Source organism: Scyliorhinus canicula, chromosome 15, assembly GCF_902713615.1.
Source record: "Scyliorhinus canicula chromosome 15, sScyCan1.1, whole genome shotgun sequence".
Classification (NCBI taxonomy): domain Eukaryota; kingdom Metazoa; phylum Chordata; class Chondrichthyes; order Carcharhiniformes; family Scyliorhinidae; genus Scyliorhinus; species Scyliorhinus canicula.
In genome coordinates this window covers 65610214-65671161 of record NC_052160.1, presented here as the reverse complement: position 1 = coordinate 65671161, position 60948 = coordinate 65610214, and the positions used below count along the sequence as shown (strand labels likewise).

At 48.9% G+C, this 60948-nt stretch overlaps 1 protein-coding gene across 1 annotated transcript; it reads left to right on the top strand.

Moving 5' to 3' along the window:
• The first annotated feature begins 1181 nt into the window (after positions 1–1181).
• Positions 1182–57521, top strand: LOC119978155 (probable cytosolic oligopeptidase A). Its single transcript, XM_038819594.1, has 11 exons — positions 1182–1240; positions 13757–13873; positions 14213–14254; positions 14737–14858; positions 23258–23341; positions 25447–25565; positions 36571–36775; positions 49128–49203; positions 50641–50752; positions 55716–55876; positions 56928–57521. Exons 1-11 carry the CDS (start codon positions 1182–1184, stop codon positions 57040–57042), a joined length of 1212 nt encoding a protein of 403 aa, XP_038675522.1. The 3' UTR covers positions 57043–57521.
• The last annotated feature ends 3427 nt before the right edge of the window (positions 57522–60948 follow it).

The window sequence follows — 60948 nt, the reverse complement described above, 5'->3', positions numbered from 1 at the left end:
GTGGGCTTGGGTAGGGTGCTCTTTCCAAGAGCCGGTGCAAACTCGATGGGCCAAATGGCCGCCTTCTGCACTGTAAATTCTATATGATTCTATGACACAAGGCATTAGACCTCAGGTGATGTTAAGCAGGATACACACCAATATGTCCCGTGTTTTAATTTATATGCAATTGTCAATGTAAAATAGTTATAAGTGATTGGCGCCTGAAAATGGAAAGTTTATCAATGTATTGGGTGTGATTCTTCATCAGAATTCGGTTTTAAAAGATGCAATCTAATGAAAGAATTCACATTTATGTAGGGCTTTTCATGTCCTCAGATCAATCCAAAATAATTGACAGCTAATGGGTTAATTTTGAAGAGATGTTGTAGTTTTGTAATAAAAAGGAGCAGTTTCCTGTAACTCTCCGTTGCGATTTTATAGCAAAAGTTTCCCCGTTAGGTTTGCATATTGAGGGAGCAATTTAATGTCCTCACCAGCGGTGAGTTTGAAGGTGAAGGAACAGTTAATCGGGTGAGAGGTGCGAGATGGGAACCCTGCCACTTACCCACCCCCACCTTGTTTAAGTCCGGGTTGGGAAGGCCTTGCTGTCCTGATGCCATTTGAAGAACTTAAGTCGGCAATTAATAATAATAATAATAATAATAATTGCTTATTGTCACAAGTAGGCTTCAATTCAATTACTGTGAAAAGCCCCTAGTCGCCACATTCCGGCGCCTGTTAGGGGAGGCCGGTACGGGAATTGAACTCGCGCTGCTGGCATTGTTCTGCATTACAAGCCAGTTGTTTAGCCCACTGTGCTAAACCACCCCCTAATAGAGCCTCAGTCTGCCACTCCTGGTATTCAACCAGTTTGGGAGGAGACATCACTCAGAACCTGATAATAGGCCTTGTCCTATTCATTTGTTGGCTCCCAGTTTGGGGGGGGGGGGGGGGGGCGGGGGGGGGCGGGGGGGGGGGGGGGGGGGGGGGGGGGGGGCTGTAACAGAGGGTGACCCTTTTCAAAAGTACTCAATACCTGATCGAGAAACCTTGAGAATAGGAGGCTCATTGAGAGCCACCACCCTGCCCTTTCTTTCAACATCTCTACATAACCCCTCATCCAGCAGGCCCAAGATCCAAAATGCAACCTTGCCCCATCCCACCCTGATTAACCTCGGGCCAGGGTTTTTCTGAATCCCATGTTTGTGGAGGCTGCATTACCAGCATTTGCCACAGGCCCTGGTGGCTCTGCGTACAGGTAACAGCTGGCAGCCTCTGACAGGCCAGCAGCTCACACATGGGTGGGGAGGAGGGGGGCGGGGGGTGATGGGGGTGGGTGGGGGAAAGGGGGTGGTAGAGGGGAGGGGGTAGCGGGTAGGGATAGCAGAGATGAGCCCAGGATCTATGATCCCAGGGAAAGCCTGCCACTAGACACATAAGTGACTGATTGGCATTTAATGCAGCGGATACCACTCTAAGGAGATGGCAATGGGCTGCTCGCTGACTCTCCAGCTAGTGGATGAGACCCCCATAATCTGGATTAACTCTACCTAGCTGCCTATGTTATACGATGCAGGTTTGATTTTCAGTCACTGTGGAGCTGTCTGATCTTGGCTGGGGCTACAATTAGCCTCAGTGCCCTGGGTCAGGGAAGGGGAACGTCTCACTGCTGATCGCAAACCAGTAATCTGATCCACACATGGTTGAATATCAGGTGAAGAGAAAATCAACAGCTGTCATCGTGGAATGGGCTGACCACTTCCTCTGGATAAACTCACTTGGGTGAAGGTGTATGAACAGGGAAAGATTGATACCTCAACCAACATAACTAAAACAGTCCTTGACCGCTTTGCAGAAAACCTTTGCTCATTCCGTAAACATGACACCAAACTTCCTGGTCACTTGCCATTTCAACTCAGCATCTTTCTCTCATGGACACATGTCCGTTCTCAGCCGTTGCAATGCCCCAGTGATGCCCAACGCAAACTGGAAGAACAACATCTCATCTTCCGATTCGGCACGTTACAACCTTCTGGGCTCACCATTGAGTTCAACAATTTTAGGCTGTGAACTTTCCCCTCCATCTTGACTCCCCCTTTTGTTTTCTGTTATTCAGTTCCCCTGGCTTATCCAAATACGATCCACCTCCTCCCCCATGTGGCTACAGTCCATTGTTGCTCAGTTTTGTTCCTACTGAGCACTGACTTTTGTTTTCCTATTAACACATTCTGCAATCTTACCTTTATCCTATCCAACTATACAAGGTATTGGTGAGACCTCACCTAGAGTATTGTGCACAGTTTTGGTCCCCTTATTTGAGGAAAGATGTAGTGGCTGTTATGCTTCTTGAAAGAATGCTCGAAGTCGTCTTTAGGTTAAGGATGATTTATTGTGTCCCACAATAAATTACAGATTACACTTGATAAAAGGCTGCTCTTCAATGTTCTGCAACTAGGCCCCAAACAGACTAGCACCCTCCAGCTTCTTGCACCTCTTGCCACTCCAACCCCTCCGGTTCCAAGTGGCGGAGGCGGGCCTTCGGCGTTCCTTTTATGGGTGTCCCCGCGCTGCCCCCTGGTGACTCAGGCGAGGATCACCACATCCCCCTTCTTCACTTTTTTTTTTTTTTTTTTTTTTTTCGTAGTTGCAGAGCTGTAGTAAAACACAAAGGTAAAGAGTTAGGTTTATATATGTATATACACAGAACAAGGCAGGGCGATGCATTTGTCAGTCCATGTTCACAGGTTCAGACGGTCAGGTGCACGTCTGATCCGTGTAGACCTCCTGAGTGGGCTTGGAGATCCAGGGTCGTTTGTGTCCGTGCGGACATCTGCTGCTGGGGTGTCAGGAAGATGTATGACCGTGTCCTGTGGATCCAGTGTGTCCTGCAGATCGAGTGTCGGAAGGACCCGTGGACGAGGTGTGACCTTCAGAAGGTCTCGCCGATTTCGTCGAACCATTGTTCCATCATCCGACTGCACGACGTAGGACCGTGGCGATGTTAGGCGGAGGACCACCGCCATTTTGGACCAACCCCCAGCTGGGTTTCGCAGCCTCACTGTGTCGCCGATGGCCAACGTGGCAGTACCTTGGCCTGCTTGTCATAGTGCTGCTTTTGCGCTTGGCGCTGTTGACGCATTTGATCCAGGACAGGCGAGTGATCAGGATTGGTGAAGTGTAGCGCTGGTAAAGTTGTCCGCACATCCCTGTTGAAAAGCATCTGAGCTGGTGATAGTCCCGAGCTCAAAGGTGACGAACGGTACGATAGGAGGGCCAAGTGTACGTCAGATTTGGAGTCCGCAGCCTTGCTGATGAGTTGCTTGACTATGTGGACACCTTTCTCCACCCTGCCATTCGATTGCGGAAAGTGGGGACTCGACGTTATGTGCTGGAAATTGTAAATCTTGGCGAAGTCCGTCCACTCCCAGCTGGCAAAACAAGGACCATTGTCGGACATGACCGTCCGTGGGATGCCATGCCTGGAGAAAGTTTCTTTGCAGGCCTTGATGACGGCTGCTGCTGTGAGATCCGGGAGTTGCAGGACTTCCGGGAAGTTGGAGAAGTAGTCAATGATCAGGACATAGTTGCGGCCCATGGAGTGGAACAAATCAATGCCCACTTTGTCCCATGGTGACGTGGCCATCTCATGCTGCTGCAGTGGCTCCTTGCATTGTGCCGGTCGATGTCTTTGGCACGTGTCACAGGAGAGCACCATGTTGGTGATGTCCTCGTTAATCCCTGGCCAGTAAACAGATTGGCGCGCTCTCCTTTTGCATTTTTCGGCACCAAGGTGCCCTTCGTGAATCCTGTGGAGGATGTCCGCCCGGAGAGCCATTGGAATGACGATCCTGTCGTTCCGCAGTATAATGCCATCGACCACGGATAGTTCAGTCTTGACATTCTGGAACTGTGGGCACCGCCCCTTTGGCCAGCCATGCTGCAGGTTGTGTAGGACTTGAAGGAGGGTGGCGTCCTCCTGTGTCGCCTGACGAATTTGCTGCAGCTTCTCATCCGTTGCCGGGAGCGTCTCCTTGCACCACTGTGCATGAGCTTCCACATCATTGATGGACGCCAGTGGCGGGTTGTCAGCGTCCATGGCTCGTGATAACGTGTCAGCTATCACAAGGTCCTTGCCAGGGGTGTAGACCAGCGTGAAGTCGTACCTGCGCAACTTCATCATCATGCGCTGTAGGCGCGGCGTCATATCATTGAGGTCCTTGTCAATGATATTGACCAGCGGCCTATGATCCGTTTCCACGATGAAAGTGGGGAGACCGTACACATAGTGGTGGAATTTGGTCACTCCTGTTATTAGCCCTAGGCACTCCTTTTCTATCTGTGCATACCTGCACTCTGTGGCGGTCATCGCCCGTGAAGCGTAAGCCACTGGAACCCAGTCCAACTGGTCATCCTGTTGCAGTAGCACAGCACCAATCCCATGTTGACTGGCGTCAGTGGAGATCTTGGTAGGTTTCACCGGGTCAAAAAATGCAAGCGTTGGAGCTGCCATCAGCTGGTATCTTAGATCATCCCATTCAGCCTGGTGAGCCTGGGTCCAGGCAAACTCCGTGTCCTTCCGTGTCACGTTCCTCAACGCCTTTGTCCGTGCTGCCAGGTTGGGTATGAATTTACCAAGGAAGTTGACGAATCCCAGGAACCTTAGAACCGCTTTCTTGTCCTGTGGTCGCTGCATGCTCTGAATTGCAGCGATCTTCTCAGCGTCCGGCTTCACCCCGTGCTCTGAGATTGTGTCGCCCAGGAATGTCAGAGAGGACTGTGCGAAAGTGCACTTGGCCCGGTTGAGCTTGAGTCCAAAGTGGTGTATCCTCTGGAAGACTTGCTTCACACCCTCGCAATATGGTCTTCTCCGTCGCCGACCATATGATGATGTCATCCACATAGACACGTACGCCTTCGATGCCTTCTACCATCTGCTCCATGATTCTGTGGAAGATTTCGGATGCAGATATAATGCCGAAGGGCATCCGATTATAGCAGTACCTTCCAAACGGCGTGTTGAAGGTGCATAGCAGGCGGCTGGACTCATCGAGCTGCATTTGCCAGAAACCCTGTGAGGCATCAAGCTTGGTGAAGATGCGAGCGTTTGCCATTTCGCTCGTGATTTCCTCGCGCTTGGGGATCGGGTAGTGTTCCCTGCGAATGTTCTTATTCAGGTCTTTGGGATCTAGACAGATCCGAAGTTCACCAGACGGCTTCTTGACGCACACCAGCGAGCTGACCCAGTCGGTCGGCTGTGTGACTCTTGAGATGACGCCTTGAGTCTGGAGACGCTGAAGTTCGGCTTTTAGCTTGTCCCGCAATGGAGCCGGGACCCTCCGTGGGGCATGAACAACCGGTATGGCTGTCTCTTTGAGCAAGATTCTGTACGTGTAGGGCAGTGTACCCATGCCCGAGAAAACGTCGGGGTAGTCGGTGAGTAGCAGCTGTATGTCCTCGTAAATGCGTGATGATGCAGCCGTGTGCATGAAAATCCGCTGAATGAGCTGCAAATCCTTGCAGGCTTGAGCGCCGAGCAGCGAGGACCTGTTGTCTTCCACAATCTCAAAGCGTAGGCCTGTTACGACAGTTTTGTTGGCAACTTGTAGGTGGCAGGATCCCTTGGAGATGATCGGGTTGCCGTTGTAGTCAGTGAGCTTGCATGCTGCAGGTAACACCTCGTGCGTCCCTGGGACCGATGCGAGATCTTTGCTCGTTAGCAAGTTTGCTGAGGCTCCCGTGTCCAGTTTGAACGTGATGGGGAAGTCCTGTACGTGCACCGTGGCAGTCCATTCACTTGCAGAGTTGATGGCATGCACGTGTCGAGGTTGTGTCGTCAGCTCCTGTGGTCCCGCTGTGGCATTAATAATGCCAATGCTGTACGTGTGCTCCCAGGAGTTGAATTCTTCATGGTCGGAAAAATTGTCGCCGGGAGCCTGAGTGTTCGTGACATCAACCGTGCGGACTTTCAGGTTGCCATGCCGTTGAGTGGACGAGTGAAATTTAGCTGTGGATTGACATTGGGAGGCAAAGTGATTCATTTTTGAACACTTTCTGCACCTTTTTCCTTGGGCAGGACATTGCCCTTTTAAGTGGGAGGAGCCGCAGTAATGACACGTCATGACGTCATGCGTATGCTGCGTTCGCGCATGCGCATTGCGGTTTTCAGACCAGGGCCGGTATTGCGAGTAGTGCGCATGCGCGGACCGATCACTTCCGGGATCGCGTCTTTCAGGACGGTGCGCATGCGCAGACGGGCCAGAGAACGGAAGAGACGGCCTGGAAAACGGAAGAGACGACCTGTGAGGGGAATTCACCATCTTTATATCGTCCTCGTGGTGGATGTTTTGTAAGGTATGTTTTTCAAATAGCTCCTGTACCTGCTGCATTTTCTGCTCCTGTAACAAGCATTTTTCTATGGTAGTTTTTAGTGTTAAATCGTTTTGCAGTAATAGTGAGTCTCTTAGTTTTTGTCAGCAAGACCATAGATTAGCTGATCTCTGATGAGTGAGTTTGTTAAATCACCAAAGTTGCAGCCTTGTGCCAGCAAGCGTAACTCTGTGACCAAGTGGGTGATAGTCTCCCCTTGTTTTTGGAGTCTGTGACGGAGGGTGAATCTTCAATGATTTCATTGGATTGAGACTTATAGTGTTCATCCAATTTTGCCATTATCACTTGAAACTTAGTTTGTCCTTCAGTATCCGCATATGTGAACGAGTTATATGTGTCTACCAGTTGCTGGCCACACGATGTGATTAAAAGTGCAATTTTCTTTCCATCGGTGGCTGTATGTAAGTCCTGAGCTAACAAGTACATTTCAAATTGTTGTTTGAACATTTTCCAATTATAATTTAAATTACCTGTAGCTCTCATTGGCGCTGGAAGTACCGTGTGTTCCATTGTTGCAGAAAGTCGTCTGAAGTTGAGAGGCTGCAAAGTCTGGTGGCCTGCCTGTTGCTGGTGCTTCTTCTTTGTCTGCTGTCTTTGTCTTTCTTTGTCTTGCTGGTAGCGCTGGTTCCCTCTGTTCAGAGAATCCACTCCTGTACCATGTTATGCTTCTTGAAAGAATGCTCGAAGTCGTCTTTAGGTTAAGGATGATTTATTGTGTCCCACAATAAATTACAGATTACACTTGATAAAAGGCTGCTCTTCAATGTTCTGCAACTAGGCCCCAAACAGACTAGCACCCTCCAGCTTCTTGCACCTCTTGCCACTCCAACCCCTCCGGTTCCAAGTGGCGGAGGCGGGCCTTCGGCGTTCCTTTTATGGGTGTCCCCGCGCTGCCCCCTGGTGACTCAGGCGAGGATCACCACAGTGGCATTGGAGGCAGTTCAGGGGAGGTTGACTAGATTGATTCCAGAGATCAAAGCGTTGACGTATGAGGAGAGATTGTACAGTTTAGGCCTATACTCTCTTGAGTTTAGACAAATGAGGGGAGATTAAATTGAGGTGTAAAAGATGCTGAAAGGTGTGGATAAAGTAGATATGGAGCGGATGCATCCTCTTGTGGGGCATTCTAGAATGAGAGGTCACAGTCTTAGGGTAAGATGTAGCAAATTTAAAACAGAGATGAGGAGATACTAGTCCCAAAGGGTTGTGAATCTGTGGGATTTGCTACCCCAGAGTGTGATGCAGTGGCAGTGAGTAAATTTAAGGAGGAGAGACAGGTTTTTTTTTAGAAAATATTTTATTGAGGCATTTATAATTTTAACATTTTAAACAGAGAAATCCAACGCATATAAAAAACCCACATTAACATACTCAACTCCCCCCAGCCCTAGACCCTAACTACCCATACATTGGATTCACTGCCCTTATTCATTATGCAACCCCACCCCCCCCCCCCACCTGTTGAAGGTCAATTCTCCTTGAAGAAGTCGATGAACGGCTGCCACATCCAAGCTAAATCCTGTAATGAACCCCTTATGGCGAACTTAATTTTCTCCAACCTAAGCCTGTCGCTGACCCAAACCCCCGACTTTGGAGGCTCCAAGTCCCTCCATCCCAGTAAAATCTGTCTCTGGGCCACCAGGGAGGCAAAGGCCAAAAGGTCGGCCTCTCTCCCACCCTGGGCTCCCGGATCTTCCAACACTCCAATATTGCCACCTCTGGACTTGGAGTCACCCTCCCTTCCAAGACCTCTGACATGACATCTGAGAATCCCTGCCAAAATCCCCTCAGCTTCAGACACGCCCAAAGCATATGTACATGATTTGCCAGACATCCCCCTCAGCGCCCACACCTGTCCTCCACCTCCTCAAAAAACCTACTCATCCGGGCCAGTCATATGAGCCTTGTGGACCCCCTTGAACTGGATCAGGCAAAGCCTGGCATACAACGAGGATGAATTGACTCTCCTCAGGGCCTTCTCCCATAGCCCGACTTCCAACTCCCCTCCCAACTCTTCCTCCCACTTCCTCTTCACCTCCCCAATTGGGACCCCTTTCCACTCCATCAGTTCCTTGTATATTTCCAAGACCCTCCCCTCCCCAACCCCTGTTTTAGACATCACCTTGTCCTGTTATCCCCTTAGTGGGAGGCAAGAAAAGCTCAGGACCTGCTTCCAGACAAAATCCCGTACCGGAGCCCGTTCCCACTCAGCAACTCAAACTCCTCCTCTAGCTCCTCCAGGCTCGGGTAACCCTCCTCCATGAAGAGATCCCCAAATCTCTCAGTCCCTGCCCGCTGCCACCTCCTGAAGCCCCCCCCACCCCACCCCTGGAGCAAACCGGTGATTATCACAGATCGGTGACTACACCGACACCCCCTCCAGTCTCATGTGCTGCCTCCATTGCCCCTACACTCTCAGGGCTGCCACTACCACTGGGCTTGTGGAATACTGAGCCAATAAGAACGGCAGAGGGGCCTTTAACAAAGCCTTCAGATTAATGCCCTTGCAAGATGCTTCCTCCACTCGCTCACACACCAACTCCTCCCCCACTACCCACTTCCTAACCATTGATATATTAGCTGCTCAGTAATAATTAATAAGGTTCAGAAGGGCCAAGCCTCCCTCCCCGCGCTCCCACTCAAGAAGGACTTTCTTCACCTTCGGGGCTTTTGCGGCCCATATAAAACCTGAGATCACAGCATTCATCTTCCTAAGAAATTCCTTGGGGTTGAAGATTGAAAGACACCGAAACACGAACAGTAATCTCGGGAGGACTGTCATTTTCACAATCTGTACCCTCCCCGCCAGTGACAGTGGGAGCACATTCCACTTACGGAAGTCCCCTTTCATTTGCTCAATCACCCTGCCCAAATTTAGTTTATGAAGCTGACCCCAGTCCCTTGCCACTTGAATTCCCAGGTGCCTAAAACTCCCTCCCACCACTTTGAATGGCATCTCCCTCAGTCTCCTCTCCTGCCCCCTTGCCTGGATTGCAAAAACCTGACTCTTGCCCATATTCAGTTTTAACCTGAGAACCGACCAATTTCCTCCAATATCCCCATAATTCCTGCAATTCCCCCAATGGGTCTGTTATATAAAGGAGCAAATCATCCGCACAGAGCGAAACCCTATGGTCCATCCCCCCCCTCCCTATCCCCGTCAAACGTTCAATGATCTCAGCGCCATTGCCAAAGGCTCTATGGCCAGGGCAAACAGTAGTGGGGAAAGTGGACACTCCTGTCTCGACACAGACTAAAATACTCTGTTCAAACCGGGTTTGTCGTTGCATTCTCCACCGGTGCCTGATATAGCAACTGGACACAATCCACTGATCCCTGCCCAAGCCCAAACCTTCCCAGGACATCTCACAAATACTTCCACTCCACCCGATCAAAGGCCTTCTCTGCATCCATGGCCACCACCACCTATACCTCACGCCCTTCCGCAGGTATCATTATTACATTTAGGAGCCGTCGAATGTTGGACATCAGGTGTCGTCCCTTCACAAATCCCGTCTGGTCCTCCCCTATTACCCCCGGAACACAATCCTCTATACATGTGGCCAAGATCTTTGCCAGCAACTTCACATCCACATTTAACAGAGAGATTGGCCTTTACGAACCACAGCTCTCCGGCTCCTTATATCGCTTCGAAATAAGGGAAATCGATGCCTGTGATAACGTTGGAGGGGGCATTCCCAGCTCCTTTGACTCATTAAAAGCCTTTGGATCCAGGACCGTATTGAAATCTCTCCCCATAATCAGTCGATGTCAATCTAGGTCTGGGATCTTCTCCCGAGCCCATCTAACAAACTCAATGTCATCCCAGTTTGGGGCATATATATTTACCTATACCACGGATACCACGGCGATGCCCTCCAGCTTCCCACTAACCATAACATATCTACCTACCTCAAATGCCACCCGCTTATTAACCAAGATAGCCACCCCCCTCATTTTTAAGTCCAGCCCCGAATGGAACACCTGCCCAACCCATCCCTTCCTTAACCTAATCAGATCCCCCACATTCAGGTGTGTCTCCTGCAACATAGCCACGTCCGCCTTCTGGTGCCTTAAATGCACAAACACACAGGCCCTTTTGACTGGCCCATTCAGTCCCTGAACATTCCACGTGACCAGCCTGGTTGTGGGGGGGTGGAGGATACCCCTCCCCGCTCCCCGCTCCCCCCTCTTCTGCCAATCAACCATAACCTCTCCTAGGCCAGACTGCGGCCATGTCCCGCACCTCTCCTGGCCCCCCTCGGGCAGCTACTGTCATCAATCCTCCTCCACTTTGAAAGTCCCCTCCCCATCAGCAATATAACCCCTCCCGCCCAAACCCCCACTCCCACTCCCCCTCCCATTCCCCTCCCCACATCGATCTTCAGCTCACCTCCCACTTTGCTTCCGTGAACTAACCCACCCAGCTAGCCTGGTAGTTCCCACCCATGGTGCCTGGCATCCTACCCCACCCACTGATTCCCCTCTCCCTCCGCTTAGTGCAAAAGTCAAAACAAAGGCAAGAAATAAAAACAAACAAAGAATCCCTCCCAAGGTCCGGGCACAGAGACCCACCCCTCATCCCCGAACAAAGCACTGTAAACCGAGCTAAACCCAAACAAAACCGAATAAATGAAAGAAACCCAAACACCAAAAACCCAAATTTTTTTCACAACATAGTTTAGTTCTGCCCAATCATAGTTCAAGATCCTCCTTCTCCTGCTTGTCCATTCTCCTTCATGAAGTCTGCTGCCTCCTCTGCTGAGCCAAAGCATAGCTCCCGGCCCCCAGAGGTCACCCATAGGTGATCCGCGTACAGTAAACCAAACTTAACACCCTTCTTGTACTGGGCCGACTTGACCTTATTAAAGCTCGCCCTGCTCTTCACGACCTCTGTTCCCAGGTCTTGGCACATCCGAATCTCAACGTCTTCCCAAGTGCATCGCCTCATCTGCCTGGCCCACCTCCAGGAACCGATGCAATCGTACCACCATTGCCCTCGGCGGCTTACCCCCCCCCCCCCCCCCCCCCCCGGGGTTTGCGCATCAGTGCCCCGTGGGCCAGATCCACCTCCAACGGCCAGTCAAACGCACCTTCCCCAAGCAGCTTCTCCAGCATCTTCCCAACATACACACCCGCATCCGATCCTTCGATTCCCTCCAGCAGACCCATGATCCGGATGTTCTGCCTCCAAGAACGGTTCTCCAGGTCCTCCACTTTCTCCAGCAGTTGCTTTTGCTGGTCACACAGCATCTCTATCTCTGTTGCCATCGAGTGGACTGTTCCTCATGCTCCCCCACCAGCTCCTCCAACCTCTCGATCGGCTGTCCCTGGGCTGCCAGTCTCATCTCTACGCGGCCAACCACCGCCTTGATGCTGATTCCGCTGTTGGGTGGACTTCTCATTCAGGAAGCTCACCAACTGGTCCATCGACCACTGAGTCGGTGGGACAGACCCTGCCCGTCCGCCATCTGTGCGTGCGTTGTCCGCTCCTCACTCGTCTCAACCAACTAGTTCACCTTTTTCCGGGGACTTAGAACATAGAACATAGAACAGTACAGCACAGAACAGGCCCTTCGGCCCTCGATGTTGTGCCGAACAATGATCACCCTACTTTAAACCCACGTAACCCGTATACCCGTAACCCAACAATCCCCCCATTAACCTTACACTACGGGCAATTTAGCATGGCCAATCCACCTAACCCGCACATCTTTGGACTGTGGGAGGAAACCGGAGCACCCGGAGGAAACCCACGCACACACGGGGAGGACGTGCAGACTCCACACAGACAGTGACCCAGCCGGGAATCGAACCTGGGACCCTGGAGCTGTGAAGCATTGATGCTAACCACCATGCTACCGTGAGGACTTCTGGACTGCAACTCCATAAACTAGCGGTCACTTTCTTCTATTCTCACTTCTGCACCTTTTTCCGACAAAATTTCTGCGACAAACTGGCGTAAAGGCCACAAAAAGACCGCCATGAGCGGGAGCTGCCAAATATGTCACCACCAGGAGCCGTGAGACAGATTTTTAATTGCTAATGGGCTGAAAGGTTGTGGAGAACAGACAGGACGGTGGTGTTAAGGTCAGGATGAGATCAGCCATGATCGAATGATGGAGCAGACTCGATGGGCCAAATGCCCTAATTCTGCACCTATGTCTTATGAACTTTGCCACTATTGACACTCTTCAGTCCCGATGGCACCATTAATAGCCTCAATGTCTCATGCCCATGACAACTTGCCAATCTCTCCTCAGCTCCAACCTATCCCAGGTTCTGCATCACACACCCCCTCCCCCCTTTCAAGTACAATTCATCATAATTCCATCCTTTCAGTTCTTTTCAGTTCTGTAGAAGGGTAATATTGGACTCAAAGCATGTTTCTCTCTCCACAGATGCTGCCAGACCTGCTGAGTTTATCCAGCATTCCCTGTTATTTATAACTAAAATAGATGTGATAGCACTGGAAAGAGTGCAGAGGAGATTTACCAGGGTGTTGCCTGGGCTATAGTTATGAAGAGAGATTGGATAGACTTGGATTGTGTTCCTTGGAGCAGAGGAGACTGAGGGGGGGACATGATTGAGATGGAAAAATTATGAAGGGGATTAGAGAGTGGACAGGAACAATTGTTTCCCCTTGGTGGAGGGGTCAATGACCAGGGGCCATAGATTTAAGCGAAGGGACAGCGAGGGGATGTGGGAAAAAACATTTTAATCCAGAGGGTGGTGAGGAGTCTGGGACTTGCTGCCTGAAAGGGCGGTGGAGGCAGAGACCTTCAGAACATTTACAAAGTATTTTGATATGCACTTGCAATCCCAGGGCATACAAGGCTATGGGCCATGTGCTGGAAAATGGGATTAGAATAAATTAGGTAGTTGTTTTTGACCGGCGCAGACACCATGGGCTGGAGGGCTTTTTCTGTGCAGTATAACTCTATGACTCTATCCAGTTAGTATCACCTTGTTAGTTGTGGGAGCTTGCTGTGCGTAATTGGCTGTTGCCCTTTCTACATTTGTTTTATTGTTTTAAATTTAGAGTACCCAATTATTTTCTTTCCAATTAAGGGGCAATTTTAACACAGCCAATCAACCTAACCTGCACATCTTTGGGTTGTGGGGGTGAAACCCACACAGACACGGGGAGAATGTACAAACTCCACACGGACAGTGACCCAGGGCCGGGATTTGAATCCAGGTCCTTAGTCCCAGTGCTAACCACTGCTCCACGTACTGCCCCTTTCTACATTAGTGACCACAACTTTGAACAGTCTTTGGCTGTAACGCACATTGACCTTTATGATGTCACAGGTCTTGAGGTCACGGAAGGCATGATATAAATGAGAGTTCTTTCGTTACTGCAAAATTATTTTTCATCTGACAGTGGCGCAGCGCGAATTGAAGACTCTACAACGATTGCAGAGATTCACGGTCACGAAGGCGAACTGAAACAGTGGGACGAAGATTACTGGGATGAGCGGCAAAGTTCGACGCTGTTCAGGTACAGGAAGACGTGCTACTTTGTGGCCTGCCTGGTCTAATAACAAAACCCGTCTGTCAGGGAAGAGAATGAAAGCCAGTTCTAATTCAGATATATCAATTTTTTATTCTCCCCCCCCCCCCCCCCCCCCCCCCTCCCACCCAACTTTGTTATAAAGTTGTTGGCATCCAATTAGCATTACGACAAATGTATTTTAACTCATTTAAAAAAAAAACTGCGATTCAAATTCTATCAAATAGTGAATTTGTCCTTTCTCTTTTGCTGACACACTAATGCCTTGTGTTATTGTTTGAAATCAGTAATGATGATTTGCTGTACCCATCTATCCTCTTGCTGTAGTGTGACAGAGGAACAGCTGAGACCATACTTCCCATTGCATTGGTGAGTTACTGCATCTTTTTCAATGAGACCTGTGAGGGGTCTGCTTCCATCTGTTTATTAATCTATATATGCGCTATCTGTATCTGAATGGGTTAAAGGGATATCGGGAACAGATGGGGAGGTGGATTTGAGACCAGGAAGAGATTAGCCATGATCTGATTGAATGGCGGAGCAGGCTTGAAGGGCTGAATTGCCGACGTCTGCTCCTAATTCACATGTTCCTACGTTCCATCGGAACATGCATCAGAAACTAATGGAACTGCAGTGTAGTTCCAGCAATGGATGAATTCACTTAAGTAACTTAAATGAGTTAAAGAATTAATTATAGCCCTTCCAGCTACAAAGTCAAAGGAGAGAACCCCAGTGAGCCCATCATCATCCTGCATTTTTAAAGATATCGAACCTGATTACTAAATATTTGATAGACCTACTTGTTGTAACCTGTTGGTTTCAAAATCAGAAATATCCTTTATTTCCACCAGTGTTCTCTCCGGCCTCTTTCAGCTGAGTTCAATATTATTTGGGATAACGGTCAAACCTGCTGATCAGAGGGTTGAAGTCTGGCACCCAGATGTCAAGGTGTTTGACGTCTATGATGAAAAAGGTAGAAAATATGTTTCTAATTTAAATCAAGAAAAAATAAAATAACCTGCCTGAACAAGATTTCAATAACTTTTCTTTGATGTATAATAATTTTTTAAAAATGAATTTAAGGTGCCCAATTCTTTATTTTTTTCCAACAAGGGGCAATTTAGCATGACCAATCCACCTACCCTGCACATCTTTGAGTTAAGGGGGTGAGACTCACGCAGACACGGGGAAAATGTGCAAACTCCACACGGACTGTGACCCGGGGCCGGGAACGAATCCGGGTCCTCAGCGCTGTGAGGTAGCATTGCTAACCACTGTTCCACTGAGCCGCCCATGTTAGAGTGTATGATAAACACTCCAATGACACATTGGCCGCAGTTCTCTGACTTGGTTTCGCTCAAGCGAGAGTGCGACGAGGCCGGTGAATAGAAGGAGAGGCCAAAAAGGAGAACTGCGCCAAACGTTTTGTGATTCAACCGGCCCGCCTCCGTAAGTGAAATCGGGATCTTGCCATAGCATGGCAAGAAGCCAATTATCAACACCTAAGCCCTATTTCCATACAATTAACTGGAGCCATCACAAATCCAACGACCTCCCATGATTCAGCAGCCTACCCACCAAGTGGTCACGCTGGCACTGATTAATACTCCTTTTTTAAAATGTGAACCTGGCGGAATGGTCTCTGTGGGGAGCTGAGGAGGTGATTAGCCATCATCACTCACAGGCTAAGAGCCTAGTGCTCAGCGGGGTGATGGGGGGCACCCTCGGCTGGGAGGGCCGCCATTGGAGTTGAGGGTCGGCGTTGGGGGGAGAGGGGTGGTCCGCTGGAGGGGCAACCATGAGTGGCCCCGCCATGCCAACAACTGGATCATGTACACCAGTTCCGGGGCAACCCTTGTCTCTGCCCCACTGGCCACCCGTAACCCCCACCGACTGTGGAGGCCTCTGGCCGTGCGGCTGAAGGCTATTGCTGAATTGGCTATCATGGTGAAGTGAGCATTCACACATCTCAAGTGGATTCCCATGGGTGGGCGGGCCATGTAGCATGTGGGAGTTATTTACTAGCATCCCAATCAGATCGTGATGCACGGACACCGTACTTGAACACTGTCGAAGGCAACACCACACATGCAATAGCCGACATCTGAACACCCAGGGGATGGGCCCCATGTCTGAAGGATGGGTGAGTGCAACAGGGTGGAGACCAGTGCCTGGTCCAGGTAACGTTGTGGGTGTCAGGTGTACAGGGTCTGGGGTCCATTGAAGGGGGCCCGCTGCGGCTGGGTGTGCATGGGCATTGCGCAGCGCAGTCATCTTCCGGATCATGACTTTTCTTGCACTGCACATGTGCGAACAGTCTGTCTTCCCCAGCGTGCTTTTTCTTCAAGTGCGCTTGCGCGAACTGGCCGTCGTTTTGAGCGTGCTGAATTTCTAGCTGCTCCACACCTTCAACGGAGTTGAGAATTTTTGAGCCACTTTCCCGATTCAACATTTTGGAACATCTATTTTTAGTTGGTTTACTCGCACGGGCCATTTTAATAGAATCCTCCAGGATTACATTTTTTGCTTTTGCAGTAGTTTACTCAGCTTTTCATTTCTTATGAGGTCACAGCTATCAAATTTCTTAATGACTACTTCAAACTTATTTTTTCTAAATTTGATTCTCAAAGCGGAATGAGTTATAAAATTCTATAGCCTGCGATCCAGCCAAAGTGAGTAACAGCGCAATCTTTCGCTTCTCACTGGCTGCTTGGAGATTTAAGGCTGAGAGGTATTGTTCAAACTCTTGTTTGAAAACTTTCCAGTTCACATCTACATTACCCGATGTCCTGAATGACTTTGGAGACTGAAAATCCTCCATGAAGTTTTGGCTCAGTATTTCTTTTTGTAATGCTGCTGGTCGTTGCTCTTGGGAGTCTGATTGTTGCGACTGGAGTGTGGTTGAGATTTTTCTTCGCAAGTTTTTTTCTTTCTTTGATCGGAGATTCTCCCTAACCTGACTATTCTACTCTAAGACCACTTCTGGTACCATGTTATATTCTCAATTTCCCTTTACCTGGATGGCTTGAATGCGTATTGTTGAATAAAGAACACAAAGCTTTCTTAATGAACAGAACTCTAAATTTAAACACACTACTAACTAATATTTGTTCATATTCCTAAAGTAGAAGGTTTCTATATTAAAGTATACTATCTCTAACTAACAGACTTCTCAAGTACACAACTGCACCTATGCCTGCCACTCTTCCAGCTGCCTTCTAACTCCGAACTTCCAGAATCCCTGAAGTCACATGATATATATATGACTGTTCTGTGTTTACCTCATGTCCCCCCCTCCCCCCTCTGGACCTGCTGTGGCTCCTAGATGTGGTTGAGGCCAGGAGGGATGCCTTGTTCCCTTGAGGGTCCCGGAGGGTGAGCCACAGGAAATCCAGTGCTGACTGGGACCCAGTGGCAGTGGCCATCAGCTCGGGAGTCGTGACCAGGACAGGCCTCCAGTACCGCAAGAAGGTCAATGACCTACACTGGGCCGCACGTGTGAGTTGACACCAACCCCCACCCGCAAGACCTTCCCGCCCCCACGCGAGCATCCACACCCTCAACTGTCCATGTCCCCCCCAACCCTCCCTTCACCCCACTCCCTTTACCCTCCCAACTCCCTTTAACCACCCCCTACTACAAGCCTTCCTTCACTACCCACCCCCCCACCACTGTGAACCATGCATGCGGCTAATGTGCACTCTCTGAGCCTCCACAGGAAAAGCTTTCCCACAATCGCCGGGAGAGGGCCCAGACTGGCAGAGGGGTGCAGGACACAAGAATCCTCATGACCTTCGAGGAATGGGCCCTGGAGGTGCCTTGGGCGGCCGAGGACAGAGCGGTCACCAATGTGGAGGTTGGCCCACTCCGCAGAGATGAGGAGCCACTGGGCCCCACCCGGGGGTGGGGGGGGGGGGGGGGGGGGGGAGGAGGAACAGGCCACCCCTCCTGGCCTCAACCACATTTAGGAGCCTCAACAGGTCCACGTCTCCAAACCTTGGGTCCTCGTTAAGTGGATCAATTAACATCGTATTGCGTTGCCACGCCAGGCCGAGCGCCGGGAAGCTCGCGGCAGTTCCCGCTCACTACCACACTGAAAATCTTTCCGGAGAATCGTGCCCATTGTATTCCAGTAAAACTGAACGACTCTCTTTCCTTAAAAAGAAAATTCCATCCTGTTCATACTTCATCTTCCTTTTCGCTTCCGTTCTGCTGTTTATATTTCTCCCATCTGAAAGTATAGCAACACAGCCTGGCTCCAGGCCTCTGTCCCTGTGGATCAAGGAGCTACATTATGCCAAAGAACAGATTGGGTGAGTCACCCATGAGACGTGGAAACAGCCAGCGTCTGCTCAACAGATGTCCCTGGTGACCTGCCCAATCCAAAAAACCATTGGCACCAAGTATTGTCACGGATATAATTATCTACCTCACCACTTCCACGGGATGATTTTTTTGTATGCAGCAAACAGGAGCAGCAACTTCATAATTGTTATTGGTCTTGATAGCCACAAGGTGAAAATACCTAAGATGATAAAGTCTTAGGAACTGAGGGGATAAAAAATGAACAGTTCACCTCTTTTCAATCTGGGATTCCGCCATGCATTGCTTGGATTGTTAATTTCCCCTCCAATTGGCTGGTAGGTTTTATCAAATTGCAGCCAGGCTGTTGGAACTGCTTCTCTTATAAGAGGAATGGATGGCCATGAATGAAAATTATATGGGCCAGGATTCTCCATTCCTGACACTAAATGTTGATGCCGGGGAAGGATTCATGGACTTTTACGACAGCAAAATTGACGCCGCACCCGAACCGATTCAGCGAGGGGCTAGCACCAGCGCCACATGAAACACAATGGATTCCAATGAGAAATGGTGACAGATTTGCCAGGTTCGGGATTGACACTCAGGAGGCTGACGCCCTGCAGCTGCATATACACACTTTACTCCCCAAACACGCTCATCCCAGCCAACAAGATGGCACTGGTTGCGCTAGAGTTGCCCACCCCATTGATGGGCCATTAGGGCCAGAGGGCACCTAGGGGACCAGAGGGGGAGAACACCTAAACCTGGTTTAGCATAGGGCTAAATAGCTGGCTTTTAAAGCAGACTAAGGCAGGCCTGCAGCACGGTTCAATTCCTGCACCAGCCTCTCCGAACAGGCGCCGGAATGTGGCAACTAGGGGCTTTTCACAGTAATTTCATTTGAAGCCTACTTGTGACAAGCGATTTTCATTTCATTTTTCATTTCACGGTGGGCAGTCAGTGGCATGGCTGCCTTACCGTCTGCAGCAATAGTGTTCCGTGCCCATTCACCCCGACGCCACAGCCCACCCCCACTACACCCCCTGGCCCTGGCAGTAGCCCACCGGACTGCGGTAGAACTGTCAGCACACTTGTTGGACACTTTCCGCACACCCTCTCTCTCCCTCAGCAGCCATGGTGCCTGCTCTCCGATTTTTATCCCGCTCTTTGAATATTGACTCCTTTGTCTCAGAGTGCGTGGCTCGACCACGTCCGGTGCCGTGATTGATATTCTGTGAAAGGCACTTATTAGAGCTATCCTGAGGGGATGAGTTTTTTGATGTGCTCGACTAACCTTGGTTTATTGACTGCTAAGTGCATGAGTGTGTGGCGTTGAGCCGGGTCCTGTACTATGGTTGATACCCAGTTGCCCCCCCCCCTTATGGTTGGCTGTTCTCTTCTTTGAACAAGCGGTCTTTTCTCTTCTTCATCCTTGGGGGTGGGTGTGTGCTGGAGGAATACAGACTTATCGTTGTATCTTGGTCCTCTTTAATCCTGAGAACTTTTGCTCTTGGTAGCTCTGTCATTTTATCCTTTCTTTTTTAATGTGTTGGAAAGCGCTGACTGCATTAAACATAATCCAGATCTATAGCTGCGGCTCCTCTCTGTGTGATATGTGGAATGATAATCGCTCGAACTGTGCCTGAGGTTGGGATTATGTTGTGTTGTGTAATGTCTGTAATACATCCTTCTAGAACTGGGGCTCTCGCGTACTTCCTTTATATTGGTCTATTTTGTTCTGGTGGGGTTTATGAGTCCATGATTGGTTTCTGAAGGGGTACAGTTGTTATCCAAGAGGAGGAGGTTGCGGTGTGCCAATGATGCCTCTGGTGTTGTTGGGGTTGAGGAAGATGGGCACTGGCCCACGCCTAAAAATGGCACAAAAAAATCTATCCTGAACTCTCGTGGTCATTATGAGCAATTGCCGCCTGGGAAGGTGTGCACCATTTTGCCATGTTTTCAAGGCCTTGTCCTTTCCTCTCTTGGTCTCTGATGGTGCGTATTGAGCCCAATGATTGTTTTGAGCCAGTTATATTGCTGTTCTCCTGTTCCCCTCCATATCCATGTATGTTGAGACATTTTCTTTTGTGCTAAGGCGTGCCATTCCTGTGATTTTGTTGCGTTATTTGTTCAAATTAAAATCTTCAATAAAGATGCTTTTAAAAAAATAATGTATAGGTCGTTTCTGCTTTTGGGAGAGTCTCGGACTAGAGGGCATAATCTCAGAGTGAGAGATCGCACATTTAAGACAGAGATGAGGAGGAATTTCTTGTCTCAGAGGATAGTGAATGTGTAGAATTCTTTAGTCATAGTCATGGACATAGGTTAGTCTAGTCATAGAATTTACAGTGCAGAAGGAGGCCATTTGGCCCATCACATCTACACCGGCCCCTGAAAGAGCACTCTACCTAAACTCACACCTCCACATTATCCCCGTAACCCAGCAACCCCACCTAACGTTTGGACACTACGGGGCAATTCAGCGTGACTAATCGACCTGACCCACATATCTTTGGACTGTGGGAGGAAACCCACGCAGACACGGGGAAAACGTGCAGACTCCGCACAAATAGTGACACAAGCCGGGAATCGAACCGGGGTCCCTGACACTGTGAAGCAACAGTGCTAATCACTGTGTTATTGTGCTGCAAAGGGCTGTGGTGGCTGGATCGTTAAGTCTGTTCAAGAATTAGGTTGACAGATTTTTAATCAATAAGGTGACGAAAGGATATGGGGATAAGGCATTGTGAATGCGTTCAGCATGGCCCTGAGCAGAAGTTCTATGTGAGAATATATACCTTGCATTCAAACAATTAATCTGACCCTGGGTATACCAATGTGCATTGGACCATTCTGTGGGCCGAGGACCCAAGACCTTTGATATTTACCGACACTGTGCGGAAATATCTGCAAAGTATTTTTTAAATTATTGTACATAATGGGTACAACTGCTGTAGTACAGGGTGTTCAAACAGTACATGTGCGTCAACCAGTGAATGACCCACAAATGGGATCTGAGAACAGCACCCACCACACGCTAAAACCCACACACAAAATCACCAGCTTGGCACCCACGCCAAAATCAAATCCTTCCTCGTTCTCACCCTATGCACCCCCAAAAATCTAAACTTCCATGGAACAAATGTTGGCTTAGCTTTCTGCTATTCACTCCCAGGGGTAACCTTGTCTGCTTCATTTCTGCCTTCTTTCCCACCCCACCCCAGATTACAAGTGTTTGTTGCCATCCTCAGTTACTTGTTCCTCTGTTGGACCTCCCTCTGTTGCTGCCTCCGTGCCTATAGCTGGATGAGGGTCTGACATGACACAAGCTTCATCATCAACTGCAGAATTTCCAACACAGAAATTCAGGGCTGTCAATAGCGAGCTTCCATTGGCACTAATTGGTGATGCGCCACGTAAAAAGAAACAATGTATGTTGTGGAATTCACTCAGCTTAGTGAATTCATTCACTGCACAGCATGAGGCTGGGTCTTACACATGCTGAGGTACCATTTTCCTTTGTTGATTGCACATAGCCAGCACTTCACCTTGGCAAAAGGAGGAATGATCGGCCTCATTCTCCCAGAGTTGGGGTTTTCACTCCTGGTAACTGTTCACCAACTCCTGCACTGTACGCCTAGGGTTGTCATTTGAGGTTGGGGGAGGGTTTGGCGATGATGCCCGTCACGCAATTTAGTATGTTTTGCGATTTTTCTAAATAATGATGATTGCAGCACGGTAATATAATGGGTAGCACAGTTGCTTCACAGCTCCAGGATCCCATGTTTGATTCGCTGCTTGGGTCAATGTCTGTGCGGAGTCTGCACGTTCTCTCCGTGTCTGCGTGGGTTTCCTCCTGGTCCTCTGGTTCCTCCCACAGCCCAAAGATGTGCAGGTTAGATGGATTGGCCATGCTAAATTGCCCTTAGTGTTCAAAAAGATGGGGTGGGGTGACGAGGATGGGGTGTGGGTGTGGGCTGGGTAGGGTGCTCTTTCCAAGGGTCGGTGCAGACTCGATGGGCCAAATGGCCTCCTTCTGCACTGTAAATTCTATGATATGATTCTTTGATACCCATCAACAATGGACAAAGATAAATACAGCTTGGACACAAAAATTACATTTAAAAAGAAACGAGGTTGAAACTCCAACGCAGCACTCAGGGAGCGCTTCGCTCCCAGCGGTGCTGGCTCTCAGCGGAGACATTAAACCAAGGCCCTGTCTGTCTGCTTGGGTGAATGTAAAAGACACCATGGTACTGTTTGTGGCGCTAACAATTGCACACAAAAGACTCGATACGGTACAAGAGAGGCTTTATTACAGTGAGATGCTATTTCTCCGGCTGCAGCTGTAGAATGGCATCTCAGGGAAACTTATGAATATTTATACTGCTTCCTGTGGGCGGAGCTAGCCGGCAGGGGCTTACCAGAAAACCTGTAATACAGGTACTGTCATACATCCCCTAATGCAAGCACTCACATATATACAGTGGTAGAGATCACCACACTGTTCCAATGTGCGGGGAAATTATCCTTTATCTTCTGGCCAATAGTTATCATTCGGTTAGTATCACAATAATCGATTATCTGATCATCATGACTGAGTGTGGAGGTTTGCTGTGTGCATATTAACTGGTGTGTTTCCAATATTACAACAGTAACGATTGGAAAGCTCTCTGACCGCTGGTGGTCAGGAAAAGTACTATATAAATGCAAATTGTTCTTCCAAAAAAGGTAATTACTACATATTACAATAGGTTGGATACTTTGACACCAATTTCAGTGACTATTATCAAATAAATCATGTTGTGATAATTGAAACAAACAATGGAGTACATCCACAATAATGACAGCGGGGAAGAATGCGTACTTTCCAGACCCATCCTGGTGGGACAAGTCGTGGGAGATTTGGCGACCCAGCCAAGTGTCCATTAACTTCCAGCGTCCCAGACAATCCCAGCGGTGGGCAGAGCTGGAAAATCCCGCCCTACTTTGGGATATGGTACAAGGGACTTTGCAATGAATAGTATGTGGATAGAATTCTCTAAGCCAAGCTAATTCTTTCTACAGGCTCTCATATTGCTTCATTTTTCCTGGATCTTTATTCACGCCCAAGTGAGAAGGAAAGAGGTTCTTGGACAACATCCTTTATTTGTGAGTTAACCTTTGGGGAAAGGAGCACGGCAACATTTTTAAGCAATGTTGGCATGTGGGATGCAGAAATCTTCAATGATCAGTTATTAATTTGACTTGCCAGTTTGTGCCAGTGGGTTCCAGTATTGAGTAGTTGAGCCGTGCATACCAAGTGCTCTGGTTTTGAAACATTTTTTTTGGGATAATTATAGGTTCTGTATTCTAAATATTCTCTGTACCTTTTCCCCGGCTCTAATATGCTTCCCATAATATTTCATTCAGTGATAAAGCAGTAGTCAAAACAGGAATTTGAGTACATTATGTTGATTCTGTAATTTGATTTTTTTTGCATTTTGAGCTACAAAGCTATTGTCCATTCCAATGAGTACGATAAACAATTTTATAGAAGCAACAATGACAAATCATATTAATGCACAAGTCCTATCATGTTAATGCATAGAGATTAATGTACTCTCTGCAAATTTTATAGTATTGTTTTCAATTAACATACTTAAACTGCTGAATAATTGCAGCTTTCTTTATTGTAGTTTTCATTGAATTATGAATTATATAATGCAGAAGGGAGCCATTTGGTCCATTAAGTCTGTACTAGACAATTTGGTAGAGCTATTCAACTAGTCCCACTCCTTTGTCTTTTTCCCATGGCTCCCTCATTCTTTTCCCTTCAAGTAGTTCCCCAATTCTCTTTACAATGTTACGATTGAAGCTGCTTCCACTGTCTATTCTGACAGTTACCCCAAACAACTCGCTGTGCATTTTTAAAAACAATCTCCACAAGTCGCCCCAATTGCCTTAAATCTGTGTCCTCTGGTAACAGACTGTTCCACCACCGGAAAGAATCTCTCTCTATTTAGTTGGATCAAAACCATCTCACCCTTATTCAGTACTCTTCTTAACCTTCTCTACTCTGAAGAGAACAGCCCCAATTTCTCCAGTCTTTCCATATAATAGAAGTTCCTCATCCCTGATACCATTTTAGTCAGTCTCTTCTACAGTCCTCTCCAGGGAAATGACATCCTTCCTAAGGTGTGGGGCGCGATTCTCCGCAACGGCAGACGCCGGAGTGAAACCCGAGAATGACACGGTTGGTCGGCTCCAACCCGCGCATGCGCGGTTGCCGTCTTCCCCTCTGCTGCCCTGCAAGATGTGGCAGCTTGATCTTGCGGGACGGCGGAGGGGAAAGAGTGCGTCTCTTAGCGACGCCGGCCCGACAATCGGTGGCCACCGATCGCGGGCCAGGCATCTGATGAGCACGCCCGTGGTGCTCGATCTTCTCTCCGCCCCCCACAGGCCCCACACTTACCTGTCGCGCACTGTTCACACCGGCAGCGACCAGGTGTGTTTGACGCCGGCATGAAACGGTCGGGGTCGTCAGGCCGCTCAGCCCATCCGGGCCGGAGAATCGCTGGTCGCCGTGAAAAACGGAGTTTGCACATTCTCCCTGTGTTTGATAGAGATAGATAGATAAATACAGCACAGAACAGGCCCCTCGGCCCACGATGTTGTGCCGAACTTTTGTCCTCGGTTAATCATAGAATTTTGGACACTAAGGGCAATTTATCATGGCCAATCCACCCAACCTGCATATCTCTGGACTGTGGGAGGAAACCGGAGTACTCGGAGGAAACCCACACACACACACGGGGAGGATGTGCAGACTCCACACAGACAGTGACCCAAGTCGAAATCGAACTTGGGACCCTGGAGCTGTGAAGCAATTGTGCTATCCACAATGCTACCGTGCTGCCCTTAAGAGGAAATTAATCTACACTCCATTATTCTACCCTAATCCATGTACCTATCCAATAGCCGCTTGAAGGTCCCTAACGTTTCCGACTCAACTACTTCCCCAGCCAGTGCATTCGTCCACACAACCGAAAGATGTGCAGGCTAGGTGGATTGGCCACGCTAAATTGCCCCTTAATTGGGAAAAAAAAATGAATTGGGTATTCTAAATTTTAAAAATAAAATTAACTACGGATAAAATTCATGCGATCAGCCGAACAAGTCAAACCGAAAGGAAAATTAACACATATAGCACAAAAATTCTACAGACTTGTTGTGGTATTATGTTTGTTAATATTTTAATATTCCCTCTCAAACAGCCAGGAGTAAACTGTTGGGCAAGAAGCCTGTTGCATTTGTGGTGTGTAACCAACTCCCACCGATTGGCTCTACACCATCACTCATGTCTTTTGCAGAAGTTAAATCTCTTTTTCATGAGGTAAGACAGCTGTCGGATTGGCAGAAGGAATTCTTGAACAAAATGTTTAATCAAATTTGGAAGTGTTACTGGTGCAATGCCATACGAATTGGCATATTGGGCACTGAATTGGGCACAAAATTGCACAACTGTTGCACAATCCATTGATTTTCTTTGCCCATTAACTTACGTGAATGGGGAGAGTGGAGGGGGTGGGAGTGTCTTAGAATCACAGAATCACAGAACTAGAACTGACAGTGCAGAAGGAGGCCAATTGGCCCATCGAGTCTGCACCGGACCTTACAAAGAGCACCCTACTGAAGCCCATGTATCCACCCTATCCCCGTAACCCAGAAGCCCCCGCTTCACATTTTTTGGACACTAAGGGCAATCCACCTAACCCGCGCACCTTTGGACTGTGGGAGGAAACCGGAGCACCCGGAGGAAACCCACGCAGACACGTGGAGAACAGGCAGACTCCGCATGGACAGTGACCCAGCCGGGAATCGAACCTGGGACCCTGGTGCTGTGAAACAACTGTGCTAACCACCATGCTACTGTGCTGCTCATCTTCCTTTAATTGACATCCACGTTCACATAAATATAGCTTATATCTGCCAGATACAGGAAGTAACATGCATGAGGTAGCAGATATATGTAGAGGTAGTGGAATGGATCTTGACCTTGTGCCATAGTGTAAAATGGATGATAATAAATTGGCGGAAACTAAAAATGGTCGGCGGTATAAAACAGCCTTCCAATTCACTATCACCTACTCTACACTGTTGCACAAGCCATGAATTATCCAGGATTTATATCAGGATTGTTTAATCTCCACAAAGTCTATCTACAATGACATTCAGAAGCTGAGCGTCATCTCTCAGACACTTCCTCCTACCTCCCCTTGGACCATGACCCCACCATCGAACATCAAGCCATTGTTTCCAGGATAGTCACTGACCTCTTTGCCTCTGGTGATCCTCCCTCCACAGCCTCCGACCTTATAGTCCCCCCAACCCCTCACAGACCACTTCTACCTCCTTCCCAAAATTCACAAACAGGACTGCCCTGTTAGATCCATTGTGTGAGCCTCTTCCTGCCCCAGTGAACTAATTTCTTCCTATCTTGACTTCATTCCCTCTCCCTTTGTCCAGTGCTTCCTACCTACAGTTGTGATTCTTCTGATGCCCGATGTCACATCAATAATTTCCAGTTTCCTGGCGCTAACTGCTTCCTCTTCACTATGACTGTCCAATCCCTCTACACTTCTATCCCCGACCAAGAGGGTCTGAGGGCTCTGCCACCTCATTGAGCAGAGGACCGAACATTCCCTGCCCACTGCCCCTTTCCTCTGCCTGGTTGAACTTATTCTTTAACTCAACAATTTCTCCTTTAACTTATCTCACTTCCTGCAAATAAAGGTGTGGCTATGGGTACCCACACAGGCTGCAGTTATGCCTGTCTTCTTGTGGGTAATGTGGAACATTCCTTGTTCTAGTCCAACTCAGGCTCTCTCCTGCAACTCTTTTTTTCTTTTTTTAAAAATGTATTTTATTACAAACATGTTGTGGTGGTATGATTAGCATAGCTGCCTGCCATTGGTGCAGAACACCGGCTTACCATTGGCCCTGGTCGGTCATGTGCCTCTCGATCGGTTTGTTGAGACCAGTCATGTGACGGCTCCCCGATTGGTCGAGAGGATGAGTTAACCCCGCCTCCAGGTAGGGGTATAAATACCCAGTACACCCGGCGGTCGTCCATTTACTGTAATCGACTGCAGGGCTAACATCTAGCTGATTAAAGCCATACTTTTGTACAGCAACTCGTCTCGCGTTCAATTGATGGTACATCAATTTAATCAGCTAGAATTTTGAAGATGGAGCTCCGGATCAAGCCCGAATGCCTCCGCATCAGCCCGCAAATTCAGAACGCATCGGAAATCTTCAAACATTGGCTGGCATGTTTCGATTGCTACCTGGCGTCCGCAAGCAGCCCCCCCACCATGGCACAGAAGCTTAACATTCTCCATTCCAGCGTGGGCATAGCGGCCTATGCAATGATAGGCGAAGAAAAAGAGCATGACGCGGCCATGGATAAGCTGAAAGGACAGTTTCTGAAGCCGGTAAACCGAGTGTTCGCCCGACATCTGCTGGCTACCAGACAACAGCTCCCCAGTGAGTCCTTAGACGATTTTTACCAGGCCCTCGCTGTCCTGGGGAGGAATTGCTCCTGCCTCCAAGTTTCAGCCACTGAGCACATGGAACTTTTGATCAGAGATGCTTACGTGGCTGGGATGCAGTCCGCCGCTATCCGCCAGCGGATGCGGGAAAAAGATGACCTCAGCCTAACTGAGGCACGGACTCTCTCCACCTCCCTGGAGGTTGCCGACTTAAACGCCCGCGCCTATGCCCCCAGCCGCATTGCAGCGCCCTGGGCCTCCTGGCACGCTTCCCCACCGCCATCCGACGTGCCCGACCCCCCCTCAGGTCTGCGCCGCGGGGCCCCGCTGCTATTTCTGTGGGTTCGCCAAACACCCTCGCCCGCGCTGCCCGGCCCGTTCCGCCCTCTGTAAGAGCTGCGGGAAGAAAGGCATTTTTCATCGGTCTGCCAGGCCAAATCGGTCTCTGCTGTGCCGCGCACCGACGGGGATCTCCTCCTCCGGGCCCTTGTGGGCCCTTCCAGCGCACCGCGCCAATCTCTCCCCCCCGCCCCCGGGCCTCTGCGCCCGGCCTGCGCCCCACTCCTCCTCCTCCGGGCCCTTCCGGGCCCTCCCAGCGCACCGCGTCAATCTCTCCCCCCCGGGCCCCTGCGCCCGGCCTGCGCACCTCTCCTCCTCCTCCGGGCCCTTCCGGGCCCTTCCAGTGCACCGCGCCAATCTCTCCCCCGCCCCCGGGCCCCTGCGCCCGGCCTGCGCGCCTCTTTGCCCCTGCTCTCAGCCGCTCCGATCGGCCCGCTGGCACCGCTAACCCTGCCCCCAGCAACCACGAGGGTCCTGCGGGCGCCGCCATCATGGACCCCGGACGCCACGTGCGGGTTCTGGGCGCCGCCATCTTGGGGCCCCGACTCCATGTGCGGATCCTTTGCGCCGCCATCCTGGACTGGCACACAAGGTCCTGCCAGCACCTACTCGGCCGATGACGACTACGACGATGGATCTTCTCCACGGCTCGCAGCCATTCGGCTCGACCAGTCACGTCCACGCACGCTCGCCAAAACAACGACGCTGTTCCACCTCAACAGCCACGAGACGGGCTGCCTGCTGGACTCCGGGAGCACGGAAAGCTTCGTACACCCTGCCACGGTAAGACGCTGCACGCTCCCTGTCCATCCTGTAAAACACAAAATCGGGTTAGCCTCAGGTTCGCGCTCCATCCGCATCACCGGGTGCTGCATCGCGGACCTCACGGTCCAAGGGAAGGTTATTAAAAATTATAAACTCCTTGTCCTCCCTGACCTTTGCGCACCGGCACTCCTAGGACTGGACTTCCAGTGCAACCTGCAGAGCTTGACCGTCCAATTCGGCGGCCCTATACCCCCCCTCACTGTCTGCAGCCTCGCGTCCCTCAAAGTGGCACCCCCGATTGCAAACCCGTCGCGACCCAGAGCAGACGGTACAGCGCCCAGGACCGGACCTTCATCAGGTCCGAGGTCCAGAGGTTGCTGAAGGAAGGGGTCATCGAGGCCAGCAACAGTCCCTGGCGAGCCCAAGTGCTGGTGGTCCGGACTGGGGAGAAAAACCGGATGGTCATCGACTACAGTCAGACCATCAACCGGTTTCTCAACTGGACGGGTATCCTCTCCCCCGTATTTCCGCCATGGTAAACGAGATTGCGAAATACAAAGTCTTCTTCACTGTGGACCTCAAGTCCACTTATCACCAGCTCCCCATCCGCGCGAGTGACCGCAAGTACACCGCGTTCGAGGCTGATGGGCGCCTCTATCGCTTCCTCAGGGTTCCATTCGATGTCACAAATGGGGTCTCGGTCTTCCAACGGGAGATGGACCGAATGGTCGACAAGTACGGATTACAGGCTACCTTCCCGTACCTCGATAATGTCACCATCTGAGGCCACGACCAGCAGGACCATGACACCAACCCCCGAAAATTTCTCCAAACCGCAAAACTCCTTAACCTCACTTACAATAAGGATAAGTGCGTGTTTAGCACCGACCGTCTAGCCATCTTCGGCTACGTAGTGCGTAACGGAGTGATAGGCCCCGACCCTGAACGCATGCGCCCCCTGATAGAACTCCCTCACCCCAATACCCTCAAACGCTGCCTGGGTTTCTTCGCTTACTACGCCCAATGGGTTCCCAATTACGCCATCAAGGCCCATCCCCTCATTCAGTCCACGACCTTCCCGGTGTCGTCAGAGGCCTGCCAGGCCTTTAGCCGCATCAAAGCGTACATCGCAAAGGCCACGATGCGCGCCATTGACGAGTCCCTCCCTTTCCAGGTCGAGAGCGACGCATCAGAAGTAGCTCTGGCGGCCACCCTGAACCAAGTGGGCAGACCCGTGGCCTTCTTCTCCAGAACCCTCCAGGCTTCCGAACTCCTCCACGCCTCAGTGGAAAAGGAAGCCCAGGCCATAGTCGAAGCTGTGCGACATTGGAGGCACTATTTGGCCGGCAGGAAGTTTACCCTCCTCACAGACCAACGGTCGGTGGCCTTCATGTTCGATAATGCACAGAGGGGCAAGATTAAGAACGACAAGATCTTACGGTGGCGGATCGAGTTGTCCACGTACAACTACGATATCTTGTATCGTCCTGGGAAGCTCAATGAGCCTCCAGATGCACTGTCCCGCGGTACCTGCGCCAGCGCGCAGATAGACCGCCTCCGCTCCCTCCACGTGGACCTCTGCCATTTCTACCATTTCATAAAGGCCCTTCTCCATCGAGGAAGTCAGGACAGTAACCCGTGTCTGCCACATCTGCGCAAGTGCAAACCGCACTTCTACCGCCCCGAGCGCGCGCATCTGATCAAAGCATCCCGCCCCTTCGAACGTCTCAGCATTGACTTCAAGGGGCCCCTTCCCTCTAGCAACCGCAACATTTACTTCCTGACGGTAATCGATGAATACTCCCGCTTCCCCTTCGCCATTCCCTGCCCTGACATGACCACATCGACCGTTATTAAGGCCCTCCTCTCCATCTTCTCCCTGTTCGGCTACCCCGTGTACATACATAGCGATCGGGGGTCCTCCTTTATGAGCGACGAGCTGCGTCAATTCCTGCTCAACAGGGGTATTGCCTCTAGCAGGACGACCAGCTATAACCCCCGGGGTAACGGACAGGTCGAGCGGGAGAATGGCACCATCTGGAAGACCATACTACTGGCCATCCGGTCCAGAGATCTCCCTATTTCCCGATGGCAAGAGGTTATCCCCGATGCCCTACATTCTATCCGCTCCCTCCTCTGTACCACAACAAATCAGACACCTCATGAACGCCTTCTGGTTTTCCCCAGGAAGTCGTCCTCCGGATCCCCTCTCCCGACGTGGCTGGCCGCCCCCGGACCCATTTTTCTCCAGAAGCATGTGCGGGTGCACAAGTCCGGCCCGTTGGTGGAACAAGTCCAGTTACTCCACGCCAACCCGCAGTATGCGTACGTGGAGTACCCCGACGGTCGGCAGGACACCGTCTCCCTCCGGGACCTGGCACCCGCCGGCATGCGGCCCTCCCCCCCCTTCACCACAGACCCCCCTGTTCTTTTTCCCCCTGCGCCCCACCCAGGCCACCCCTCCCCCATCCATGGCGTCTCCACCACCAGCCCGGGTTATGGAGACAGTTCAAGGACCATTGCTCCCGGAGTCCAGGACATCGCCTGAACCACCACCACCAGTTCTCCGCCCCCCCCCCCCCCCAGCTCTCGTTGACACCCCCCCCCCCCCCGGCTTCTTTCTCCGCAAGGGGTGAATGTGGTGGTATGATTAGCATAGCTGACTGCTATTGGTGCAGAACACCGGCTTACCATTGGCCCTGGTCGGTCATGTGCCTCTCGACCGGTTGGTTGAGACCAGTCATGTGACGGCTCCCTGATTGGTCGAGAGGCTGAGTTAACCCCGCCTCCAGGGCGAGGTATAAATACCCAGTACACCCGGCGGTCGTCCATTTACTGTAATCGACCACAGGGCTAACATCTAGCTGATTAAAGCCATACTTTTGTTCAGCAACTCATCTTGCGTTCAATTGATGGTACATCACATGTATCAAAGCAGGTTCCCAACAATCAACTATACAGTCTGTACAGATTTTTCCCCTTTTTCGGTCTTTCTCCTCTTCTTGAAACCCCAAATATCGCCACCAAAGGGTCGGGGTCCACCTCTTCCTCCACTACCCTGGCTAAGACTGCAAACAATCCCGCCCAGAATCTTCCCAATTTTTCCCAACCCCAAAACATGTGCATGTGATTCGCTGGCCCTCGCCCACACCTCTCACACTCATCTGCTGCCCCTTGAAAGAACCCACTCATTCTCGCCCGGGTCATATGCACCCTGTGCACCACCTTAAACTGTATCAGGCTCATCCTTGTACAAGGGGAGGTCCTGTTTACCCTTCACAATGCCTCACTCCATACTCCCCAATTGATTTCCCCTCCCAACTCCGCTTCCCATTTCTCGTTGATCTTCACCACCCACTTGCCTCCCTGCTCCCCCAGCCACTTCCTCAATAATTCCCTCCCCTTCCACTCCCGGAAGCAGCAGTTGCTCCAACAGAGTGTATCCCGGAAACCTAGGGAACCCCCTCCAGACCTTTCAGCAAAGTCCCTAACCTGCAGATACCTGCACTCACTCACCCTCGGCAGCTCTACCCTCTCCCTTAGCTCCTCCAGACTGGCAAACCCTTCCTACAAATACAAATCCCTCACCTTAAGCAGCTCCACCTCCTGTCTACACTATCCATCCTCCCAGGCTCAAACCCATGATTCACGCATACGGCGTTAACACCGACATCCCTTCCATCCTAAAATGCCTCCTCAGCTGATTCCATATCTTCTCTGTGGACTGCACCACTGGGCTCCCTGAATACCTACTCAGAGCCATTGGCAATGCTGCCATCACCATAGCCCTCAAGCTAGACCCCTCACAAGATTCCTCTTCCATCTTAACTCACTCTACCCCTTCTTCTCCCCACCACTGCTGCACCTTGTCCACATTTGCCGCCCAATAATAATTAAGCACGTGCGGCAATGCCAACCCCCCCCTGCTGCCTCTGCCTCTGTAGCAGGGCCCTCTCCACCCTCAGCACCTTCCCCGCCCATACAAAGTCTGAGATGATCGTGGCCAATTTCCGAAAAAAGGCCTTTGGTATAAAGATCGGGAAAGTCTGAAAGATAAACTTCGAACAAGTACCGTCACTCCATCCGATCAAATGCCTTCCCGCGTCCATGGACACCACCATCTCCGGTACCAGAACCACATTCAACAGCCGTCTTATATTACTCGCGAGCTGCCTGCCCTTCACGAAGCCCGTTTGATCTACTGCAAGCACCCCTGGGACACAGTCCTCCATCCTCCCCGCCAACAACTTATCCAATACTTTCACATCTGTGTTCAATAGTGATATGGGTCCACATTCCACTGGATCCTTCCCTTTTTTTAGAATTAGTGTGATACTGCCTGCTTCATCGTCTCCGGCAACTCCCCCTTCTCCAGTGCTTCATTAAACGCCCCAAACAGATGTGGTGCCAGGTCCGTCACAAATTCCTCATAAAATTCCGCCAGGTACCCAGCCGGGGTCACTGCCAGCAGCCCCCTCATAAATCCCACATCATCCCAATTTGGGGCACATACATTTACCAACATTACCGTTGCCCCTTCCAATGCCCTACTCACAATCACATATCTCCCACCCGGATCCCTCACCTCCTTCGCACTCTCAAATCCCATTTTATTGCTCATTTAAAATCGCCACTCCCCTCGATTTCAAATCAAACCCCGAGTGAAAAAACTGGCCGACCCCTTCCTTAACGTAACCGGATCATTCACACGGAGGTGCATCTCCTGCAGAAAGACCACCCCCGCTTTCAAGCTCCTGAGGTGCGGGAACACCCGCGACCTTTTAACCGGCCCATTCAGTCCCCAGACATTCCACGTTACCAACCTTACCGGAGGCTTGTGCCTCCAATCCCCTCGACCGTCCATCATCTTCCCTACTTAATTCCTGCCCCCTTAATTCCACCCTATACCTAACCCATCCCAGATGGCCCCTTTCTCCATCCCTGACCATGTCATCTCTCATCCCCTGCCACGTCGCAGCAACCTCCCCCCCACCTTTCACCCTTCCCCTCCTTCCCCCCCAACTTCCCCCCTCCCCTCGGCCACCCCTCTCGGCCTTCTCCCCCACTACCTCACTTCCGTTCACCAGCATAACCTGCTAGCGCGGCCGGCCCTGCCCAAAGGCATCTCCCAATGATCATCCCTTCCCTCCCCCTCCTCCCCCACTCCTCAGCTCAAGGAAGAAGGCCTCCTGCTGGCCTTACCCTCCCCACCCAAACAAGGACTTCTCCTGAACTCTAGGTAGCCTTCTCCAAAAGCAAACAAACACATGTTAAACACGAACAGTCCCATAAAACAGGAGGGGGGATGGGAATATCCATCCCCACATAAGCTTTTCACCCCGACAACTCGATATAATCTCAACATTAAACAGCAACAACCCCCCCCCCCCCGCAAAAAGACGCTAATCCCCCAATCCCTACACCCAATTCAAATATGCTCCCGACCACTACATAGTGCCACTACCCCGGTTCTCAAGCATTGTCCGCTCAGTTCTCCACCAGTTTATGCTCCTTAATGAAGTCTTCGGCCGCTTCTAGGGTCTCGAAATAATACTCCCGGCCTCCAAACGTCACCCATAATTTCACCGGGTAGAGCACCCCAAATCTGATCTGCCGCTGGTACAGCACCGCCTTGGCTTTGTTGAAACCTGCCCGCCACTTTGCCAGCTTTGCTCCGATGGCTTGATAAATTTGGACGTTATTCCCCTCCTAGTCGCAGGTATGCTTCTCCCTGGCCCATCGCAGAATCATCTCTTTCTCCATAAATTTGTGGAGTCTCATGAGCACTGCCTTCACATCCCTTTCAGTGATCAGCACCGTTGCCTCACAGCGCCAGGGACCTGGGTTCAATTCCCGCCTCGGTTGACTGTGTGAAGTTTGCAAGTTTCCTCCGGATGCTCCAGTTTCTTCCCACAATCCAAAGATGTGCAAGTTAGGTGGATTAGCCATGCTAAAATTGCCCCTTAGTGTCCAAAGATGTGCAGGTTAGGGGGGGCTACAAGGTTGGGCCTAGGTAGGGTACACTTTCAGAGGATCGGTGCAGACACAATCGACCAAATGGCTTTGTTTGCAACTGTAGGGATTCTATGGACTTCTATTCTATAGATTTCCTTGACCTCCCTGTTTCCATTTCTGGTGATAGACTGACCATCAATATACATTACAAACCCACCGGCTCTTACAGCTATCTTGTCTACAGCTTCTCATACCAGGGGCTGGTTTAGCAGAGTGGGCTGAACAGCTGGCTTATAATGCAGAACAAGGCCAGCAGCGCGGGTTCAATTCCTGTTCTGGTCTCCCCGAACAGGCGCTGGAATGTGGCGACTAGGGGCTTTTCACAGTAACTTCATTGAAGCCTACTTGTGACAATAAGCGATTATTATTATTGTTGTTATCATACCCCACTCCCTGTAGGGACTACTTCCCATTCTCCCAGTTTCTCCTCTGTTGCATGTGTTCTGATGCCGTCATCTTCGAGAATAGTGTTTCTGACATGTCTGCCTTTTTGCTTAATCGGGGTTTCTCTCAACTTGTGGCTAATAGGGTACTCAACCAGGATTTACCTTTCCAGGAACCTCAGCCCTCACTCCATCCCCTCCCTCCCGGAACCATGTAGGCTTCCCTTGTCCTCACTTTTTACCCCACCGCTTTCAAAGGATCATCCTCTGCCATCTCCAGCACGACGATACCATCTTCCCCTCACCACCCTCCTCCCCCCGTCAGCATTCCACCGTTACTGTACCCTCCATGACACCCTGCCCACTCCTCCATCACACCCAATTCTCCATCCCCTTCCCACGGAACCTCCCTTGCAATCACAAAAGGTGTAGCACCTGCTCCTGTACCTCCTCCCTCTTCACTGTTCAAGGTCCCAAAAAACTCCTTACAGGTTACGCAGTGTTTCACTTGCATCTCCTTCAATTTGGTTTATTATATTCGCTGTACCCAATATGATCTGCTCTACACTGAAGAGAGTAAATACAGGCTGGGTGACCACTTTGCGGAACACCTTCCCTCAGTCTGCAAGCATGACCCCAACCTTCCTGTTGTCTGCCATTTTAACTCAACACCTTGCTGTCATGCCCACATGTCCATTCTTGGCCTGCTGCAATGCGCCAGTGAAGCCAAGCTGGAGCAGCAGCATCTCACCTTCCAGTTGGGCACGTTACAACCCTCAGGACTCAATGTCCAGGTTGGCAATTTTAGATTTTGATCTTTCCCATCCATCTTAAACCCTCCCTTTTATTTTAATATCCAACACCTGTATTACCTCAATGCAAATCCCTCCCCCACCCCAAACCAGGCCATATGTCTTTTGTTCTGAAAGTTTTGACTTTTTATTTCAGTTCTAATGAAGAGACAAAGGATTCGAAACATTAACTCTGTTTCTCTCCTGATAGATGCTGGCAGACTAGCTGAGGTGTTCAGATTTCAAAACAAGCTCCTTGTGAAGTGGCTAGCTAACCAATTTTAGGGAATGTTGGTTATTTTTAGTTAGCTGGTTATAGATACTGGAAGTATTTGGCTAAAGCAAATGTTACTGTTTCGAGTAGTTTGTAAGGCCCACACAGATATCGTGCACCCTGAACATATCCGACAATCCCAGAGTAGGCCTGTGATTTTTCAACCATATTCGCGCCGGGGGCCATGTCGCAAAACATTAACATCTCGCGTACATTCACATCCTTCACGCTATACCATGATGGACTATTCAGTTGTGTTCATTGTGAATTCTGCTTACAGTTTGGACATGCAATGCAGCACATGCTGACCACAGTGCCGTACGCCATGGCAGCCGGACTCAATAACATTGAATTGGATGCTGTTGAATTCCCCTCCCAGTTTATGGAGAACTGGCTCTATGATAACAACACAATACCACTGATCAGTGGCCATTACCAGACAGGAAAACCGTTACCACAGAATATCTTTGCACAAATACTGAAAGGTACAGATTAGTATTCAAATTTGTGTCCATTGTATGTGGAATATATTGTGAATATACACTGGTGAAGGGCATTGTTTAACTTTGAGCACATATAAATAGAGGACACTTCCGTGACCCGTGGGCACTGCAGGGGCTGGATTATATTATTAGCTCCAATTACCATATTTTAATTTAATTTACCAAGTTTCCTTTGAAAATTTAGATTTTTGTTATAATGCCCTGTTAAGGGGTTTTCAATTAGTTAATTTATTTATGCTTGTTCATTTGGTTTATAAAAGAACATATAAATAGGAGACAGCTGGGTAACTAGGGCCGGGACTTTCCAATCCAAGTTCATCCCACCACCGTTGCCAAGGAGAACAGAGAATTTGGCGCTCAGCCAAAACTCCATTCACTGCAGTGGGACCGGAGAATCCTGCCAGTGTGAACGATCGAAGAATTCCGGCCCAGGTGTGGGAAAGGAGCATTGAGACTGAACAAACTCAGTTAACTCTCTCAGTAAGGAAAAGCTCTGTGTCTTGCTGTTGACTTCACCAATCGGCTTGGCTCCTATTAACATCCTTCAGCCTCTTTTTAAAATAAAAAAAAAAAATAATACTAATATTGTGGACATCTTGGAGATTATTTCAGCCAAAGGCGTTAAATGGGCATAGTGCTAGGAAGGCTAGCCTGTTCGAAGGTTTGGACTTACACAACTTTGATCCTAATTGCTGACTGGTATGATTTGAACTTGCCTTGAGATGCCAAAACAGAAACCTGCAGGTTTATCATTCAAGTGCTGATTAAATACAAGGTTCGAGGAGCAGTATATGTGAGCTCCTGGCATCCCACTTCTGCTGAAGATGTGGAGAGCTCTGTCTGACACAAAGTGACACATTACAGAATGGCTCATGGGCTGAGAGAGATGGCACACAGGTATCGGATACAGAACTCGAGGTCATGTTGGAGCAGGTTGAAGAAAACTGCCCTGTACATGAGAATGTGTGTGTGTGTGGTGTGGGGGGCTGGGGGGCTGGGGTTGGAGAGAGAGGGTGAGGGTGAGGTCACCACCCCCCTCCCTCTCTCCTGCAGCAGTTGGTTCTGCTCCGCCTGGCCTCATATCCTCCTCCAATTCCTCCTCCAGACTCGGGGGGGGGGGGGGGGGGGGGGGGGCGGGGGGGGGGGGGGAAGAAAGATTCTCACCAATCATTCCCTTCCTACTGGTATTTCCTATAAGGTGTCCAATACGGTAGATTGGTAAGGCATTTATGTTGTTAGAGGAATTCCTCCGAGAATTTCCAGATTAAATGTTGCTCAAGTTACAGTGACAAAATGTCAATGAATATCTCACAATGTAATTTAGAAGTCCCCTTCACAGTGCCAGGAATAATGACCATTAAATGGTGAGCATCCCTTTCTGTAGCTCTTGAAATCAATGTCAATGTCTTGTTTCCCCCCAGACAACTGGTCGCTGTTTAGACAAACACAACCACCAAAATGCTGAGCAAACTCTTTAATAAGCGATAGCAAGTGGGAATCAGCCTCTTAATGAGCCTTTGGGCAACTGTTCCTGGCACATGCTGAAAGCCCTTCACCAAGATGATAGCTGTCACTAAACACGAGCTGAACTGGCATTTGACACCCACATCTTCGCTACCTTGGAGGATCAATAATACCTGAGTGACCTGCCATAAAATCACTCTGAAGTTCTGAGACAGAAAGAAAGATTTAGATTTCTATATCGCTTTTCATGACCATTGCATATCCCAAAGTGCTTCACAGCCAATTAAGTATTATTGAAGTGTAGTCACTGTTATAATGAAGGAAACCAGGCAGCCAATTTGCACACAGCAAGATTCCACATTAGTAATGTTGTGGAATGATCTGTTTTGTCAGTTTGATTGAGGGACAACTATTATCACTCCCTCGCTCTTCCTTGAAATGGTGCCAAGGGATCTTTTACGTCCACCTCAAGAGGGCTCGGTTGAACACCTAATCTAAAGAAATGACCCCTGCAGTAGTACAGCATTCTCCCAATACTGCATTTGGATTGTCAGTTTTGTTTTTTGTGCTCAGGTGCTGCAGAGACTCCAAGAACAAGGCTGTAGTGGAGTGTGAATCGGAGTATACTTAGAACACCAACAGTTTCCTTTTTATTTGACCAACATCCCCATCTGAACCAATCCCAATAAAAACAAATTAATTGTTCATTTCCTGTTGAAGGGCTGTTATACTACTGAAGAACAATACCTATTACAATCCCAGGCCAGACCCCAACAGTGACTAGGATATTGGACAGAAACCCCAATATTTTATTTTAATTTTGTAAGACTGAGAGAAAAAATACCTCACTCCAGGAGTAATTACCTGAAGAAATAGGGATATGGTGTATTAAAACAGACATTATTACTAACACAGTATTAAAATCTTTAACATCACACCAGAAAATAGCTTTTAATTACCCCTTAAACAATGCTAATTAATACAGTGAACACAATACCCTTAACTGCTTTATTCCCACTCAAACAACAGGAACATAAAACATCTCAACTTTCAGTCCACTATTAAATACCACTGGCAGACAGGAATACTTCCTTTCCAAAGATGTTCTTTGAGAAAGAAAGATCTTTTGACACTTCATTAAAGATAAGACCTGACTCCTGTCAGATCCATGCAGAAAATCTGGCTGTGTTTCTTTAGAAGCTGTTTCTCAGCTTGTTACAGCTCCCTCTTGTTCTCAGACAAGTCTGCATTGCTTTAAAGACTGTTAAAAGGGTGGCATGGTAGCACAGTGGGTAGCACTGTGGCTTAACAGCTCCAGGGTCCCAGGTTTGATTCTCGACTTGGGTCACTGTCTGTGATGAGTCTGCACGTTCTTCCCTTGTCTGCGTGAGTTTCCTCCGGGTGCTCCGGTTTCCTCTCACAGGTCTCGAAAGACGTGCTGCTAGGTAATTTGGACAGTCTGAATTCTCTCCCCCCCCCCCCCCCCCTCGTACCCGAGCAGGCACCAGAGTGTGCAACTAGGGGCTTTTCACAGTAACTTAATTGCAGTGTTAATGTAAGCCTACTTGTGACAATAAAGATTATTTATTTATTCATTTATTATAAACAAGGAACAAAACCACCAGCATCCAAGCCAGCGAAATCCACCCCCTGCTCCCCTCAGCCCTACATCAGTGTAAAGGAGCCCAATGTGTATATAGGAAATCATGTGTGTACGAAGGAGTATATGAGCGAATATCTGCATGTGCATGCCTGTAAGTGTGTGTGAAAACGAGCAGCACAGTCCACTGGAAAAGGACACACCGACATGGGCACGGCGGAATAGAGAGAGAGAAAACACCCTTCTCCTCCCAAGAGAGGGCACAGTTCAGTCCAAGAACAGGTTCATCGCACAAAAGTCAAGGCGAAATACAGAGCAAACACAGAAACCACAAAACTGTACAATGAAAATACCAACTTCACACCATACACAAACCCAGTAAACTAGCAATAAGAAAACAAAGCCACCAGCACCCAAACCAGGCACACTCCTCCCTCACCGCGCCCCCTACCCCAGAGCAGCAGCCCCACCAGAGTGGAAAGGCACCCAATGGTGGCATGGAGAAAGGCTGCAGCAGAAGAGAGACAGAGAGGGAGAACATCCCTCCCCTTCAACAGAGCAGGTAACTTGCCAAACCACGGGCCATGGAAGCAGGTGGGGCTGCAACTGGCAAGCACACAGCCGCTAGGTTGGAAACAATAAACAACAATAACATGATTTGAAGAATACAATTCCCCACCAGTTAAATATAAACCAACAACAATACACAAGGAAAACTAAAAACACTAGCAACCTGCATGGCTCCAAATCAGGAGCAGCAGATAGCCACTATCACAAAGAATCACCAATAGTCCACATTGGTGTCCTGCCACAACCTCCAATTGCACATTTCAACCGGGCCACGGGCACCTATCCCCCCTTTCCACTCACCCCCCCCCCCCCCCCCCCCTCCCCCTGCATAGTATCAGCATCTCGTCTCATTAACAAGTAACAGACAGTTCCAGACATAAGTCAATAAACAGTTGAAAGTCAATAAAAAAAATTCCAGGAGCAAACCCTTCTCCATCTTCAGCCAGTAGCAGGCCAGCTAAAATCATCCCCTTACCTCACTCCAGGTCAAAAACAAAGCAGAAGGGTAGCTACAAGTAGAAACACCGTCTCAGGCATTACAGTAACAGACCGGTTTCCTCTTCTCTCTCCCCATTGTGCTGCTTCTAGCAGCAGATTCTCAAAACAAGGGCAGCACGGTGGCACAGTGGTTAGCATTGGTGCCTACGGCGCTGAGGACCCGGGTTCGAATCCCGGCCCTGGGTCACTGTCTGTGAGGAGTTTGCACATTCTCCCCGTGTCTGCGTGGGTTTCACCCCCACAACCCAAAGATGTGCAGGGTAGGTGGATTGGCTACGTTAAATTGCCCCTTAATTGGAAAAAATAATTGGGTACTCTAAATTAAAAAAAAAGATTCTCAAAACAGGAACAGTCAGTACCTGAGCCACAGTAACTCGAAGCATAGCAGAGGAGTGAGAAAGTACCTCTTCTCCTTCTTCATGCTAGTAATAGGCTTGTTCACAGCCTTCCTTTGCCTCGTCCCAGGCTTCAGAAGCAGGAAAGGCGGCCAGCAAGCAAAACACTAGAGATCTTCAAGCATTTCTGCAGCTAAAACCAAGGAGCACAGAGCACACGCAACCTTGAATTTACAGTGCAGAAGGAGGCCATTCGGCCCATCAAGTCTGCACCTTGGAAAGAGCACCCCACCCAAGCAAACACCTCCACTCTATCCCCGTAACCATCTAATCTTTTTGGATACTGAGGGTAATGTAGTATGACCAATCCACTTAACCTGCACGTCTTTGGACTGTGGGAGGAAACCGGAGCACCCGGAGGAAACCCACACAAACACGAGGAGAACATGCAGACTCCACACGACAGTGATCCAAGCCGGGAATTGAACCTGGGATCCTGGAGCTGTGAAGCAACTGTGCTAACCACTGCGCTACCAGGCCGCCCAGTCCGATTATCTCCAAACATAACTATCACCCTCCATAATTTTCAGCTCATCCAAATCTCTGGTGCTTTGTTCCGGAACCAGACGGAGTCCCATCATTGCAAAAATGGTGGATGAGGCTGAAATCCAGAAATCTCACCCCGAAAATGGCACGTTCCACTTTGGTGTGTGTAGGAATTGGACGGGGTATGAATTTATTCACTCATATTTTGCAAGGGCAGCTATCCATATAAAACAGCAGCTTCCTCCAGCCATGTCTAATTTTCATTAGCTCGAAGTGAGAAAAGTGGCATGTGCAGATGTCGGAGCAGGTCGTATTTTTGTGGAGTCCTTTGGAGAAGGTGGCCTTTTAATTTCAGTAAGAAGTCTTACAACACCAGGTTAAAGTCCAACAGGTTTGTTTCAAACACGAGCTTTCGGAGCACGGCTCCTTCTTCAGGCTTTTAATTTCAGGATACTGCTTTGAATTTGGTGTCAGGGGAACCTTAGGGGGGCATCAGGTGCCTTTTGGGATTATTAAAAGTGGAAATGAATGTGCGTAAAGTTACACAGGGTGGGATTTACTGACTAACCCGCCGCATGTTTTTGAGCGGTGGAGGTGGCCTCCGAGTGGGATTTGCTGGTCCCGCTGTTGTCAACGGGATTTCCCATTAACTGCACCCCTCATCACTGGGAAACCCGTGCACCAGCGTGGGACCCCGATATTATTATTATCCTGCCAGTGTGAACAGCTGGTAAATCCCACCCATAAACTCATTGGAATATCAAAAGCAACTCTCAGAAGTAAGTACAGCTCCCAGGGGAAAAGGGATATGCCCGGGCAGTACCCTGGCACTAGGCAGTGCCAAAGGGCAATGCCCGGTGAAGCTTCCTTTGGGAAGGTCCAAGGGAGGGGATTCCTTGTGCCTGTGGGTGGTTCCCCTGTGCAAGGAGTGGGCGGTCTCCTTCTCTATGTCCATGGGAGATAATCTTTTAACTTTTAGTTTTATCGAATCATAGAATCCCTACAGAGCCGAAGGAGGCAATTCGATCTATTGAGATCCTGCAGCCACTTGGGAATATTTTGTTTATTAAACGGTAAACATAACAATTGGACAAAACCAAACGGTGCAAGCACAAAACTGTAACAGTGCAGTTGCACAAAGAAAGCCAAATACATATTGTACAGGAAAGAGGCAGGAACAAAACAAGGTCAGCAGCAGGCCACAAGAACATGCCTGCAATACCGTCATCAAGTGTCCGCCCTGGCTAGACGTCCTCATGTTCCCATTGTCAATGGCAAGACATCGCACAGTCTCCCTTTCTTTGCTCCAGGCCACAGAACCAGAGAAGGCGGCAGTAAACTAACCCTCGACCTCCAGGCCGAGGACGGCGGACAGGCAACAGTATAGGCAGCAGCAATCGGCAAAAACACTCCTCCAATGCCCCTGCCGTATTACGCAGTCGGGTCAGTCCACCTCATCGCCATCATCAGGTCAGTCTGCCACAGACTGATCCTCCCTCCAGGCCACGGCAACAGAACAGACGGCAGCAAACACACACACGGCCTGCAGGCTCCGGTGGCCACAAAAGGGGGGAGCAGCAATCACCACTTACACCTACTATTACACCTGCTCCATGTAGATACGGGAGAGGGGATCCCCTTTGGCTGTACCCTTTGTCTAATGCCAGTATTGTCTCTACTAGGCTAAATGGCAGTGCCTTCCTGAGGTTTGCCCATATGGCCATCGCATTAAATGAGCCCCTCAGTGTGGCACCGGGAGACCTCTGCCTCTGGAGACCTCCCTGGGCTGTCCTCTCTTCCCTTGATGCTCCGCCCCCAAATTTTTAGCCAGGGAAAAGTGCCCCCGGTTCGGGGTTGCGCACATCACCGCCATCACCCTCAGGCCCACGCAGAAATGTCACAAAGCCCAATCACCAATGATGAACCATTGATGGGCTAGGGGTGTTCCTAGGTGATGGCGGGGCGAAGGGTAATGGTAGTGAAAAAACACACTGGACATTCACACGATGCAGAGTGCGCCAGAGGAGAGATCAGATACCCTTGCCTCTGTTTCAACATCAGTGGTAAGACATCGCACAGGCTGATATTCAGGCGCACTGGGTCCTTTAGGCTGACATGGTTAGGGTATCCGGATCTGACCGCTGTCTAACTGTCCGAGTGTCTTCTTCAGCCCCGTTCGGCTGTGCGTCTGCCCCCTCACCTCCATGCCGGCAGTCAAGGTGTTTAGGTGCCGGCTTGGTGTCCCCCATCATCAGTGGAGGGAGAGGGGGTGGCGGCACCAGCTGGTGGTTGCGGCAGCTGTGGTGGCTGGGCAATTTCTACGAATGTGCCCCACCCCCTTGCAAGTTTAGCACCGCATGCCATCCATGGACCAGACGACGCAAAGGGTTTCCCCTTGGTAGGAGACCACAAGGCCCCCATCTAAAACCTCCCCCCAGGCCAGGCTGATAAAGAATATGCCATAGGGGGACGTCCTTGAGGCATAGTGAGAGTGACACCACTCCGGACTTAACTTCCTCCATGTTATACCGTCAATTCACTGTGAGACCGTGAGAACGAGTAAACATTCGGCTTTAATATCCATGAACTCGCTTGCCAGAGTCGGTTGTACAAATGAGTGCCACCCACAGGTGGCCGGACTATATATGGCCCCGGTGAGGGCGGAGCCAGAGGCGGAGCCCACCGGGGTTCCAGTACAGTACCTGGAAGTAGCCCGTATCATCACTTCAGGGCCATGGGTCTGTAGCCATCTAAAATGGACACCAGTATACAAAATGGAGAACCGCAAGGAATACAGGGAAAAACAGCCATAGTAAGGACACACAGCTTGCAGAAGCATTTAGCATGTAGCACGTACAAAAACCGGTTTCAAGACAGCTGCAGAAACTCAGCCAAAGGTGCAAATAGGAAAACGATCTGCATACTAATGAGGTGATACCGGCCCAGTCCCAGATACAATAGAAACATTTTAAGTATCAATCGATACTTTTCAATAGCTACCCAGCCAGGATGGTGCCAGAGAAACCAGAACAATGAGCCCTAGGAACCGCCCCAGCCATCAAGGAACGACCCTAGGATAGGGGGGTTCGAATGATATCGATTGGGAAAGACCCAATCGATCCCCAGCAGGTGAGAGAGCCTGCCCCAAGGGGCACGGACCTCTGGGGACCTATAAAAAGAAGGTCCCGCACATGGTTCTGCCTGTTGCTTCCTGACTCCGGCCTAGGTCTGTTGCATCCTGACTCCGGCCTCCGACTCCAGCCTCCAGATCCTGTCTTTCGTCACCGGCCGTTGAGCATCAGCCATCTATCAGTAAGTGCCAAAACAACGATCGCTACGTGACCCAGGCATTGCTTATACTCTTGCCGACTTTAATAACCAGAAGTTGCAGACCAAGAACGGGACGAAGGCCTTGTCCCCCGACCTTGCCTGTTCCTTTCTAGATAAGTATTTAGTCGTTTAATAGTGGAAGTAAGTTAGTCTTTTAGCGTGTGCATGAGTATTTATTATATTTGTTATAATAAACACTAATTGTTTGGACTTACTAATCGGTGTATAGCTTTATTGCTTTGAACTTGACCTTGATAACTTGTGACGGTGTCTCTTACGGCACCTGCCGACTCCAGAGCATAGATACAGATACAGAGCCAAGCCAGTGTTAAGCACATGTCCTTTATTGGAGGCGTGTTAATCACACTAACTTAGAACGACCAACAGGTCAAATCATTATACAGACAGTACAGACAGCTCATGCGTTAGGTGAATACATTCACTACACTCCATAAGATGGAGGTGGGGGAGGAGGAGCTCCATGAGGAGGTAGGGTGGGACATTTGAGAGTATCACCTTCTTGACAGTGGCTTCCAGAGGGTCTGCCTCCATGTGGGACCCGCCCTCTTTCAAAGGGCGAGGTGGACAGTCCGATTGGCACATAGGAAGAATATGACTTCACCGTACATCCGGGAAGCAGCTACAGTGGCTGAGGGGTGGACAATCCCAGTCATTGCATGGACGCACACCTCTACGGACATCGTGGGGTTTGCATGGCAGTTGACTCCAAGACACCGGGTGAACAGACAAAAAAGGTGCCAGGGCCGCTGTAGATGCTGTCACCCCCACATAGGTGGCATGGAGGGCCCCATCACCGGCTAAGGTGGTGTAGCCACCTGGGCAGTTACTACGCCACCCTGTTGTGGCCTCTATCGTAGCGCAGTGTGCAAACAGACAGGGAGGGTGGGCTGTTGAAATGGCAAATGTACTCCCCACCCATCTCGCCCACCCCCGGAAAGGTTAAGTGGAAGAGCAGGGAAGGGAAAGCGGGAATAAACGATGGATATAGAGGAAGGAAGAGGAGGGGCCCAAGAGGGCAGGGCACCATAACTGGCGAGTGGGAGGCCAGTGGAAAAGTATTTGGTCTGGGGAGGGCCCAGTAGAACCACAATCCACACTAGTCCCACTCCCACCCCAGGTATAGGGCAGACAGAGCCTTCAACCCAGGAGGGCCCCAGCAACACACACACAAGCAGCACAGTCCCACTCCCACCTTGGGCTCAAAGAAAATGGCATAGAAATAATCTGTTCATCAATGTGTTGCTGTGTTACTTGTTCCACGTATCAGTGCCATTCTCCATCCAGGAACCACAGCTGAGCAGCCCCTCCCTCACGGCCCAATCTCATCGGAACCAAATCCTGGCATCCACATATTCCACTGGTGCTCAAGGTACAGTTGAACATCCCCGACTTCCAGCGTGTTTAACCTGCAGTGACGTGCCAGCTACTCACCACACCAGCAACAAAAGCATCAGCAATCTGTGGAAGCATTTCTTCAACGGGCCCATTTGGAACAATGTCACGCTCCATGTCCCGCACCGTCGTCTTGCCTGAAACCAGATTGCCTTCTGGATTCATATGTCCCCCTGTGTCCGGTGTTCCAGGACCCAGATATCTTAGAAATAATTGTCCTTCTTTCTGGCTACAGAAAAGGGAAGCAACAGCAACGGCAGTCTCCAGGCATTTGCAGCCACCAGCAGGAGCAAGCAGCAAATGCAACCTGCAGCTGTGAAGTACTCGCTTAGCAATAGCCTTCAGCTGAGTGCCCGGGGGGCTGTCACGGTCAGTGGGGGTTATGGGTGGTCAGGGGGACAGATAGGCAGTAGCCAGAGCTGCCCCATTATGGGTACAGATGATCCGGGGGGGAATGGCGGACCCGATAGCAGTCCACCCCTGACCCAGGCCATTCTTCCCTGGGGTCCATCCCACCTCCTCTCCCCCCCACCTACGGAGCACTGGGGCTACAACCCCTGTGTCCCCAGGCTCACCGCCCAGGTTGAAAGATGGCTACTTACCTCCTCCGCTCCCCACAGTAGCAACGCCGCCAGCTTCACGTCTGTAAAAATGTGTACGAATTGCCCTTGAACTGAGTGACTTACTCGGCCATTTCAGAGGGTAGTTAAGTGTCAACAACATTACAGCTTATCAGGGTGGAGCCATGCCCGAAAGTGGCGGTCTTCGGGGTCTCGGACCAGCCAGATCTATTCCTGGGGAGGAGGGCGGACGCCCTTGCCATTGCCTCCCTGATCCCCCGCCGTAGAATCCTGTCTGGCTGGCGGTCAGCAGCACCACCCAGAGCTGCAGACTGGCTGTCCGACCTCTCGGAATCTGTCCAAATGGAGAAAATCAAATTCGCCATCCGAGGGTCAGACGACGGCTTCCACAGAACGTGGGAGCCATTCACACAACTGTTCCGGGACCTGTTTGTGGCCAACGAACAAGAGGAAGAATAGCCGGGTGGCCAAGAATCAGGGGAAAATGGTCGGGAATCGGGGAAGGTAGCCAGGGCATGGAGGGAGAGATGGACTAGGGGGGATGGGGGACGGGGGGGGGGGGGGGGGGGGGAGGGGCGGACGGCTAAACCTGAGGAGGGAGGGGCGAACCACGGGGGTGGGGGGGAGGCGAACCGTGGAGGGGGATGGGGACGCGAGAGGAGGGCCGGCGAGGTGGGGCGGGGGCAGGGAAGCGGGAGCCGGAGGGAGGGCACAGGATGCCAAAACATGCATGACACCTCCAGAAGCGGGGAACGAGGAAAATGGAGATGGAGTACGGGAGGAACGGCAGAAGCGGGGACGAGCGTGGGACGGCAGCGAGACCCGTCCGGGAGGGGCGGACGACAACAACGCACAGCACAGCCAAGTATCGCACACTGTGATTTTCTCCCCGGCACCCAAATGTGTGTGTGCCCCCCCAGTCCCCGCCCCCCCTCCCCCCACCCCATCCCCCCACAGGCAGTTGCCTACTTACGTGGTGTGGGTAATTTTGCCAGATGTACAGAGCTGCCGCTGTCGAACTGGTGAACAATACCCCACCAGTTATTCTATTTCATATTTTATGATTCTTTTTCATGTTGGGGTGTGCCCTTCGCTTCTAAATGTGTGTGTATATATATATGTTTCTTATTCTGTGTACATAACGGCAATTATACCCTGTTCAAAGACCCAATAAAAACATTTATTAAAAAAAACTTCAGCAGCAACCCGGGGGGGGGGGGGGGGGGGGGTCTACAGGTTCATTATGGGGGTTTGTTCTCATGGTTTTATGCTTATTTATTTTTCTTGTTAATTTATTGTTTTTGTATTGGAGGGGAGGGGTTACTGTTTTTCTCTGTTGTGATCAAATTTGTTGTTGAAAACTTGAATAAAAATTATTTTTAAAACAACATTACAGCGTATTTGGAGTCACGGGTAGGCCAGACCAGGTGAGGATGGCAGATTTCTTTCCCTAAAACCCATTAATGAACCAGATGGGTTTTTATGACAATCGTAATACGTACAGTCTCTGAAAAAGGAGCCTATCCAGGACCATTCCCTGCCCCATCCCCATAACCACGCCCTAAGGGACAATTTAGCATGGCCAATCCACCTAACCTGCACATCTCTGGACTTTGGGAGGAAACCGGAGCACCCGGAGGAATCCCACGCAGACACGGGGAGAATATGCAGACTCCGCACAGTCACCCAAGGTCAGAATCAGACCCAGGTCCCTGATACTGTGAGGCAGCACTGATAACCACTGCACCACCAATCGACAATGGTTTCACAGCCATCATTAGACTTTTAATTCCAGATTTTTATTGAATTCAAGTTTGCAGTGGCGGGATTCGAACCCAGGTCCCCAGAGAATCACCCCGGGTCTCTGGATTACTAGCCCAGCGACAATACCTCTACGCCACCGCCTCTCCTTTTGTGTCTCTTTCTGTCCCGGATTATAATCTCTTTATTTCAAAACTGTAATGTTTTTATGATAAAAAAAAAGGTCTCTTTTGCAGCACACCATTATGGCGGAGGCTCTGTTATGCTGAGGCAGCTATTTCTTGCAGCACTCGACCTCACGTTACACACCAGGTAAACCCTCTCCATCTTGTGTGAACAAAATGTCAACAGATAGGTGGGGAAAGCGATGGCAGCATTCAGGTCCCACAGTTTGGTGATTGACTTAATAAATTCAAAAGGTAGGTACTGTCGAGGAATATCCTGCAGCACAAGTAGGATAATACTTCCAGGCGGAAGCTGCGATCTCTCCAGCACAGCATTCAATTGACTCTGAAATCATTTTGATCTCCTCCCTGGCTGAAAATTTGAGCAAGTATTAATTGACATCAGTCCTAAATCCACCCCCTCCCCAGTTTTCTTTCGTATTTCTGATACGATTGGATGTGACCTCGAGATGTTCTGTAACTGTGGGCACCGACAGATTACTCACAGGGACATCTATGACGATGGAAGTATACGTTCGCGATAAGCAGTGGGAGCCTTGGCTGATCCTCTCCCGGCCCCCATTCATAGGCTCACTCCAGTTCTCCCAGTCAATAATTCAGCACAACCTGGGTATATCCTGGATTAATATTTGCACTGGGATTCTGCCTAATGCCCACTGGCACCTCAGCAAGAGATGGGCGAAAATGAGAATTTCCACTAATATTCCATTCAAGTTATTGGAGGGACTTGTTTGAGGGCCCTCTGGTGTGAAGACCCCCATACCCCTCCTCCCCACCCCAAACCTCACCCCCATTCTGGTGTGTACATTTCAGAAGATCACATGCCACTGAACCATGTTGCAGGTAATTCTCTAAGTAAGCACCAGTACCAGATACCTCGCGCATTGTCAGCACACACAAAGTCAGGTTTTCACAGTAATACACAAGAATTAGGAGCAGGAGTAGGCCATTTGACCCGTTGAATCTACACCTTCATTTGACAAGATCATGTGGCCGATTGTGGCCTCAATCCACTTTTCTGTCTGCCCCCATAATCCTTGAACCCCCCCCTGTAGATCAAAAATCTAATTTTCCTTGAATATATTCAATGATCCAGCCTCCACTGCTCCCGAGGGAGGAGAGTTCCACAGACTAGCCACCCTCTGAGGAGGTCTACATCGACTTTGGAAAGAAAATGGTGGACAGCGTTTCCAAATTTTCCAATATGCCCTGGCAGCGGTGTAAGTCTTTCTCACTGGCACATATTGAAAAATTACCCATTATTTCAAAATCTTACTAAACATTTTGTGGCAACACCGCACATACAGGTTCTGATGGACGTGTTTTCTTTAGAAGTAATGATTTGAATTTTCACTCCTGGCACGGAGATTTGGCAATTGACAGTTCACATTGGGAACTTGGATTCAAATTAAAATTGATGGGAATAAAATGGTCCCGAGTTCAGAATCTTTATATCTTTAACACTTTCAATTTTCTAACCGTTCTAATCAAAGTAATCTGCCAAATGGAAAATGCTTATGTTTAAAAGTTGTATGTTCTGTAAAGATTTGAATTCTTTATCTAGGGCAGGCGAACACGGGATCATCATATCTTACTCATCTTTCTCCAGTACAGATTCATGGACGAAGGTTGTGAAGAAAATCGCTGAGAGGTTTTCAGTGATGAAAGAGATTCCCGTGAGTAATTGGTCTCCCTTACATAGGAGTTCTAGGAATCATGAAAGGGAGAGATATGTGTAACAAACCTACTGGCCTAATTATAGAATTTAGAATCATAGAATTTGCAGTGTGGAAGAAGGCCATTCGGCCCTTCGAGTCTGCACCGACCCTTGGAAAGAGCACCCTACTTAAATCCACCCTATCCCCTATTGGCAATTTTAGCATGGCCAATCCACCTAACCTGCACATCTTTGGTTTATGGGAGCAAACCCAAGCAGACACGGGGACAAAGTGCAAACTCCACACAGTCACCCGAGGCCGGAATTGAACCCAGGTCCCTGGAGCAGTGAAGAAGCAGTGCTGACCACTGTGCCATCGTACCACCCCTAATCTGAAGAGATTGCTTCCATAAACCAAAGATGTGCAGATTAGGTGGATTGGCCATGCTAAAATTGCCCCTTAATGTCCAAAAGGTTAGGTGGGTTTACTGGGTTACGGGGATAGGGTGGATTTAAGTAGGGTGCTCTTTCCAAGGGCCGGTGCAGACTCGAAGGGCCGAATGGCCTTCTTCCACACTGCAAATTCTATGATTCTAAATTCTATGCAGTGGGGAAGGTAACAATGACAAAGGAGAGTACTTGCAGGCAAGGAGATGGGTTGAAGTGTGTATACTTTAATGCAAGAAGCATCAGGAATAAGGTGGGTGAACTTAAGGCATGGATCGGTACTTGGGACTACGATGTGGTGGCCATCACGGAAACTTGGATAGAAGAGGGCCAGAAATGGTTGTTGGAGGTCCCTGGTTATAGATGTGTCAACAAGATTAGGGAGGGTGGTAAAAGAGGTGGGGGGTGGCATTGTTAATTAGAGATAGTATAACAGCTGCAGAAAGGCAGTTCGAGGGGGATCTGCCTACTGAGGTAATATGGGTTGAAGTTAGAAATAGGAAAGGAGCAGTCACCTTGTTGGGAGTGTTCTATAGGCCCCCCAATAGCAGCAGAGATGTGGAGGAACAGATTGGGAAACAGATTCTGGAAAGGTGCAGAAGTCACAGGGTAGTAGTCATGGGCGACTTCAACTTCCCAAACATTGAGTGGAAACTCTTTAGATCAAATAGTTTGGATGGGGTAGTGTTTGTGCAGTGTGTCCAGGAAGCTTTTCTAACACAGTATGTAGATTGTCCGACCAGAGGGGAGGCCATATTGGATTTAGTACTTGGTAATGAACCAGGGCAGGTGATAGATTTGTTAGTGGGGGAGCATTTTGGAGGTAGTGACCACAATTCTGTGACTTTCACTTTAGTAATGGAGAGGGATAGGTGCGAGCAACAGGGCAAGGTTTATAATTGGGGGAAGGGTAAATACAATGCTGTCAGACAAGAATTGAAGTGCAGAAGTTGGGAACATAGGCTGTCAGGGAAGGACACAAGTGAAATGTGGAACTTGTTCAAGGATCAGGTACTGCGTGTCTTTGATATGTATGTCCCTGTCAGGCAGGGAAGAGATGGTCGAGTGAGGGAACCATGGTTGACAAGAGAGGTTGAATGTCTTGTTAAGAGGAAGAAGGAGACTTATGTAAGGCTGAAGAAACAAGGTTCAGACAGTGCGCTGGAGGGATACAAGATAGCCAGGAGGGAACTGAAGAAAGGGATTAGGAGAGCTAAGAGAGGGCATGAAAAATCTTTGGCGGGTAGGATCAAGGAAAACCCCAAGGCCTTTTACACATACGTGAGAAATATGAGAATGACTAGAGTGAGAGTAGGTCCGATTAAGGACAGTAGCGGGAGATTGTGTATTGAGTCTGAAGAGATAGGAGAGGTCTTGAACAAGTATTATTCTTCAGTATTTACAAATGAGAGGGGCCATATTGTTGGAGAGGACAGCGTGAAGCAGACTGATAAGCTTGAGGAGATACTTGTCAGGAAGGAAGATGTGTTGCGCGTTTTGAAAAACTTGAGGATAGACAAGTCCCCCGGGCCTGACGGGATATATCCAAGGATTCTATGGGAAGCAAGAAATGAAATTGCAGAGCCGTTGGCAATGATCTTTTCGTCCTCGCTGTCAACAGGGGTGGTACCAGAGGATTGGAGAGTGGCGAATGTCGTGCCCCTGTTCAAAAAAGGGAATAGGGATAACCCTGGGAATTACAGGCCAGTTAGTCTTACTTCGGTGGTAGGCAAAGTAATGGAAAGGGTACTGAGGGATAGGATTTCTGAGCATCTGGAAAGGCATTGCTTGATTAGGGATAGTCAGCACGGATTTGTGAGGGGTAGGTCTTGCCTTACAAGTCTTATTGAATTCTTTGAGGAGGTGACCAAGCATGTGGATGAAGGTAAAGCAGTGGATGTAGTGTACATTGATTTTAGTAAGGCATTTGATAAGGTTCCCCATGGTAGGCTTATGCAGAAAGTAAGGAGGCATGGGATAGTGGGAAATTTGGCCAGTTGGATAACAAACTGGCTAACCGATAGAAGACAGAGAGTTGTGGTGGATGGCAAATATTCAGCCTGGAGCCCAGTTATCAGTGGCGTACCGCAGGGATCAGTTCTGGGTCCTCTGCTGTTTGTGATTTTCATTAACGACTTGGATGAGGGAGTTGAAGGGTGGGTCAGTAAATTTGCAGATGATACGAAGATTGGTGGAGTTGTGGATAGTGAGGAGGGCTGTTGTCGGCTTCAAAGAGGCATAGATAGAATGCAGAGCTGGGCTGAGAAGTGGCAGATGGAGTTTAACCCTGACAAGTGTGAGGTTGTCCATTTTGGAAGGACAAATCTGAAGGCAGAATACAGGGTTAATGGTAGGGTTCTTGGCAATGTGGAGGAGCAGAGAGATCTTGGGGTCTATGTTCATTGTTCTTTGAAAGTTGCCACTCAAGTGGATAGAGCTGTGAAGAAGGCCTATGGTGTGCTAGCGTTCATTAGCAGAGGGATTGAATTTAAGAGCCGTGAGGTGATGATGCAGCTGTACAAAACCTTGGTCAGGCCACATTTGGAGTACTGTGTGCAGTTCTGGTCACCTAATTTTAGGAAGGATGTGGAAGCTTTGGAAAAGGTGCAAAGGAGATTTACCAGGATGTTGCCTGGAATGGAGAGTAGGTCATATGAGGAAAGATTGAGGGTGCTAGGCCTTTTCTCATTAGAACGGAGAAGGATGAGGGGCGACTTGATAGAGGTTTATAAGATGATCAGGGGAATAGATAGAGTAGACAGTCAGAGACTTTTTCCCCGGGTGGAACACACCATTACAAGGGGACATAAATTTAAGATAAATGGTGGAAGATATAGAGGGGATGTCAGAGGTAGGTTCTTTACCCAGAGAGTAGTGGGGGCATGGAATGCACTGCCTGTGGTAGTAGTTGAGTCGGAAAATTTATGGACCTTCAAGCGGCTATTGGATAGGTACTTGGATTAGGGTAGAATAAGGGAGTGTAGGTTAACTTCTTAAGGGCAGCATGGTAGCATTGTGGATAGCACAATTGCTTCACAGCTCCAGGGTCCCAAGTTCGATTTCGACTTGGGTCACTGTCTGTGTGGAGTCTGCACATCCTCCCCGTGACTGCGTGGGTTTCCTCCGGGTACTCCGGTTTCCTCCCACAGTCCAAAGATGTGCAGGTTGGGTGGATTGGCCATGACAAATTGTCCAAAATTCTATGATTAACCTAGGACAAAAGTTCGGCGCAACATCGTGGGCCGAAGGGCCTGTTCTGTGCTGTATTTCTCTATCTCTATTTCTATTTCTATAATTAGGCCAGTAGGTTAGTTACACATATCTCTCCCTTTCATAGTGGATAGGGTTAATGTAGGCAATATATATATCTACATATATGTACTTGAATTGACCAGGTTCCACCTCAATGGTAAACAAGCAAGATAAGAATTGTTAGGGCAGCACGGTGGCGCAGTAATTAGCACTGCTGCCTCATGACACCAAGGACCCGGGTTCAATCCTGGCCGTGTGGAGTTTGCACATTCTCCCTGTGTCTGCATGGGTCTCACGCTCACAACCCAAAGATGTGCAGGGTAGATGAACTGGCCACGCTAAATTGCCCCTTAATTGGAAAAGAAAGAATTGGGTACTCTAAATTTATATTAAAAAGGCAAGAATTGTTTTCGTCGGGAAAAGAGAACATTCTAGAGAGGATCTAACTGACGGTTGATGCAGTCACAAGTTAGAATAAGGTTCGGAATAAGAAAGGAAGTCGGATAAATTGTACAAGCAAAACATCCGATATGGGTAATAGATTGCCCGAGTAGATCACAGAAGCGGACAAGGTAATCGCAATCAAGAGACAATTAAAGGTTTTCTCAATTGGGTTTTGATCTCTTTCCCCTGAAGGCAATGACTGCTTTCTGGGTAGAGCTCCACATAGCTGTTCAGCCACTGGCCACTATTAAGGAGTGAGCCTTGAGAGCACTGGAAGGCTGTTTGACTATGAGGGGGACTAATGCTATGCCCAACCCTATCTGCGTCAAATGCCCACACAGGACCAGAGCCCCTGGCCAGCCTTCTGCTCCCTAAACCAGGTGTTCTGAGGACAACTATAGCTGCTTTGTTGCCACTCTAGCTGACATTACAGAATTTAGCACAGAACAGATATCTGAGACGTTTCCAATTCGTGTGACTCTAGATGCCATTTCTGGACAGAGTAGATCTGACAGCTATGGTGAAAAAGTGGTTACGTAAGGTTGATCTAACAAGAAGAGATGGACCTTGTGATCTTTCGCCCTATTTTTATGTTGATTAATAATCTTTGTTGAAGTTCATCTATTTGATATGTTTCTTGTTTGCATACTTTAAGTGATGACACCCTTTTATAGGCTTCACAAAACGTTTTGTAACAGTGTGGAAATGAATATAGATAGATGCTGTGCCAAAGATAAAATTGCTTGGTTGTATATTTAGATTTACAGTAGTGAAAGGGTTAAGGCCGATGAATGAACGGATTATCATTTTTCCTCCACCACATGGGTTCTCACTCTCAGGAAAGTTGTATCCTTTGCACGTTTCCACATATCTTCTCTGGAGGTTACGCGGCTGGCTATTATGCCTACGAATGGGCAGAGGTGCTTTCCCAAGATGCATTTGGAGCCTTTGAGGACGTCGGTTTGCAAAATCGAAAAGCAATATCCAAAATTGGACGCAGGTAAAGGTGGCTTGACATCTCGGTGGCTTGAGGTGGGTACGAGAGAAACAAAAAGAGAAATAGGCAACCGCAGCTCCTTCATGCCATGCTGAAACATCAGCCAGGAATTTCAATGGGAGATTGGTGGAGACACCAGAATAATGGCTAAAAATGACCGGTTATGCTGTTTCTCTGGGACCTGCACTGACCTCCAGCCAGAATGACACCTGCAGGATAGAGAGAGAAGATTTAAAGTCAGCAGCTGGAGGCTGGCGGAGGCACAGGTTTGACAGTGCATTCACCCACTTCTCTAGTACTCAGATGTTTAAATGACAGCCTTCTCCCTCCTAACTCCTTATCACGGTCCAGGCGCTTGTAGCTGATGTAAAAGTGGAGGTGGCAGCATGAAAAATAAATTAAATACAGTATAAAGTAAAAAGAAATAACATTTCCATTGTGTCTTTCATGACCTCAGGATATCCCAAAGCACTTTATAGCTGAACAGATGCCTTTGAAGTGTAGTCGGTGTTGTAACGCACACAGATCTTTGACAAACAGCACAATGGTCATTTGTTTTGGTGACATAAGCGACAGAATAACTATTGGCCAGGATAATAAAATGTAGGACAAATGTTCTCAGTCCCTGTCACATTGTTTGTAGGGAGTGGGGTGGGGCGGGGGTGGGGGGTTGGCTATGAAAACAGCTGCTTTAGAGCTGGTTCCAGGTACTACATACTGCACATGATTGACTTTCCCTCTGCAGTGTTTTTGAATTAGATGGCAACTAAGATTTGTTATGCGGTGCCTTCGGTCAGCCTCAAGTCAACAAGTTTGCTTGGCCTCCCCCACATGAACAGAATGGACAAACTGATATCTTCATAAACGTGGATGGTGCCATCTATGATATGGGTAACGTCTGTGCATAATATAACCTAATAGGGCAAACATCTTTCATCTAACGCAGGAGTAGATGCAGTAATCACAACCAGAGCGTCATGAGGCATGTACATGTGATTTATATCTTCTCTTCTCAATCTATGGTTACCATTCACCATCTTATCCTTGACTGCAGGTTCAGAGACACTGTGCTGAGCCTTGGCGGTGGAACGGATCCAGGAGAAGTGTTTCGAATGTTCAGAGGACAGGACCCTCATCTGGAATTTCTGCTCAAGGCTTATGGAATTTAACAAATTCCATTCATAATGGATTCTAAGATACCGTCAAGCTCCGCTTAGTGGCCTGCTGAGTAGCAGACAACGCCCTCCTTCATTGCTTACCTGAACTGTTGGAGTAAAATGAGAGGCTTTGAACTGTCAAGATCCATTAGCTTTCACCAGGCAGTCTATGGTTAATTCCGTTTTTACATTCCCCTCTGACCATCTTTTTTAGCACCTTTATGAATAATACAGCATCCTTCAAACTCTGTAAAAAGAAAACATTTTCTTCCGAAGCTCATGTTGAATTCTTTGGTGTTTATTAACCCCTCCTCCCCAACTCGGTCCATTCAATTATCGTTGAAATTGGCTTTTTTTTACATTGTGCAGTTGAAGCTTAATATTTTCTTCAGCGATATGAAGTGCAGATCAGATCAAAGTAAGATTCTATTTCAATTATCAAAATGATTTGTGTGTCAGGGTGGAAGCACCATAGATTGTTTTACTGTTGAAGGCCAAAGCCTAAATAAATCAAATTGTTGTTGTAATCATGTGTAGTCTTTTAACGTATAAAGAAAGTCACGTTTACCCAAAGCGAGCTGCTCGGAGAGACTCACCATTTTGCCACGGTTCATTTTAGATTCAAGTTCAACTCTGTTTCCATACGGGTAATATTAATATTCAAAGGGCGAAACTTTCATTAATTCAAAACCCACCCCACAGTTGCAAGTTATCAGGCCTGAAGTATTCGGCTTCTGAGTTACACAGCAGGGTAGACTTTACTTGCTGAGTCGAAGTGTATAGCAAGAAGTCTCTCCCCTAACATGAATCAAGCTCCTTATTAATTCCAGCTTTACATTCAGACAGTCTGGACTCTGAATATTCTCTGGTCAGAATGGGGTTTGACCTTTTAGTGAACAGTAGTCTTTTTTAAATCCAGAATTAAACATTGTTTGTACAAACAACAGTCACCATTCTGAAACCCGTGTTCATACAAAACACTAAACTCATTGGCCTGGATTCTCCATCGGCATGATCCTCGCTGGCAGTGCACACATTCCCGCGGATTTCCCACAATTGGAAACCCCATTGGCCGGCTGCGGGAACGGAAGACATTGCTGCCGGCGGGGCGCGCTGCACCAGAAAACATCTGCATTTAGAAGTGCAGTTACTTGAGCCATTGGTTCATATGTACGTGTTGGAAACTAGTATAATATACAATGGTACCACAATGCATTCAGCAGGTTTCATACAGCTGGCTATAAAATCCTAGTCACTGAATTTATATGTTCACCCTGGTTAAATACCGACTGCTTAAGACTCTCCAGCATCTCCCTCCCATGCCGTTCAAAGTTTGTAGAACTGCCATTTGAATTCAGCTGGCATCACCTCTGCCAATGTATCCACAGTAATAGGAACGGTCCCACCCGGTGAGCTTGCCCCCGCTATCTTCCCTTCCAATGCATTCCGCACTGTGCTCGACTCTGCCGGCGGTCTAGTGTTCGCATCATTATTCCCAATATTCTTTTTTTGGTTCTTAAACATTCTTTAAGAACCAGATCTCGATTGGGACGAATCTGCGGACAAATCAGATGAAAAGGGCCAAAAACCGATGACTCTTGCGTGAGCTACCCAACGTGCGACCTTCTCCTACATGTCACCACCGGAGTCTCCCCTGACTAGCAGTTTTAACTCTTTGCTCATCCATGTGAGTTCTCACTACTGTGGGAAATTAATCTTTAAATTCCTCCAAAATAATAATTTCCCGAAGACTGTCCTACGTTTGGCCTATTTCTAATTTTGATTACACCTATCAAAATTATTTTGTTTATTTCTTTCTATACATTTTATTTATTTCTATACATGTCTGATCTGGGTCTTTTCTTAGATTTCTAAACTTCTGTCTGTAAGCTTCTGGCACTAGTTCATATGCATTTAATATGTTTTTTCTCACCACATCATAATCTCTACCTACCAACTTTGTTTGAACCAACACTACACACATGGTCTTTGGTCAATTCAGTTGTTTAGTTACTTTCTCAAATGAAATGAAAAAGGCTTCCACATCTTTCTCATCAAATCTTGGCATTGATTGCATATATTTAAACATATCTCTACTAAGCTTTCAATTCGGTAGTATTACATCTTCCCTAGATGTTCCTCAGCTTCTGCCATTACCTCCAACCTTTTGAGTTTTTGGTATCCTTGCAGTGCCAGTTTCCAAAGTTCAAATTCTTCCTCCTTTTCCTATCCCTTTCTTCCTTTGCTAATCTTTCAATTTCCACCTTAATCTTCTTCCCTTCACATTTGCTTTTGAAAAGCCCTTTTTTTCCTTTGCTTCTGCCATTGCCAATCTCTCCTTTTCCTTCATTTCTAATTTCTTCCTTCCTATTTATTTCTGTTTATCTTTTTCCTGCATTTCCAAATATTTCATTTGTAATTGAATTCTGGCTAATTCTACTGATTCCAGCTGTGCCTCTGGCAAGTTTAAATATTGAGCTATGGTTTGTATTCATAGAATTTACAGTGCAGAAGGAGGCCCATCGAGGCTGCACCCTACCTAAGCCCACACCTCCACCCTATCCCAGTAACACAGTAACCCCACCCCACCCCACCCAACCCAACCCAACCCAACCCAACCTTTTAGAACACTAAGGGGAATTTAGCAAGGCCAATCCACCTAACCTGCACATCTTTGGACTGTGGGAGGAAACCGGAGCACCCGGAGGAAGCTCATGCACACACAGGGAGGATGTGCAGACTCCGCTGAGACAGCCACCCAAGCCGGGAATCGAACCTGGGACCCTGGAGCTGTGAACCAACTGTGCTAACCACTGTGCTACTGTGCACCCTTCTGCTTTCCTCACCCCTTTAGATAAGATTAACTGCATCTTCTCCAACAAACCCAAAAGTTTTGCTTTAGTCTCCCTTTGTAAAGTGTTCAAGTAATCATTTACACACCCAGTAAAACATTTGCAACTAAAAGAGACACCTCGTGTCACTCCCTATTTAAATTTCAAACCCTGAAAGAATGCAATCATTCCCCAGATACTCACTGTCTTCAAGTTCAATTGTCCCAAGCCAAGTAAGGAATTATACTTAAGAATCCCAGTAAAGCGTCCCCAATTATGTTACAATCCTAACCAGACCCCAACAGTGGCTGGGATACTGTACCAAAACCCCAATATTTTATTTTATTTTATCAGACTGTACGGAAAGAATGATTCACTCCAGGAGTGACTCCATGAAGAAATAGGGCTTGGTTATTTTTAATTCATATCTTATTATGAATCACAATATTAAACTGATTTTAACTTCAAACCCCAAACTGCTGTATTTTAACTATGATCACTTTTTAAGCTCCCTCTGTGGGGGAGTGGGGGAAACTCTCTTGTGGGCACACAAGGTTTGCCAGACAGAGCTTACTTCCTTGCAGTTTTCTCCCAAAACACTAAACTTATAACGCTTTCAAAATCGCTCTAAGTCTTTCTGAGCTCCACCCATACTGGCCTCAGCTCCTCAAGATAAAAAAACAGCAGACTGAAAATCATGGGGCTGGATTCTCCACAGCCTCACGTCGAAATCGCATTTGGCACGGAGTGGAGAATCCAATTTCACTCCGAAAACGGGTCCAACGCCGGTCCGGCGATTCTCCGGGACCCGAGAATCGGCGTGTTTGCGGAGTACTCGCGTGGCTGGGGGGCCATTGGCAGAGGCCCGCCCAGCGATTCTCCGCCTCCGGCCGGCCCAGTTCCTAACGCCGTGGTTCTAACCACCTATCACCATCCGGGAAGCTCGCGTGGCGGCTGCGGACTCAGTCGTCGGCTGCCCTGGTGGCGGGCGGGGGATCGGGCACCGGGGGGGGGCCTGATGAGCGGCCGGGAGATAGATTGGGCCGGTCGAATCTTCGGGCGCCCGGCTGCTCGGGAGGGAAGGGGG

Bases quoted from the DNA above. Each gene is read 5' to 3' on its own strand.
- LOC119978155 (XM_038819594.1), top strand. From the start codon at position 1,182: ATGTTTGTGGAGGCTGCATTACCAGCATTTGCCACAGGCCCTGGTGGC. The intron at 14,255-14,736 runs GTGAGTTACTGC...TATTTCCACCAG, and splicing joins CCATACTTCCCATTGCATTG to TGTTCTCTCCGGCCTCTTTC. The intron at 14,859-23,257 runs GTAGAAAATATG...TTCTTTCTACAG, and splicing joins TGACGTCTATGATGAAAAAG to GCTCTCATATTGCTTCATTT.